This window comes from Lycium barbarum, chromosome 6, assembly GCF_019175385.1.
Source record: "Lycium barbarum isolate Lr01 chromosome 6, ASM1917538v2, whole genome shotgun sequence".
NCBI lineage: Eukaryota > Viridiplantae > Streptophyta > Magnoliopsida > Solanales > Solanaceae > Lycium > Lycium barbarum.
In genome coordinates this window covers 134858020-134930108 of record NC_083342.1, presented here as the reverse complement: position 1 = coordinate 134930108, position 72089 = coordinate 134858020, and the positions used below count along the sequence as shown (strand labels likewise).

At 35.6% G+C, this 72089-nt stretch overlaps 6 protein-coding genes, 1 long non-coding RNA gene and 2 pseudogenes across 8 annotated transcripts in view; 4 read left to right on the top strand and 5 right to left on the bottom strand.

Moving 5' to 3' along the window:
* LOC132644732 (protein NUCLEOLAR FACTOR 1-like) overlaps positions 1-18522 on the top strand; it is a 65514-nt gene extending 46992 nt beyond the window's left edge. The window contains exons 2-23 of the mRNA XM_060361341.1: positions 27-315; positions 1776-1965; positions 3014-3149; positions 4761-4884; positions 6104-6204; positions 6318-6449; positions 8043-8123; positions 9184-9365; positions 10089-10161; positions 10603-10662; positions 10777-10815; positions 10905-10993; positions 11188-11252; positions 11392-11438; positions 12539-12598; positions 14917-14988; positions 16576-16605; positions 16711-16805; positions 16922-17027; positions 17954-18016; positions 18110-18172; positions 18309-18522. Of these exons, the coding sequence (XP_060217324.1) occupies positions 27-315; positions 1776-1965; positions 3014-3149; positions 4761-4884; positions 6104-6204; positions 6318-6449; positions 8043-8123; positions 9184-9365; positions 10089-10161; positions 10603-10662; positions 10777-10815; positions 10905-10993; positions 11188-11252; positions 11392-11438; positions 12539-12598; positions 14917-14988; positions 16576-16605; positions 16711-16805; positions 16922-17027; positions 17954-18016; positions 18110-18172; positions 18309-18383 (2172 nt within the window). The 3' untranslated portion in view covers positions 18384-18522. The remainder of the gene's footprint in view (positions 1-26; positions 316-1775; positions 1966-3013; positions 3150-4760; positions 4885-6103; positions 6205-6317; positions 6450-8042; positions 8124-9183; positions 9366-10088; positions 10162-10602; positions 10663-10776; positions 10816-10904; positions 10994-11187; positions 11253-11391; positions 11439-12538; positions 12599-14916; positions 14989-16575; positions 16606-16710; positions 16806-16921; positions 17028-17953; positions 18017-18109; positions 18173-18308) is intronic.
* Positions 18523-19962: 1440 nt separating this feature from the next.
* Positions 19963-21249, top strand: LOC132644731 (xyloglucan endotransglucosylase/hydrolase 2-like; annotated as a pseudogene).
* A 13863-nt stretch (positions 21250-35112) lies between these two features.
* On the bottom strand, positions 35113-37183 carry LOC132600273 (auxin-responsive protein SAUR50-like). Its single transcript, XM_060313344.1, has one exon. The coding sequence runs from the start codon at positions 36860-36862 to the stop codon at positions 36542-36544; it is 321 nt and encodes a 106-aa protein (XP_060169327.1). The 5' UTR covers positions 36863-37183; the 3' UTR covers positions 35113-36541.
* Positions 37184-42941: 5758 nt separating this feature from the next.
* Positions 42942-48818, top strand: LOC132599258 (uncharacterized). Of its 2 annotated transcripts, none has more exons than XR_009566788.1 (3): positions 42942-43272; positions 43362-43471; positions 47608-48818. It is a non-coding gene; the product is annotated as an uncharacterized LOC132599258 (long non-coding RNA). The 2 variants fall into 2 exon arrangements; XR_009566787.1 differs by having other exon boundaries at positions 42942-43278.
* A 2971-nt stretch (positions 48819-51789) lies between these two features.
* LOC132599255 (protein SMALL AUXIN UP-REGULATED RNA 12-like) lies at positions 51790-52113 on the bottom strand. Its single transcript, XM_060312548.1, has one exon. It carries the CDS (start codon positions 52111-52113, stop codon positions 51796-51798), a length of 318 nt encoding a protein of 105 aa, XP_060168531.1. The 3' UTR covers positions 51790-51795.
* A 1382-nt stretch (positions 52114-53495) lies between these two features.
* On the bottom strand, positions 53496-54640 carry LOC132599253 (auxin-responsive protein SAUR50-like). Its single transcript, XM_060312546.1, has one exon. It carries the CDS (start codon positions 54500-54502, stop codon positions 54182-54184), a length of 321 nt encoding a protein of 106 aa, XP_060168529.1. The 5' UTR covers positions 54503-54640; the 3' UTR covers positions 53496-54181.
* A 2151-nt stretch (positions 54641-56791) lies between these two features.
* On the bottom strand, positions 56792-57425 carry LOC132599257 (auxin-responsive protein SAUR50-like; annotated as a pseudogene).
* Positions 57426-60261: 2836 nt separating this feature from the next.
* Positions 60262-61242, bottom strand: LOC132599256 (protein SMALL AUXIN UP-REGULATED RNA 12-like). Its single transcript, XM_060312550.1, has one exon. The coding sequence runs from the start codon at positions 61146-61148 to the stop codon at positions 60834-60836; it is 315 nt and encodes a 104-aa protein (XP_060168533.1). The 5' UTR covers positions 61149-61242; the 3' UTR covers positions 60262-60833.
* A 9722-nt stretch (positions 61243-70964) lies between these two features.
* LOC132599254 (auxin-responsive protein SAUR50-like) lies at positions 70965-71739 on the top strand. The gene has a single exon (XM_060312547.1). It carries the CDS (start codon positions 71088-71090, stop codon positions 71403-71405), a length of 318 nt encoding a protein of 105 aa, XP_060168530.1. The 5' UTR covers positions 70965-71087; the 3' UTR covers positions 71406-71739.
* The last annotated feature ends 350 nt before the right edge of the window (positions 71740-72089 follow it).

Sequence of the window (72089 nt, the reverse complement as noted above, 5' to 3'; positions counted from 1 at the left end):
TCCCAGTCAAGATGGGCCTGCATTAGGGGTCCGCTCTTAGCCCCTTTTTGTTTGCTTTGGCGATGGACGCATTGACGCGCCACATTCAAGGAGAGATGCCGTGGTGCATGTTGTTTGCACATGACATTGTGCTTATTGACGAGACGTGGAGCGGCGTTAACGTGAGACTAGAGGTTTGGAGACAGACCCTGGAGTCGAAAGGTTTCAAGTTAAGCAGGATGAAGACAGAGTACTTAGAGTGCAAGTTCAGTGAGGTGATTCAGGTAGAGGATGAGGACGTGCATCTAGATGCTCGGGTCATCCCGAAGAAAGAAAGTTTCAAGTATTTGGGGTCGATCATCCAAGGGAATATAGTGAGATTGATGACGATATCACACATCGTATTAGAGCTGGATGGATGAAATGGATGCTCGCATTGGGGGGGTTGTGCGATAAGAATATGCTGCCTATACTAAAGGGAAAGTTCTACACAGTGGTGGTTAGACCGACTATGTTGTATGGACGGAATGCTGGCCAGTTAAGAAAGCTCATGTCCAAAAAATGAAGGTAGCAGAGATGCGGATGCTGATATGGATGTGCGGGTATACCAGGAGATATAGGATTCGGAATGAAGTGATTCGGACAAGGTGGGTCTGGCCCCTGTGGTGGATAAGATGCGGGAAGGGAGGTTGAGATGGTTCGGCCATGTGCGGTGAAGATGCACCAGTGAGGAGGTGTGAGAGGCTGGCAGCGGTGGCCTAAGTTACTCGGACTCGGGTGCGGGTGTCCGATACGGGTGCGGATCTAGAGGTCGGATCCTTCATGATCTAAATTCTAAGATTCGGGGATAAGGATCCAGGTATGGATACGGGTGCGGGGATTCGGCTAAAAATAATTGAAATATCTAAAATTAGAACTATAAAACCTAAATTATGAGATATTATGTGGAAAACATGGGGAGAAAATATTGATCAAGAGGAGAATCCCGGAAGGAGAATAAAAGGAAAAGGAGTGACATAGAAATTTCAATATACAAGGTATTCCATTTTCTGAGTGACATAGAAATTTCAATATACAAGGTATTCCATTTCTTTAAGTCCATCTCAGCTTTTGTTTTGATTATAGAAATCATTGGATCTGTCCGGAATTTCTTCGTTGATTTTGGTCAAAGTACCGAAAAGCGATTGACTAGATCGGGTACGGAACCCACATCCATACCCATGTCGTGTCGACACGGGTGCTGGCACCGAAAGTGAAGAGTCCTAGTAAACTTAGGTGGTGGGCTTGAAGAGAGGGAGGGGTAGGCCAAAGAAGGCCTGGGGAGAGGTGATTCGGCAGGATATGAACGCTACTTCAGCTTACCGAGGACATGACCGGTGATAGGAGGGTGTGGAGGTCCAGTATCAGGGTAGAGGTCTAGTAGGGGGGCTGGGAGGATTTCTTTTTCGTATTAGGAGTATTATTTATCTTTGTTCACTTCGCTTATTTTTTCTAGATCTCTCATATAGCTTGCTTGTTTCTTTCTTTAATGTCATTTATCTTATTATATGTTGCTATTACTACCTATTATTACTGTTGTCTTGGCACCTTTTCTTGAGCCGAGGGTCTATCGGAAACGGCCTTCCTACCTCCCAAGGTAGGGGTAAGGTCTGCGTACACTCTACCCTCCCCAGACCCTACTATGTGGAATATACTGGATATGATGTTGTTCGTTTTTGCATATATCTATTTGTGGAAATAGCGTCTACTGATTAGTTTTGTCCTTTTTTTCCTTTCAATGTTATGTTTGGAAATAGGTAGTGATAGTGATGCTTCTAGACTTAGCGAACCTGGTGCTAGTCTACATCAAGGTGGTCTGGGAAACCCTGTGGGACGGATTGGAGGTACTGAAACTGACGATGACAATTCAGAGGCTTCTGGTTCAGATGAAGAACAAGAATTGAGAGTAAATGGTCAACCTACAAGAGGGGCTTGTGCAAGCACAAGGTCTGACTAGTTTTGATTGAGTTTGTTGCCTTTTTTTTTTAAAATTTTCCTTTCATGTTCCAGTACTTGTATTTGTTCACTTGTTTATGTTTCATGAGTATGTTGGACTATGTTCTTGATATAATGCACATGTCTCCTCCTCTAGGACAAATCAGGGTCCGGGTCGCCAAAGGCTCATCTACGGCGTGGTAAGCCCTGAAGCTAAAAAAAATTTAGGGAGGGCACTTCACCTCTCTTAAGTTGTGCTTAGGTGGGGCAAGGAACTAAGATGTGCGTCTCATTGCTCATGAGTTCTACTTGAATCGAGTGGTACTGAATGATAAATATAACCGGTGTAGAGATATACTAGTAATTGTTAAGGAAAACATTATGAAGTACTTGAATGATGGGAAACAGCTTACCCAAGTGCTTATTGAAGAAAATCTAGAGATCAATTCCTTTATGCATAACATGGACTATTTGGAAAGAAAGGAACAAAAGATGTTTCGAAGGCACTATGGAGCAAATCCAGATTATAAAATTTAACTGCCTGTAGCACTTGTATTTCTGGAAGGACGGAATACTGTCTGAATTAACATGATGTGCTAGACTTGCTAGAAAACATTTAGGAATTTGGTGTAATCACGTCTAGCTTCCTTTTATTTCTTCTCCCCCCCTGCCCCCCCCCCCCCCCCCCAAAAAGTAATTTTAAAGTATCAGCTCCATACTGTCTTCTTTAATAAAATCTTACTTGAAGGGAAGAGTAACCCAATCCAGAAGATAAAGCTTAGTTGTATTTTGCTTTTCATTTGTGTAAACAGGAGTACATAGAGGATATTGAGGCTCTAATGCTATCATTGGAGTCTTTATAGAGCAATTTTTGCATAGATTAGTTTGCTCACATTCTCTGTAATTATGGCTTCACTGCCTTTTTTTGGTTTTAATACAAAATGCTACCCTCTCAGGAAAAAATAAAATAAAATTAACCTTATCAAAAAAAAAAGTTTGACGGTTGATGAAAGATTTTGTAAGTTAGAAGAAGTTATGATGATTGTTAACCCATTTGCAGCTCATTTCACTCTCATTTGGATCACAAGTTATCCAAAGAAGAGGTCGACAGGCTAGAGAAAAAGAAATGGACTTACAAATGGATGGTAGCCATGTCAAATCACAAGTGGAGGGGTACAGGCGAGTGTTTTCTGAAGGTAGCTGTCTTGTTTGCATATTGCTATATCTTCCTTATTCTATTGTTGATTGCTTCATAGTGCTCAGGCCTGTCTCCATATTCAGCTGTTGTAGATCTTCATTCCTTCATCTCTTATGATTTGGGCAAAAGGTCTGTTAGCTACGTTCAAGTAGTATGAATCTGGTAAATAATTAAATAGCGGTCTTTGATTTTCTTTAATAGTTTAATTCACATCGTTGCAAAATTGACATCTAGATTGCTGGAGCATCTTATATCTTTGCTAGAGCTAACGTCCAATTTAGTGGCAAATTTGGGCGATAAATCTATACTGTATTTTGTCGTCCAAATTGTTTGAAAGTGGTATCCTGCTTAACATCTTCTTAATTTTTCAAAAGGAACAGAAAAAAGTTCATGGACAGTGCTGTTGCAGGTGGCTGATAACTATGTCAACTGATAGAGATTCCGCTTCGTTCTGGGTTTCTTTAGGATTGTAATTCAATTTTCATCTTGCATCTGGCTTTCTGATAGAGATTCCGCTTCGTTCTGGGTTTCTTTAGGATTGTAATTCAATTTTCATCTTGCATCTGGCTTTTATTAGTAGGCGCATTATCGCAGTAGAATTTCTTGTGCTCTGATTTCTGCTATTATCTGTTATTTCCTGTACTTTGATTATTCTATCTTATCTTTGTCGCTTTCGTTATTTGCATTTCCATATCGCTTTGAATTTCTTAGCCTATCTGACCTCTTTTTATGATTTTCATTGAGCCGAGGGTCTTTCGGAAACAGCCGTCCTACCTTGGTAGGAGTAAGGTCTGCGTACACTCTACCCTCCCCAGACCCCACGGTGTGGGATTTCACTGGGTTGTTGTTATCATCTTGCATCTGGCTTTTCTGATGCATCTTGCATTTGGCTTTCTGTTAGATACTTGTTAATTCCAATTATTTTTGTTTTCAAACTTCAAAATTACAGGTGCAGTGTTACTTATTGCAGTTGTCGGGTTACTCTGCAGTTCTTTTTTGGAATTTCTCCTTTTTAATATCCATTAGTCTGTTTGCGAGCTATTGCACAGGAGCTGGATTTACCTTGTGCGCACCCAAACTATGTTACTCGGACTCTTCAAAAATATGGACGGGTGCGTGTCGGATTCTCCAAAAGTAGTACATTTTTGGAGGATCCGACACGGGTGATGCAACATTTTTGGAGAGTCCGAGCAACTTAGCACCCAAAGGGTAGCGGCTGCGGGTTCACATGTCATTAAAAAAAAAATATCCATTAGTCTAAACTCGTGCATGCGCGCGCGTGTGTGTCTTTCTTTTGGGGATAAAAAACTTAAGTCTGTTAAAGATACCGACCCAAGAACTCTATTTTCTAAAATGTTGCTCCCTATATTTGTATTGAGTTACATGTGTACCATGTTTTAGATGCTTGATGAATAAGTTTAGGTCGAATTCCCTTGGTGACTGTATTAAGGTTCTCGATGGAATGCCTTTAGCTTGAATTGCTGAATAGAGGAAAACCTTGCAATACCAAACTGGACTGCTCTTTGCTATCGATAGATTTACTTCAATTTTATGTATTGCTTTTCCACAACAATCTTCTCATACAAGAAGTTTCATTGCTACTTTGCAGGAGCCAGACAACTTCTTGTTTCATGGCTTGAAGCCAACACTACACAAGCACTGGTTAGGTATCTATGAGAAGTCTGGAGGCGCAGATTTTGATTCATCAAAGCAGAGATTATTTTTCTCCGTCTGTAAGTAAAGGCCATCAAGTTGGTTTTGGTCATTTACTGGTGTTTTACTTATCAAGTGATTATTGCCTGTGGTCTGATTGATTGGTGGACAGAACTATGTGTCTGTTTCTTTGTTAATTTGCGACGTTTGGAAGATATATCAGTCACAGTTAGAACCTTTAGAGTAGATCATTAATGTGACTCCAGAACCGGATGTTCTTTCAGTTTATCAATCAAAGTTTTCGTGTCACTTATTTCCTCATGTTCCATGTGGTTCCGCATTGATAGTTGTGGTTTTACTTCGAGCATTATTTATTCTTGTCTGAAGCAGTGTTTACTACTAGGTGTGATTTGGAGAGTCGAAGTAGAAAAATTAGTTTGAGTTAATCTTGTGGAAAATTCGGAGCAAAAAAGATATTATCAATGGTAGAGAGATCTTTTAGGCTGCAGTATCAGCTAATATGTCGTTTTGTGGTGAAAATACAATCGGACCTAAGCTGGGTTCAACACTATAACTCACACAACCCCCCCCCCCCCCCCCCCCCCCCCCAAACAACAAAACCAGAAAAAAAAAATCCCCCTGAATAAGAAGGCTACAAAATCTCTGATTGAGCTGCCACATGGTCTATTTAAACATCAGCATTCACTTGTGCTGCTGTTATTCTTGATCGGTGAACATCCACTCATAATTCTGCAAAAAATTTCACTAGACTAAAGCTGACTCTTCTCTAAAAAGTAAACATGCTTCACAACGTATTCAGCTTTAATTCTGATGTGCTATTTCCAACTTAACCAATAAGTGAAACCATCTCTAATGATTTGCACCTTATGTATGCATCAGTGACACTAAACGTTGTTGCCCTCGGAACTTTCAATTGTTGCATTATGTAGGGTTTGGTGATTGGTTCATTCCCTCGGGCTTAAATTTCATAAAACCGAAGCGTAAAAAAATTACAAGAAGTTACGATCTTACTTGCAGTATCACATGCTTACATTAGGATTTGTAATTCATCCAAATTATCTAGATTATGGGAATTTGGTTTTGGCGATTTTTGAGGGAGGGAAACAAGAATGAGATAGGATGTATATTTTTTCAACGAAGGAGTAATAAAGGTGAATCGGATATTATACTTATTCAGGTTAACCTGATGGATTTATCTTGCTGTCCATGTATTACTTTGTTTTCTGTTCTGCTATTTTTTTAGTGTCGTAATTGCTATTGCTTTCTGTATTCTTGTAGGCAACAGCTACCGGGATATTCTGCACCACAACAAGAAACCCTTCTATCTCAAAGGTCAAGAAGAAGATTCAAGTACCATGGATGCTTATATTATGCATTCTGTAAGAGCATCTACTTCTTTTCACCATAATTTACTAGTTCAAGTTCGAGTGATGTGGTTCATATCCAAAATTTCAAAAATGTCTTGGTTATTTAAGGGAATCATTTTATGCAGCTCAATCATATTTTCAGAACCAGGGATCTTGTAAAGAAGAACGAGGCAAAACTAGCTAAGCTTCAGGAGAATGTGAAAGCAAATGTCCTTAATAATGAATCCTTTCTTGACCGTGGGTTCACTCGCCCTAAGGTATTTACCTATTTTCATTCGTATTCTTCTGAAAACAAATTTGTGCGAAATAGATGGATTTTCATTTGCCTTGACGTACCCATCGATCGGGTGTAATAAGGATGTGAGTACTTTTGTGTTGATTCTTCAAAATACACTAGAAATTAGCAAAAACCTTGACGTACTCGCACCACATATTTCCCAACATCAATGATGGATATCAAGCTTGGTATGTTTTGTTGAAGGTGCATCCTTGTCTTGTTTTCAAATTTATAGATAATCAGGACTTTGATGTGTGAAGTTGAGGCTGTTCTTAAAATAAGATTTGTATATGGTAGTGGGAATTGTGTGATTTCATTAAAAAAAGAAAATCCTGTCCTATACTTGGTATCTGCACTTTGCTAGCATTATCTTTTGTATTGTCTACGAAGTTCTACTCTTAAAAGTTACGGTGGAGTTGGATTATTGCAAAGGAGACCCATGTTGTTCGGACTTTTCAAAAATGTCAATGGGTACGTGTTGGATTCCCCAAAAGTAGTGTATTGTTGGAGAATCCGACATGGGTACGGCATCGAAAGTGAAGAGTCTGCAACTCAGGAGGAGACTACTTGAAGTGCAACTATAACCATCCAATCCTGCTCTTAGTCTTTGAAAGAGACACTTCAACATATTCCACCCCTGACCCACATTTTATGTGTATCACTCCTGATAGTTTGGTTAGCCTTTAAGAAGTTAAACCACAGCATTTCCCATCTCCAAAGAATTAGAAATACCGTATAGCCATTAGCCTAGCAAATTCTCTTTTCAACTGGACAATTTCTTTTTCGTCTAGGACTGATTGGCCCCGTTAATGTGTAGATACATGTGATATGACCTTCCACATTCTTTTTCGTGATTTGTTAAACCCTACCTCCCAAGCTCTCACGAGGGACCAATGGTGGTTCTTCCACTTCTTCTCTCAGTGACTCGAACTTCCAACGTCTTGGTTTGAAGTGTAGTGCTCTTGCCAGTACAGCAACCTCTCTTGTTGATATGTTCTTATACTTATTCAATGATCATTGTTCATTTTTCTGCTTTTATATTTTACTTGTATTTCAGCTAGGGATATTAATATATCTTTGAAAAGTTCTGATTATGCCGGTGGATCAGATCCTATGGATAAGCTTCTTTCTCTTTAGAGGTTCCGAATCCCACTACCTAGTCATTCTATCATAAGATGTTCTTTATTCTCTGCCCCCCTGACATTAACGACCTGCTCAACTGTCTTTAGACATAGCAAAAGTACAGTTAAGTATCACCTGAGTTTAGGAATTAATAGCGCTTTTCAGGTCCACTCACGGTTTTATATTCTGGATTTTAATATGAGCGTGATCAATTTTCATATATATATATATATATATGAAAATGGTTTGGCTTAATTTACTTGATCGTACTTTTGTGGTTACATCCGTTGTTTGAACTATATCAATTTTTATACAATGATCTTGCATCTCTCAGCATCCGCTTGTGTATCCTCATCATTTACGGAGCACTGTGGACACTTACAGTGTTGATCACTTTCTTGTGGTTAGTTAAGTTGTAAGAGTATTGGTCATTTTCTTGTGATTGGTTCAGGTTTTGATCCTTCTCCCTCTAGCAAGTGTTGCATTTCGGGTAGTCAAGCGGCTGATTGATTTGACACCTCCGAAATACAAGGTACATGAGCTTTTGCATTTTCTGAATTCTTATGCAAAATAAACTCAACAATGCCTTCCCAAGATTTCAGCAGCTGGTTCCATGAGATGTTATTTAACCGTGTTGGAACTAAGCAAGAGTATTGTTTACTCATGCTGTTGCTGCTTAACCTAGAAATTGTAGTTAGTTGCTGCTAAGTGCACAAAACTTTTCCTAGTAGTAAGACTAGTGATGGAGACCAAGCACCTTGCCAGTTTCCACAGACACCATACCGCTGTAAGATACTCCCTCCATTCCATAATAAGTGGTGTCTTAGGCTTTTCATTTTGTTTCAAAATAAGTGGTGTTTTAGGATTTCAAGAAGAAATTGATCTTGTTCTTCCAAACTTACCCTTATTTATAATCAAGAATCATTAAGTAGTTTTTTTTTTTCCTCTAGGCACTAATTAGGGGTATGCTAGTAAAAACGCTCATATTTTTCTAGGAGTGAGCAATTTCTTAAGAGGTTTGCATAAGCTAAAAACACCCACTTATAATGGAACGGAGGGAGTAACATATATCAAGTATGCTATTTTAGTTTTGCACTAATATGCAAACTTTTCTTAATCAAATTAAGCAGTGATATGCTAGTGAGTAGGTATTTTCTTAATCAGTAACGGTATAATTTTATATTTTTATGCAATGAAGCTGGTAGTGAGGAATTTTCACTAAAAGGAATTACATGCTTGATTTGCGAAATGTAGCTACAGTTAGAAGACTAGAATGTATAATGACCCACTGCGCCTTCATTTTAGAGCTCGCGGTGAATGTTTCGATTCGCAGAAAAACGTTTTGGCCTTGTTAGATGTGAAATAGTTAGACCTAGAGAGAGATCTTAAAGTGGAGCCCGTAATTATGATTAAAAAAACATTATTCAGTTAGGCACCACTTAACCAAAGATCATACTGCTAATTTTGGCCTCATATAGGCCTGTTTTAGACGAGGATATACCTTTTTCATACTTTATTAATGTAGTGTTTTAATTACAATGTTTTACCTGATCAAAAAAATAAATAAATTAATGTAGTGTTGATTCCTTCAGTCTAATGTAGAGGAGCATGAACGTTTCTATAGAGAATTTGGAGCTGGAGTAAGTGAAGACAAGGAGGATGAAGATGCTACAGAAATTCCTGAACTAAAAAGGACCTCAAAACCATCTGATTTTCAAGCATTATTTGGGGGAAATAACAATGATCATTTCATGATTGGAATTAAGTTCACTAGGTATATTTCTCAACTCTGGTGAAATTACTAAAACAGTACTACACCATAAAAGCTGCATTTCTTTGTCCGAGTACTTTTCAACTTAGAGATGCTTTATATGCTGCTGGTAAGCATTATTCAAAGGACACATAATTTGCACATTATTCAGTCATAAACAACTTGGTGAAGTACCTATTTATTATGCAAGCATATTATGCAAGCATGCTCCTATGAGAAAAGTTAAATCATTCCATCTCCCCTTGCATTCATATCCTCCTGGTTTGTTTAGTTTAGGACGTTGTATGCTGCATGTCATAGTAGCCCTTTGTACACATCTTGCTAAATAAAATCAAAATTTATAAATGAAAAGTGATTAAATGAAACCCACAATTTTCAAAAGTTTCATGTATGTTCATGGGCCATCTTGTGGTTGTATGCTTCCACTTTGACTAATGATGCTTTTACTTGGTTTTAGTCTAAGTAAGCTTTGACTACCAATTCATTGATGTTGCACATAGTTCAATATGGAATATATGAAATACATAAAGATGGACTAATCAAGACACTAATTCTGTTCTTACAGAGTAGGGTAGAATATGCGAGCAGCACTTATAAGTTAATCAATTTTGTATATAGATATGAGCAACTCCACTGTATAATATCAATATTATGGAGAAATTTATATAAAATATCTTTATCGTCATCTTTTTCAAAAGGAAAATCTTATGCATGTCGTTATTTTAGGAGGAGCATAAAATTGTACGGTGACTTCTACTCGTCAGACATGATTGTTGCTTCCCCTCTTGGCCTAATCACTGTAAGTTTCCTAATAAATGCACTTGCTTGATCCTCATTGCTCTTTTTCATTTTATGGTGTTTAGATCATTCATTAAATCCTTGATTCTCTCTTATGTTTACAGGATATTTTTCCTGAATACAGAAATGAAAGGAATTTTTCTAAAATTCAAAGCCATAAGTTTAAGTAATAAAGGGAACTTGTAAATCGTCACCTCTTGACTGATTTTTTTGGGGAGGGGGACGTAATCTGTAACATGTTATACGGGCCAAGTAAACATCATGCAGCCTTCTATAATCTCAGAACTCTGTTTTTCTAACTTCTATACCCTGTTTCAATATATCAACAGATTTGCTCAAAGCTTATTCTCTTAATTCTAACGCTATGCAGCTCTAATGTGAAGTATGAAAGCCGTTTTTAAGTTAAACTGTTACTAACTTTTTATTGATTTTATTCCTTCAGAAAATCGGGGAGGCAGAATTATACAAGGATAAAAATGTCGATTATCTTTCTTCTATAGAGGTAATCTTTGTTGGAAAAGTTATAGTAGTTTGGAAGGTTGTGGTTTGTGCTTTTATCTATTTTAGCAATGCTCATTACCTTTATCAACTAACGGTATAATTACCATTTGAGCAGGTTCTAATTGTTGACCACGCAGATGTCATATTGATGCAGGTACGTTGAAAGTTCATCCTTACCCCTAGGATTGATTTAATGCATGTCTACTCTTTACTATCTTTTGTTCATATTTTTTGTATTCACAGAATTGGTCACACGTGAATACAATTGTTGAACAATTAAATCGGATACCTTCCGAGCAGCATGGAACAGATATTATGCGCATTAGGCAATGGTATGCTCATATGCTGCTCTTCTGTTTGCCTTGTTGCTAAAAAAGGTGGCTTGATCTGTGAGTTCGGAATGTGGGTTCACGTAAAACATTGCGCCACCATACAAATATTGGATAAATATGGAGAACATGTTGCACTCCCTTGAAATGAGTGATGTTTTTTGCTAATAATTTGGTTTTGTGAATGTCGCTTGTAGGTATTTAGACGGTCAAGCGCCATTCTACCGGCAATCAATAATATTATCTTCTCACATAAATCCAGGTAAGTTCGTGACTTTTGTGTGGTGTGCAGGCTGTAAAGATAGATGCTAATGCTATAATTTTTAAATTCTGGTGTCATTCTTGATAATTGTCTTTATAATTAGGGCCTAAGAGCTAAAGTATTTTTCTGTCCTATGCAGACATCAATGGGTTATTCAACCATCATTGCCTCAACCACGAAGGAAAGGTCTGTCCATTTTGCTCTCCTCTCTGGTGTCAATGATTGGAATCTTTCGGATAGTAATAACCCTTGACATGATTATGTTGTGTTTCTATCTGGAGCTCTGTTCCTGGTTTAGAGTGTTATGTTGTTACTTTTTGACAGTTCTTAGTTATCCCCTTTTCCTTGGTTATTACCTCCTTGTGTTTGGTGTATCATAAGTTGGTGGCTGGGGGGAATAAGTATTTTGGGCATAGTTTGAGCATCTAGCGCAAAAGAGAGGTATATGCTTTTCAGAAGGGCACAAATTAACTTTGATGTACAAAAGAAAAAAGGGTCCAAATTATAGGTCCACTAGTTAAAGCAAATTACTGGACCAGTCTGATAGAATTAATTTGTAGACCCAAAATGTTACGACGTTGGTAGCCTTCTTGTCAAGTTGTCATATCATGTTAATGTGAAGTGGCTGGACTAATCAATCACCCATTAACTGGTGATTTGCAGCTATACTTTGAAAGCTGTAATATTTGATAACCGAGAAATCCTCGAGGACCAGTGATGCACAGTTCAAAACTCGGTGGATAATGAACCTAACCCTCTACTCTTTACCCTTAAATAGCGGGCTTGTCTGTAGCAGGCTCCAAACCGGTGAAGTGTGTTAACCACACATGACTCACTGCACTCTTATCACTAGACCAAAACCCTGGGGGCACTTTGAAGCTGTAATTTTAGTTAATTTTTTCCTTTATCTATGTAATTGAAACATCCTCTTGATTTTTTATTCCTCATTACACTAACATTGTTCTATGAAGACGATGTATGTGCCTTAACTTATGCAAAATGATGAAGAAATTTCCATTATACAACATTTTCTAATTAGTGGGAGATGAACAGTTTAATGTGAGTTTAATATGTCGTTCTTACTTTATTTGAGTTTTGAAGGGTTGCATACATTACCTTGAAATTCCCAGTCTCTTGTTCTTCGAAAATTCAGCATAAAATAAGAAAAAGTTGCTAGAAATATCCTTTGTGCTGTCTTAATACATTAATATGAAATTTCAGCATGTTTAAAATCTGAGAATGCTTAGAAAAGAGCAATATTGCTTATTTAAGTGCTGTATTTTCAGGTCAAATTGGCAAGCGAGTATAAAGGTGTTTTACCAAAGGTAGTACTTCAAATACGGCAGGTGAGTAACAAAATAATGATCTTATAGTTATATTTAATAATTTAGCATGAACCCGACCGATTTCCACTGTAAAAATTTGAGTTTTTCACAAGGAATACATCGAGTTTTGGGTCTGTAGTTATGTCATTTTTTGATTTTGTTGATATTATGACCACCTCATCTAAAATTTAGTTTAATAGGTCTAAGATACTTATGTTTATTTTATGTGTTAAACACTACCTCTTCCCTCCAGTCTAATTGTTTTTCTTGGCCAAACACATGGACATACTATTTGAAAATGAATGGTGGTGAGAAGTGAACCTAGAGTCAGTGCCTACTCCAATAGCATGTTCAAACCGTGTTCCCCATGACACTTGCTTTCATTCAAAACCAACAACAACATACCCAGTAGAATCCCACAATGTGGGGTCTGGTGGGGGTAGAGTGTACGCAGACCTTACCCCCACCTTGAAAGGTAGGGAGGCTGTTTCTGAAAGACCCTCGGCTTAAGAGAGAACAAGACAAAAGGTCAAATAGGGACAAGCATATCAAAACAATATGAAAACGAGGATTAAAGCGAGAAAGTCATGATACAACAGTCTGGAAAGAAAGGAGCAGTAGCTACCATAGATAAATAAGATGATCGAAGTGCAAGACCCAACAGATATAAGCAGAGATCAAATGACAATACACGAATGAGGAAAACTACAACTACTAGGACGAGAGAAAAAACGAGATTACCTCCTAGCCTTCTATCCTAATCTGGGTCCTCCACAACCTCCTATCTAAGATCATGTCCTCGGTAAGCTAAAACTGCGCCATGTCCTATCTAATCACCTCTCCCCAATACTTCTTTGGCCTACCTCTACCTCTCCTGAAACAGTCCATAGCCAACCTCTCACACCTCCGCACTGGGGCATCTGCGTCTCTCCTCTTCACATGCCCATACCATCTCAGCCTCGCTTCTCGCATCTTGTCCTCCACCGATGCCACTCCCACCTTGTCCTGGATATTTTCATTCTTAATCCTATTCATCCTAGTGTGCCCACAAATCCACTGTAGCATTCGCATTTCCGCGACTTTCATCTTCTGAACGTGAGAGTTCTTGACTGACCAACACTCCGCCCCATACAACAAAGTCGGTCTAACCACCACTTTGTAGAACTTGCCTTTAAGTTTTGGTGGCACTTTCTTGTCACACAATACTCCAGAAGTGAGCCTCCATTTCATCCACACTGCACCAATACGATGTGCAACATCATTGTCGATATCCCTATCTCCCTGTAAAATAGACCCAAGATACTTGAAACTTCTTTTCTTTTGGATGGCCTGGGTACCAAGCCTCACTTCCTCGTCAGCCTCATGTGGTACGCCACTGAACCTGCACTCCAAGTACTTTGTCTTGGTCCTACTCAACTTAAATCCTTTAGACTCCAACGTCTGTCTCCAACCCTCCAACTTAGCGTTAACTCCGCTGCGAGTCTCGTCAATCAAGACTGTGTGATCCGAGAACAACATACACCAAGGCACCTCACCTTGTATTTGTCGCGTCAATCCATCCATCACCAAGGCAAATAAAAACGGGCTAAGAGCTGATCCCTGATGCAACCCCATCAGAACATGGAAGTGCTCCGAGTCTCCTCCTACTGTCCTTACCCTGGTCTTGGCTCCATCATACATGTCCTTTATCGCTCTAGTGTACATCACAGGTACACCTTTAGCCTTCAAGCATCTCCATAGAACCTCTCTTTCATTCAAAACCAATTAGTCCTAATACCAGATACTAGGTAAACAGGCAGTCACCACTCACCGGTGTCATAAGATCCTTCTCTACATGTCTAACTTAAGCCTGATAAAAGCAAGAAATATGAAGACGATGTTTCAACTCCTTCCTGATTTTGAGACTGATCAAATTAAATCCATTTGGAAGACCTAATGCAATTCATGTGGGACATTTATATCGTGCAGCACCTGTCGTCGTGTTGCCAGTTATTTCACACGTGACGTTTGACACAAACTTACGAGTATCGAAATGGCTTACCATAAGTTGGCTCTTTTAAATTGTAAAAATTGTGTGACCACCTAATTGAAAAGCTGGAAAAGTTAGGGAGGGAATATTTTTGCTTATCTAATTATGGCTTAACAGTTTGCGGTAAAGTTGTTTAAGCACAGGATCTGCATCACTATTTGTATGCTTCATGCATTTTTAAGTTTGAATTTTGTCTGGCTTCTGTTTTGTTTGGTAACTGCTTACATGTATTTGATTCATCATGTACCTGTGGAAGTACTATAGATTCCCTTCTCCTCTTATGTTTTTTTGCTATTTCTCGAACTTGCAGATTTATGAGCGATTTGATGTAAAGACTGCAGAAGATGCCGATGATGCTCGGTTTGATTATTTCACAAAAAAGGTTTGTTATTCTTCTGCACAATTGATCATTTATCTTCATGATGACTGGCTTAAATAGTTGTGGTCAATGGCATACGCAGAATTTTTCATAAGCGGTGTCACAACTGAAAAAGTTAACAAGTTGTAAAAATATCACATTATAAAAGAACAAAAATAATGTGCAGAAATTGCAATTTTACAGAGGATGATGAGTACTTAAAAATTAGCATTTTATGTTTGCTGAATTTTTTCCCATATATATGAGATAATTGTTCCTTATCAAAAAAAAAAAAAAAGGTATGAGATAATTGTTTTTCAGTTAGAAGACATTAACAGTTAGATCCCACAACTCAGAAAATGAGGTGCCTGACCATTACGCTATTTGGGGCTTGCTGTATAGCTGTCATTTTTATTCTGTATATTCATTTTCTTATGTAAGAGTGTGTGTATGTATATATACTTGTAATAAAATTTTCCGAGGAAGTAGTGTGACGTCACATCCTTTCACTCAAGGTAAATCCGCCCCTGGTTGTTGTGATATCTTTCCAGAAGCTCAGACAAAGAACTTGCTGCTCCTTCACCTTTAACAAGAAGGAATGTATTTCCCAGACAATAAAAATGTTAAAAAATGATATCACCTTTACAATGGCAAAAGAAAAAAAAAATTGTTAAAAATGATACCCTCATTACTAGGCTTCAGGGTCATAATTCTTGCTTGTTTTCTTCACCTTCTTTAATCAATTGTTTTATCAAAGCCTTTCCTTAATCAAACTCATTGCTTGGTTGTTGTAAACCCCCCACCCCACCAAAAAATAAAAGGGAAAAAAAATGGAAGTGCCGGTAAAAATACTCCAAAGGAAGTGAGTATGTCGATCTAATCGGGTAATCAGTAATCTGAATAATAAGAAATAACCTCTATAAAATCCAAATCAAATAGCACCTAAATTGTATGATCACATTTTTTCAAGTTAACTTGGGCACAGTTTCCCATTGCCTGATCCAGTCTAACCCTCCATTATTTCTGCTGTTATAGAGCTGCCAAATGGTTCATCCTTTAGGCTCTAATTTTCTTAGATCTTCTATTTTATCACATTATTTTATATCATAAATGCAACTCGTTTTCCTTTTTGGTGATGAAGCTAGAGATAAGTCGATAGCAACTTGATTCTCTGCCTCCCAGATGGGCATGTATCTGCATGAATGATATTTTGCAATCTGATACTCTAATCATTTTTCTTGTCTATATTAAAATATTGTTTAAGGCACTGCCCCTAATCTTTGTTCAAATTTCATATCTGGTGGTGCATCTAGACTAAGATCTTATCCAATTCAATCTTGTTGTCTCCCGTTTCTTTTATTGTTTCCTGAGCTATTTATGACCTGCATTTGTGCTATTTTATTCGATGTAAAGACATACCAAGTCTTCTTTTTTCAGTAATTTTCATTTACTCATTAGTTATGGGATTTTACATTTGTTCTTGTTCTGTACATGTAAAAGAATTTGAGCATCTAGTGATCTTGTAAAGTTAATATCACCACCAAATCAGTTGGTCTTACAATTGCTATTGATATCTGGTCAAATCTACTCTGATGAAGTCTGTTATTCCAGGTGTTCCCCAAGATAAAGGATTCCATTGAGGTATGTTCACCTGAGCTCGAGAAACAAATTCATTTTTCCTAAGCATTCAGCTGTATGAGTGATTGTCTTTCCTTAACTCATTTTTTTTTTTTTTGTGTTCTGCAGGGTGGTATAATGCTATTTATTAGTTCTTACTTTGAGTTTATCCGAGTAAGGAACTTTTTGAAGTCACAAGAGGCATCCTTTTGTCTACTGGGAGAGTGAGTAACAATCTTGTGTTCAGAATTCTTTGCATTTCTGTATATAAAATCAAATTTTGTGATCCAATGAGTATGCTGTTCTGGTTTAAGGTTCAGTTGTTTGCCTTTGTTTCTAGGTACACCGAGCAGAGTGATATATCTCGCGCACGAGGGAGGTTTTTCGATGGAAAGAAGAAATTCATGCTTTACACTGAAAGAGCTCACTTCTATCACCGATACAAGGTTCCTCTCTCTTGAGTGCTATTCACGCTGCCTTACTTTCTCTACTCTTTTTCCTGCTTACAAGAATGCTCTGGCATTTGCCATGTGATGATGTTGAATGCTTTTAGTCTCTATATATTGTGTATCTGATTCTGCAGAGTAACTTGTAGATAGTCTGCGGCACTGTAACTGGGAATTTCAATCAGCTTATACAATTTTTTCTTAATAGTTATTCCTGGCTTCATCAGTCTGACATGAACAATCTCTAAATCTCTGTCAAATGGGATAGAGAATACTCGTCCTTAGTTTGTTTTTTGCCAATTGGAAGTGATTTCTTTCAGCTGATAGATCTGTTTCATGAAAGTTTTTCTATGAATCTGTTACCATTCTCAAAAAAAAAAAAATAATAAAAAAAAAATCTATGAATGAGCTTAGAGGAGCATGATCAAGGTGATATCCACTCACAAAATAGCACTACGGGATTATTCTAAGAACATTTCTTAACTTAGATTCATGGTAACTAATCTACTTGTTTTATATTTGACATGTTCAAGAATGAAGTGGAATAGACAACTCATCCCGAAAAAAGGAATGAAATAGAAAAACTTGTAAGATTGAGCTACAGCATAGTCTCGTGAAGGATTGTAATTTCTTGATATCTGGTAGCCGAATATGATGGACTCGGTTTTCTGGTTTGTCATTGTTATTATTTTTTAATTTTCCTATATTCATAGTAACATATGTAACAATATCGTCCAGTAGTTGCCAACTTTCGTCTCAATTACACAGCCATTTGGTAGTTAATATTGGTATTGATCTTGCCTTCTTTCACGATTATTAGTCGTATATATCCTTAGATTCCTCTAAAAGATATTATCAGCCTTCTTTATTTAATGTTTGCATAATAATAATAACTTTTTATGTGTTCGACTTGTCCTGGGAATTAGATACGTGGCATTCAGAACTTGATCATTTATTCACTTCCAGAGCGGAAAGAATTTTACCCAGAGGTGATCATCTCTACTGCACTATCCTATTGGGATTATATGGTGGTTCACACGACCGCAAGTCTTACCAAGTTATCCTTTTCATTTCTCCTGCAGGTTGTAAATATGCTACAAGGGTCTGCTTGCACTGTTCTATTTTCTCGCTTTGACCAGCTTCGGGTAAGGCTTCAAATTCCTTATATACAATTATGAGTTCATATCTTGCTCTCACGATTCTTCAACCTTTTCCTCTATGCAAGTGTTTGATTTCCTTTGTAGTGTTCTTACCGCATAATCTACTCTCCGATGAATTCAGCTCGAGAGGATTGTTGGTACTGCTGCTTCGAAAAGGATGGTCACGTCGGACAAGGGTGTTTATGTCTTCTGTTAAAAGGAAACTCACAAAAAATTTCAACGGAGAAGTGTTTGGCCTCTCAAATGCGTGCAACTGTTTCTGCAGCTCAAGGAATGGCTTCTTGCCTTCACTTACCCAAGGGAAAAAAGAAAGAAAAAAAAAATAGATGGTTCTTGCTTTCAATATCGTAACTAACATATTTTTATGAGCAATGTTGCTCAATCAATTTTGTTTTCTTTTAAAATTGTGATATTAGCAAACATTATTCAAATTCCAGAAACATAAAATGTAACTTTATGCCAATGAAACATGTAAAAAGAGGAGGTCGTGTCTGGAAACTGAGGTTCACCAACTATTTATGTAGTATTGCGGGCAAAACATACTTCTAGGTAACTATGGGTGTGGTTGATAGAATGGAATACAAGTTGTAAAACTATAAAGTTACAGTAAAGTACTTGAGGAAGAGCAAATAGTAATTCATCCAAAAAGTCCAAACTGGTTTATTAGATTCTTATCTTCCATTAATTTGGATGGGTTTGCAGTTAAGTCGGATTTCCAATAATATATGTAGGACAAATTTCTTTAATGTCTCAGTCTGTCTCTTAATAAAATGATTAATTAATTATCCCTTAATAAAATGATTAATTAATTATCCCCTTCATCGTTATTAATATCTCCTAGCCACTGCCAATCTGCATGAAAGCAACACCAGAGCTGAATATTAATATTTCTGCTTAGTTATGACCTTCAATTGTTTTTTTTTTCCCCTTTTCTTTTTGAACTAGTGTAGTGTGATTATATTTACGTATAGTTTTTTAACCATTGATGACTTCATCATGCAAGAAGTGTTGATAACTAAAATAATTACCGTCTTTACATTTAATTGTAAGTGGAGAGTTGTTAATTATCCATAAAAAATATATTTAGAATTAGAATAAAATTAGCTCATGCATTCTAATAAAATTAAGTAGTAGTCCTAAATGTATTACATGCTTACATACATACATTTAAATGGTAAAATTGCAACTGAAAAACTAAACTTATAATATAATGTGAGGTTATAAGACCAGAGGATCATGTTTAAAAATCTCCGTCAAAGTATCTTATCATGAGTTTAACTAATATCCACCAACAGGGGAAGGTTTTTTAAAGCATCCTAATTTTCTAATAAAATTAGCTCATGCATTCTAATAAAATTAAGTAGTAGTCCTAAATGTATTACATGCTTACATACATACATTTAAATGGTAAAATTGCAACTGAAAAACTAAACTTATAATATAATGTGAGGTTATAAGACCTGAGGATCATGTTTAAAAATCTCCGTCAAAGTATCTTATTATGAGTTTAACTAATATCCACCAACAGGGGAAGGTTTTTTAAAGCATCCTAATTTTCAGTTTTTATTTTCATTCTCTTTTACATTTTTTTAGAGGCACCTCCGTAATCCTATTCCCCCCTATCTGCTCTTCAAACTCTTCCAGTCTCCTTATGTTTCCTAGTCTACCCTATCATTGACCCCAACACTATATATATAATGCCTCTAAGGCTCTAACCATTCAAACACAAAGTACACTCGCTTCTTTAAAAGTTTCAAAACCCTATCAAACACGCCATGATGAAAACTTCATCTATAATTTCTTTCTTGCTTCTGATCATGATCAGTTCTTTGGTGGTGGTCGTATCTTTAGCCGGACGTTTCGACCATGAATTCGATATTACGTGGAGCTATGACCTAGTTAAGATATTGGACAATGGGCAACTACTCACACTGTCTCTTGATAATAATTCATGCTCTGGAATTTGGTCAAAAAGACAGTACATGTTTGGGAAAATTGAAATGAAGATCAAGCTTGTCCCTGGCAATTCTGCAGGTACAACAACTACATACTATGTAAGTTAATATAATCATGTCTAATAAATACATATAGTAGCTCATGATCTGATACTTATATCAATAGAATATTTTTGATGCAACTACTTTTGAGTTCTAAGCCTTTAATCGATCGATTTTGGATCATGGTTTTTTATGCTACTAATTAGCTTAGATGAGATGTACATGCAGCGCTCTGGATGCACGAGCGGTGCACAAGATGGACGTGTAGTGCACGAGATGCACGTGTGACACTTGTTTTTATTGAAAATACTTGAGACCTTTTATTATGCTTTGGCTTTAGGCCATCAATTCCATTGAGCCGTCCCTGTTGCTACTTAATTCATACTTTTCATGGACGGTAGCCTTTAGTTGTATCTTAAGTGATGTAATGGTGTGGAGTTTACAGATATAAACTTATTATAATATGAATTTACGTTATATGCACTAACACTAAGTCTAACAGAGTAAATTTTAGACATGACAACAATAATTTAAACTGTTAGAACCTAGTACTCCCCGTATCCCAAATTATGTTAAGTAGTTCGGAGTACGAGGGTCAAAATACTTAATTTTGACTATGAATTTGAATGTAGATTCTTCAAATATTTTAAAATAAAATTTCCACATTTGAAAACTATACAAACAGTATTTATAATCCGTCTCAATGGTGAATGAAAAATGCAGTTATCTTCAGTGGGACCAACTCATGACGAGATTGACTTTGAGTTTCTTGGCAGCGCAAGTGAGACCATCTTCAGTGCACTTTGAGTTTCAGTGGACCATCTTCAGTGCACTATTCTTCACACAATTGTGTACACACAAGGCAAGGGAGACAGGGAGCAACAATTTTATCTTTGGTTTGACCCCACTAAGTATTTCCATACCTACTCTATTCTTTGGAATCCTCGAAGCATCATGTAAGCATACTTTTTATTTGTTTTTTCTCCCAAGAGATATAAGAATTTAGTTAAATGGAAAATGTCACTAATCTTGCGTGAACTAATTCTAGATCTCAAGAATATTTAACAAAATGTGCGTCAAAGGTTTTCGTGATGCATATATCCCATTTTTCGTGCGCATGAGATGCAAGTATGATGTATGCATCCCGTTTGATCCTTGTTGGCCAGATTTATCCAAGGATTCAGTTATCCAAGCTCTGGAGAAATCTAGCCAAGCAAGGATCAAATGGGTGCAAAAGAAGTACATGGTTTACAGCTATTGTACTGATAGGAAACGTTTCCCTCAAGTATTTCCCCTAGATTACTCTGTAATTAATGGAAAAAAAAATATTAGTTACTGTGTTAAAATTCTGTTTTTTTTTTCCCTTAGAATTTAGCAGGAATGATGTTTGTGAGCGGTTCAGTAATATATGCACTGAAGTTTATTGTGGTTAATTATTGAAACCATTGTTTCTATGTCAATATGTAGTGCATTATTATGGAAACCATTGTAGTGAAATTGTTTCCCGTGCCTGCTTGTTTCAATGATGATGAAAAATCAAAGGAACTTTAAAACTGAAAGTATGATAAAAATACAAAAGAGATGCACGTATCTTTTAATAATTTAATGTACCAGATTTAGTGTATTAACTAGAGCACTTTAACCGTGGTAAACACTATTAGTCTCCCTTGAGCAGTTGATGGTTAGAATAAAGTCATAAACTACTACTTTTCTCTTCCAAATATCCCAAGAGAAAGATCAAAATATAACATAACTTTTGATTACATATGGTCAAAACTCTCTATTATTGTCATTCGTTATAACAACGTTTCACTATAATAGCCTGATTTTCTTCGAAGCGAATTTTTCATGTTATATTTTACGTCTCTATAACAACATTCTAACTATAAGAATAGTGTCATTCATTATAGCGGTACACTCTTTGTAGAATTACCTCTCTATTAACAGTCATACTCAAAGATTGTGTAATAATATTTTGTAAGAAATATATTAAGTATAAATATAAAAAGCTATTGTTAAGAGTCAATTGTTATGCTCTTAGACAACCTTTAAGGGAAAGACTATTGAATTCCCTTTTGCTGAAAGTTTAGACAAAATTCTTTGTCAATTCAAGCGTTATATTATCACTAAGATATCAGACTGGAATTTACGAAACAATCTACAATTGTAGAATTCTTGAAACAATCTACAATTGTAGAATTCTTACGTCAAACTTGAAGTATTTAAATTTTCAATTAATTTTTAATGGATATGATTCTTAGATTTTAATTCTTTATCGGTATGGTAAAACTAGTCGTGGATTTTAGTATTTTCAACAGATAAGTGTTTGGCCAAGGAAGAGTCTTGCTCTCAAAAGGGTCCAACTGTTTCTGCAGCTCAAGGAATGGGTTCTTGCCTTCAAACAAAAAAAAAAAGGTTCTTGCTTCCAATTCAGAATTCTTATTAACATATTTTTTGAGCAATGTTGCTCAATCAATTTTGTTTTCTTTTAAAGTTGTGATATTAGTAGCATTATTCAAATTCCAGAAACATAAAATGTAACTTTATGCATGCCCACGAAACATGTAAAAGGAGGATTGTATGGTGTTGCAGGCAAAATATACTTCTCGGTGACTATGGATGTGGTTGATTGAATGGGATACAAGTTGTTCGAGAGAACACGCGATGCTAAAAGCTATTGTGTATGTAGTGTATCACAAAAACATGAGACATCCAATTATTCACCGGTTGAGTGCTCCGATCAAGAAAGGCATGGGACTTTTAGCATTGCTCGGGACGAGTTAATTATGGCTACCTTATGGTTTACTAGCACTTTTATTGCAAACTCTTTTTGGAGCAAGGTGCGAATTATATTAACTGAATATTTAAGATAAATAATCATAAAGAGAAATTTGACCTCTTCTCTTGTCATCTTGACATAAATTTACCACTTACCTATGCAAACCTTAATCGGAGATTTAAAAAATCAAAAATAAAAGAAGGAAAGAAGATGCATCATATAAGTTTCTTCTTCATTTCGTATCATCAGAACATCAACGAAGAGGTTGCTTTATGACTAGTAACTTACTAGTTAATGATGTCTTTGGTATGATGGAAAATCTTTTCTTATTTTTTCTGTTTGGCTGCACAAATATCTTGCAAAATATTTTTCTGTGTAAAATGTTTTCCTCAAAATAAGAAAAAATAGAGAAAAAGTTTCTCTTTGAGGGAAAACATTTTCCGGCTCAATAAAACACATGAACGCATCCCCAATCAGCTACTATACTATCCTTCCACCACACGTGGCCCCATCACTACCCCTACCCACCCCCACCTTTCCCTTGCCTACCTCCCCCCCCCCCTTTCCAACCCCAATGGCCTCGTCTACCCCCTACCCCATCATCAGAAGTTGCACTCCTAATTCAAAAAAACCTCATAGTATCTGCTTTGAATATATGCAAATGCTTTTGAAATGACATTTTTTAACTTGCGTACCATGCACAAGAAAATGAATAGAAAAATCACTTTTTTTCCGAGAAAACATTTTCCATGAAAAGCATGTTTCGTCATTACCAAACACACTCTAAAACTTGAAAGTTGTAACATTTGCCAGAATACTTTTGAGAAAAAGAAGAAAGCAATCTTTCCTGTCCTGCATCTTTGAACTGCATCGAAATTGTTATCGCCACATCCGTTGCAAGATATATGAACATATCAACGGAATAGAGTTGGATGGAATCTCCAGAACGAGACTCAAAAGGAAATTTTCAATGTGATTATAAGTTAGATAATCAAAAATCAAAACTTTATTTGGGAAAATGTTACTGAAGGTACAAAAATACAAGGAGCATTTTGGGATACATAGTTACTGGGGGGGAGTTAGCCAAAAAGCCTCAAGTCTTCAAAAATTGGTGCTTTGACTATCATTTATGACGTCAGCATGTTAGACATGTGCTGTGTCAAATTCCAGCCACAAAGTTTTGAAAACTACACTTTATCCCCTAACCCCCAACATTTTAATTACCCCCAAAAAACAAAAATATTTCCCTCCAAAAGCTCCTGATTTATCCACTTTTCAGATACCGTTTGCAGCGAAAGTTCTGGCTTTTCATCGAAAAATCAGTCCCCAGCGACTTAGTATGGCGTCGATTGCAGTCATAGACCATAGCCGTAGTCTATTATCAATTTATTATGACATCGATTGCAATCATAAACCATAGCCGTAGTCCATTGTACATCTACTATGGCGTCGATTGTACATCTACTATGGCGTCGATTGCAGAATATATTATAATGGGTGGTGATTACATGAGTGAATAGGAGGAGGCCTCAAAATGTTGGAATTGGATTTCTATGAGCAAGGTGCCAGGATGATCGATGACGAAGAGTGTACGGACAAAAAATAAGAAAATAAAAACCCAAACCCCAAATTGCACAAATCTAGGGATCGTGGATAGGTATACCATAAACCAATCATCGTCAATAGCTAACAGTTATCATTTAGGCTCGACTTCACGGATAGTCAATAATTTTCCATATGTTATGTATAGACCAAGGACAATATTTGTCTAAAAAGCCATAAGTAAATAAAATAAAATAAAATAAATAAAAGTACATGCCACAATTTAAATATTATAATAACACTTTAACACACCATATGAGAGTCCCCATCAATTGAGCACAAGATCAAAAGAGTTTTAGGACAAGTAATGGTACTTAAAGGCCAATATTTGTCTAAATAGCCATAATAATTTTTTGAAAATGGACATACCACTATTTAAATATTATAATAACACTCTAATACATCATATAAGAGTCCTCATCCATTAAACACATGATTAAAAGAGTTTTAGGTTAAGTAATGGTACATAAAAGGCCAATATTTGTCTAAATAGCCATAAATAAATTAAAAAAATAAAAGGACATACCACTATTTAAACATTATAATAGCAATTTAATACATCATATGAGAGTCCTCATTCATTAAACACATGATCAAAAGAGTTTTCGGATAAGTAATCGTACTTAAAAGGCCGATATATTATGTCTAATAACCATAAATATTTTTTTTTAAAAAGGACATACCATTAATTAAACATTATAATAACACTTTAATAAATCATATGATAGTGCCCATCCATTAAACGAGAGTCCCCATCCATTAAACACATGATCAAAAGAGTTTGAGGACAAGTAATGATACTTAAAAAGCCAATATTCATCTAAAAAGAGCCATAACTAAATTTTTTATAAAAAGGACATACCACTATTGAAACATTATAATAACACTTTAATAAGTCATATGAGAGCCCTCATTGAAAGAGCTATTTGATGAGACTTCATCAGATGATTGTACAAGATGTAACTAGATAGCTAAAAGAGAAAAAAAAGACCAGATGATAAAAAATGATAAATAAATAAAGGAATTTTGGATTGGGTCAGGAATCCAAGTTTGGGGCGGTATGGATAAAAGAATTTCCTATGTTATACTATTCAATTCTCGATGACGAATTGATTTGATAGTTTAGATATTGTTATTCATGATATTGATCCGATTCAAGATCATCGAGAGGTAATATTCATTCATTGAATTTTTACAGGCCAAAGATTTATCATCTCTATGGGATTAAATCCCGAGTTATTGCAAAGTAAAACACACCAATTTATCATGAAAGGTAAAAGGGGATAAAGGAACCGTGTGTTGATTGTCCTGTAAATATAAGTTGTCTTCCTCCATATGTAAAAAGGGAATAAATAAATCAATTAAATTTCGGGATGCTTCATGAAGTGCTTCTTTCGGAGCTAAACTTCTGTTTATCCATATTTCGAGAAAAAGTATCTATTCATTCATTGAATTTACAGGCCAAAGATTTATCATCTCTAGGGGATTAAATCCCGAGTTATTGCAAAGTAAAACACACCAATTTATCATGAAAGGTAAAAGGGGATAAAGGAACCGTGTGTTGATTGTCCTGTAAATATAAGTTGTCTTCCTCCATATGTAAAAAGGGAATAAATAAATCAATTAAATTTTGGGATGCTTCATGAAGTGCTTCTTTCGGAGCTAAACTTCTGTTTATCCATATTTCGAGAAAAAGTATCTCTTATTTTTCATTCCCATTCCCATAAGATTTTTATCTAAAAAGGCCACAGATAAATAAAAATAAAATAAATAAAAGGACATGTCACTATTTAAACATTATAATAACACTTTAATACATCATATGAGAGTCTCATTCATTGAACACATGATCAAAAGAGTTTTAGGACAAGTAATGATACTTAAAAGACCATTATTTGTCTAAAAAAGCCATAAATTAATAAAATAAAATAATAAGAGGACTACCGCTATTTACACATTATAATAACACTTTAATACATCATATAAGAGTATTAATCCATTTAACACATGATCAAAAGTGTTTTAGGACAAGTAATGGTAATCATAACACTATTATCCAATTAGTCTAACAAGTTATTGTTCTCAAAGCACAACCTTGTTCTAAGGATAACCATTGCTTGTGGTTAAACTCTTTGGATCATGGGTCTAATGGATGTGGACTCTCATATGATATATTAAAGTGTTATTGTAATGTTTAAATAGTATCAAGTCTTTTTATTTATTTTATTTATTTATGGCTTTTTAGAAAAATATTAGTCTTTTAAGTACCATTGCTTGTTTTAAAACTATTTTGATCATGTGCTCAATGGATGGAGCTCTCTGATGATGTATTAAAGTGTTATTATAATGTTTAATACCCTTTTTAATTTTATTTATTTATGACTTTTTTTAGACAAATATTGACCTTTCAAGTATCATTACTTGTCTTAAAACTCTTTTGATCATGTGCTCAATGGACGGGGACCCTCATATAATGTGTTAAAGTGTTATTATAACGTTTAAATAGTGGAATGTACTTTTATTAATTTATGGATTTTTAGACAAATATTTTCCTCGGTTTATATATAACATGTGGATAATTATTGACCATGCGTGAAGTCGAGCCTAAATGATAACTGCTAGCTATTGACAATGGTCGGTTTATGGTATAACTATCCACGACTCCTTAGATTTGTGCAATTTGGGGTTTGGGGTTGGGGATTTTTTATTTTTTACTTTTTTTACCATTGAACTAGTGCAAATTCAGCATGCTTTTCATTCCAATGGTCGCCTTTATTTCTCTGGTTTATCATCGACCAAAATGGTCTAAAATTGTCCTAGGCAGTGAGTTATTATAAACTAAGGTGGTTTATTTCCGGTTTGGCTAATAATTGACCCAGCACGCCTGGCTTTATTTCGATTGACGGACCACAAATTTCACTACAACGGTAATAGAATAGAAAAAGCTTAAATTTACAAATTGAAAATTTCATCCTTCCCTATATAAAACCGACCAAAAGTTCAAAACTCCTCCATTGTCTTTTTTCTTGAACAAACTCCTCCATTGTCTCTTTTCTTGATCAAACTCCTCCATTATCTTTCTTGATCAAACACCTCAATTCTCAGATACATAACCATCATTCTCAACTCTACTATCAACTCTATCTCTGTCATCACCATTAACACTAAACTCATCAATGGGGTCTAAGTAGGACTCACTCTCAGCTTCTGCACTTCTTTTTCTTCTTACATCTCGGCTAACTTCTTCACCTCTTCTTTTTTATCCTTACGATCCATAGTAGAACGGGTTTGAACCATATCACCAGAACGGGGCAGTATTTTTCCTCTACACCTAGGCATTTATACGATCTATATATAAACAATACAGACTTTGTTGAACCTTGATATAAGAACCATCACCCTCAACTCTCAACTGTATCTGAAACATGTATCTGCACCATATGTATCTGAACTATCCTGAACAGGGACGTGGCGGTTGTATCTGAACCATGCTCTTTTTCAGATAGGGAATAAGAATAATCGACCAAAAGTCTATTAATAGACCATAATTTACAAAAAGCAAAAACACAAAAAGAAAGATCGAAACAAGCAAAATGAGTATATATAACACACATTTTGATGGAAAAATAGGCAAAACTTTAAAGGTTTTAGAAAGAAGCAGAACTTTATGAACGCTAGGTTTTTATCAAGATCAATTTTTTTAAAATCAAACCATACTTTTAAATAGGCAATATGGATCTTAAAATACTTGGCCACTGATGCAAAATTAATTAACATGCCTGAGGACGATGATTGGGGAGCTTCTGCTCTCTAGAGAGAAGAAAAATCAACTGGAGAGATTGGTCTTGATAGAAAATAGAGTGAAGAGAGAGAAGGAGACTTATGCATATTTTAGGAGAAAGAGAGGGGCTTTGTATATTTTATTACAAGTCACATGGACTTAAGTGTATAACTTAAAACCTCCAAACCTTTTAAAATTATGCAATATACCCTATTCCCCTATTTCTAAACCCTAATACCAAAAAATAATTGAAAAAGAAATTGAGTGGCGGCATTCCCAATTGAAACTTAAAAGTGGCTTCCTCCACAAATCTTCTCTAGTTACTGCTATATCGGGAAGAGTCCTCACAAAAAGGATTTGTGGGAGGAGGGGGTGGGTGGGTGGTGGCGGCTCATTACAGAGCCGTTATCAAAAGAAAAAATTGATATAAATAGTCGCTCATCAAAATAATAGCCAACAAATGTATTTTTTTTTTGTGTGTGTGCATATATATATATATATATATATATTGTATATTTGGCTAACGAATGTAATTACTTTCGCCGATCGACCAAATGTGTAACTTGAACATACCAAAAAGGGGTCCCGGGATGTAGCTCAGGGATTTCCGTTTGTTAAGCCATGCCCATGCATGTCGTTAATATTGCTGTTGTGCTTGAAATAAAAGCCAAACACACAAGAAAAAGGAATTGCTACCAAAAGAAAATAATCCAACAAGCTGTGTCATTTACTTTTCGTACTTTACTTTTGCCTTTTTATTTACAGTATTATATTGGTTTTGATCTAACAGTTTGTTGTATACGATAAAAATCGGATTTATGCTAGACCGGTGAGACCGGGAATCGAGGGAAGAAATAAACAAGCACGAGCATGAAAACTTTCTTTCGGACCGGAGGCGTTGCGCTAGAAGTGATTGATCAAAAGAGAGCGAAGGAAATCGTTTGGTCCGGCTTCTCCATGACCGAGTTGATCGTGGCCGTTAGTTCGGCTTCTCCATGACCGAGTTGATTGTGGCCGTTAGTCCGATTTTTCCATGGCCGAGTCAGAAGTATATACATAGCAAAAGATGTATGTACCAAAGTGGACTCCGGATCAAAAGGGAGTACTCCGAAATAGCAGAAAGTGGAGCCTACAGTGGTGGATCACTGGTATCTGTACCTGCGGGCATGAAACGCAGCCCCCGAAGAAAGGGGGTCAGTACGAAAGATGTACTGAGTATGTAAAGCATAGAGTACAGAAATAAGCCACAACTGAAAACAAACAGGATACAAAAGGGGAATACTGAACAGTATATCAAAATCTGTACTGAAAACGTATATACCTAATGCAGATAAAATCATGCAAAAGCTCAGGAACGTGGTCACCACTCCGATGCTGGTGCCACACACAGCATAACACCAGAAGGTTCAAATCTCCGTACATCCCCAAACACACATATCATCATAACATATCACCAGCCATATCACAGCATAACTCCAAACGGAACCCGGCCCTATGGCGAGGTCTCGGGAACCGTAACACAGCATACGGCTGAATTTATCATAGCGCGCACGAACCATAGCCGGCCCGGGAACCGGTGAACGAAGTCATAATAAGGGCACGAGCGGAGTCGTGAGCAAACAATGCAATTTATATATCAAAACACCTTTTGAAACTTGATAATATCATATGCTAACTCATTAGTCAAGTAGTTCGAACAATTAGTCAATACGGGGTTCGTTTCACAAAAGTATTTCCAAAGTAGTATTTATGGTTCAAAATATAATTTAGAATATCGTGGCAGTCAAAACATTACTTTATGATAGTCAAAATTCATAACAAAAGTGCTTTGCCGACATTGTACAAAATGAGACTAATAGAGCAAACAAGGAACTCTCGATGCTAGCGGGCCCACCTCGGGTCAAGTCGAGGTGGCGGACATGAATCACGGACATTTGGGGTCTACGGAATCATACATGGAAGTTTCGAAGTGATTCGATTACATTTACAAAAGTTCCGGACATTTGATCACTTTTCAACAAAATATGAGTTTTATAATTCAATTCAATTGAATGAATAGTACTCAATTTCCAATTCGGATTTCTAGGAACAGAATTGCCCTCGGGGCTCCAATATCGACCTAGTATGCCTAAGACATGCCAAAAGAAGGAATGGGTAGCCTTACATACCTTATATACGTCTTACGCTCGTCCAAAACTCAAATCCCGTTTCGCTCAGAATCTACAAATGGTCAAAGTTACCAATTAGGAATTGCGAGACTTTAAGAATTCATTTAACTTTATATTTGTCTACCGAAATTTTGGCAGCACTTCCCTATACATATAACATCCCCGAGGCTTAGCTCGGCTCAATATCAACAACAACAACCCCACAATACCAAATGAATCAAGAATCACAACAAAATAGGTTCTAGCATCAATATTCTTCCTTTCTACATAAAGCGACAACTTCCGTTCAAACTCCACAATATCAAACTAATATCCACATTATCATATTCATTTACTCATTCAAGGTTATTCAAACGTATTCCAATAATATTCCATGCAATATACATGAATTCAAGTAATCCGCCACTTTCCATATTCTATCCGAAACGTCAACGACTACGACGAACCTACTAACTCGCATTGTTTCCTCCCAAATTTATTAACAACAACCATAATCCACATTTAAAGTCTTACTTTCACAATTATGTAAGAATATACAAAAATCATATAATTTTCCCATATCAACATACAACCAACTTCAATGCCAAACTCACTTCGTTAAACCTTTATTTACGTCATAAATGCCACAACGACACAACTAGCAAGCTAAATAAAATTTAACTCACCTCCCCATACCATTATGGCTCACGGCCATACATGCTTCACACACACACACACACCATGCACACACACATCACAATTCCATGGTTTTTCATGCAATTTTAACCATTTTAACACATATGATTCTTCCATAACAAAAGAGATAAAATTCTTACCCTTTTCTTCAAGAATTTCCACTTTGTAAAAAAAGTACTCTTTTGCTTCCAAATTTGTATCACATTGAAGAGGGTTTCCAACTTAATAGGAAAACTAGAAGATTATGATTTTTGGACCAAGAATTGATGAGCTAAATTTTTTTCTTTCTCTTCCTCTCTCTAGCCGAAACCCTCTTAGTCTTTGGCTCTCTCTCTCTCTCTTGTTTGTTGTCTTGAAATGTTCTAGTGAATCCCATACAATTTTGACCCTTTTTATTTAAAATGCCACATGGAAGAATTCCCATGGGCTTGGGCTTGGCCACTCCATAGCTCTTGGGCCTCAATTCCATTAAAAAAAATTTTGAGCCCAATTCATTGTGGATTTTATTTGTAATTCCCGAAACTAATTCCCGAAATTCCAATTTCGCCCTTGGCCTTCTTCCGTATTTCCGCATCAATATTTTTCATGAATAACACACATATATGAAATAAAATCAAATATAGCCCTTATTTCCTACAAAGCAAGATTATTCCAAATTTTTCCGAATGCGCAAACACGGGATATAACACATATAACTCTCGAGTGGACCAGATCCCGGGGGCTCCACCTAATCTGAAAGGACCGGATTCGAAGAGGTACATTCAAAGGCCTTTTCCTCCGAGTGCGGCTCCGACATTGATCCCGAAGAGGTTCAAAATGCCGGATATCCAGAAATATGACGGCACAACGGACCCTCAGGAGCACGTGACTTCATACACCTGTGCTATAAAAGGCAATGATGTTGAAGAGGATGAAATTGAATCCGTGTTGTTGAAAAATTTTAGGGAAACTCTGTCGAAGGGAGCATTGACTTGGTACGACCATCTGCCCGAGCATTCAATCACTTCCTTCGAAATGCTCGTGGATGCGTTCATAAAAGCTCATGCCGGTGCCAAAAAGGTGTAGGCCCGTAAGGCGGATATTTTTCGTATAGCCCAAAGGGATGATGAGTTATTGCGTGAATTTGTCAACCGGTTCCAAAGGGAATAGATGGAGCTCCCTCCGGTTCCGAAGGAATGGGCTGCACAAGCTTTTACCAAAGGGCTCAATCCTCGGAGCTCGACGGCCTCGTTTAAACTAAAGGAAAACTTGCTGGAATACGAGGCTGTGACCTGAGCAGATGTCCATAATAGATACGAATCGAAGATTCGGGCAGAGGATGACCAACTCGAGCTTCCCCCGGGGCCCGTGAATATCAACAAAAGCTCGGAGAGATCGCGGAAAAATTACGAGCCGGAGTCCAGACCATCGAGGGAAAGGTATCGACCATACTCCCATTCGGAAAAGCCAAGCTTCAGGTTGGAAAAATCAAGGGTTGGCCCAAGTCAATTCTCCGGTCGGGGTGATAAACGGACTGAGCGTCCGTCGAACAGTCGAGGTCTCTCATTTAGGAGCGATGCCGGAAGCTCGGCCAGCGACAAAGACTTGCCAAGGATATCGGAGTACAACTTCAACGTCAACACTTCGGACCTCATCTCGGCTATTGGTCGTATCGAAGAAGCAAGATGGCCGAGAACACTAAGGTCATACCCGAGCCAACAGGACCTGAGCGTGATGTGTGAATATCATGGAACCCATGGGCACAGAACTGAGGAATGTCGCCAGCTAAGAGAGGAGGTGGCTCGGTTACTGAAGAATGGCCACCTTCAAGAATTGCTAAGTGAACGAGCTAAAAGCCACTACAAGGAAAAAGAATCTCATAAACGGGCCGAACCAGTGGAACCTCAGCATATAATCAACATGATAATCGGGGGTACCGATACCCCTCGAGGGACGGTGACGAAACGAACGAAGGTTTCCATTGTACGTGAGAAGCGCAACCGGGATTACTTACCTGAGGGTTCCATCTCTTTCAACAACGAGGATGCAGAAGGCATCATTCAACCGCTCAATGATGCATTGGTAATCTCTATTCTTATTTTTAAATCACAAGTTAAACGTACTTTGATTGATCCAGGTAGCTCGGCCAACATCATCCGGTGGAGAGTATTTGAACAGCTAAGGCTACTCGATCAGATCGTACCGGTAGCCCGAGTGCTCAGCGGGTTCAATATGGCGAGTGAAACCTTGAAGGGGGAGATCTCTTTGTCGGTCAACATTGACGGCACTATCCAGCAAACGGTGTTCTATGTAATCGAAGGAGATATGAAGTATAATGCATTGCTGGGTAGACCTTGGATACATAGCATGAGGGCCGTGTTATCGATATTACATCAGCTGCTGAAATTTCCGACCCAGGAGGGGATAAAAACCATTCGAGGTGAACAACCTGCTGCAAGGGAGTTGTTTGCGGTCGAGGAAGCGTCACCTCTTCCCAAAAAATCGGATAAAAAGGAAGATGAGTCAACCGGGGGCAAGGACTCCAAATAGCAACTAAAGTACACGGGTTCGACAACGGAGCAGAAGGGGTTGGACCCGGGGTATGAAGAGGATGATTTCGGTGTACCCAGATCATTCGTCTTGCCGGATGACTCGGATGCAACCAAGTCAACAGTAGAGGAGTTGGAGCAAATCATCTTGTTCGAATATCAACGGGACAGAAAGGTATACCTGGGCACGGGGTTAACCTCGGAGCTCAGGAACCCTATAATGAACAAACTACCCAATGCTAGGACCAAAAAAATTTAAAAGTTTTGATTACTAAACAATTAGAATCATCCAAGAATTGAAATAGTCATGGACTTGCCTAAATCAATATCTTAGTTTTTTCTGCTTTTTGTTGATTTTGCTCTTCATATAAACTGCTAAAAGTTGATGGTTTGTGTGGTTGCTAAAATAATCATTTGAAATTCAGAGGCTATTTCTCCCTGTCCGGAGCTCTTATAGCTTTTCTGTATCTTTTGAGGTCGTTGTCCCTAGTACCATATGGGCCATAGTTCTGGCTATTCATAATTACTTAGAATATTAAATTTGGTATAGGAATTTAGATTCCTAGTAAAGTGCTGTTCGAAGTCAACTTATTGTTGGATATACATAATCTGATCACTTAAAGGTGCACTGCGTCAAATTGATTTTCTTGATAAATTTGAGCCAGCATGTTCTTCTTTTGGATGAGTACCACTCTATTATCATATTTGCTCACCAGATTAAAGATAAGCTTGTTCATTCTTCTTTTCCTTGTTTCCTACAAAGTTAGTGCTTAGGTCCACCCATGCTCAACACAAGTGGACACTGGTTTGTGTTGTTTTTCTTTGACCACAAACATTGCATTACCTACAACTTCTAATTGATAAATGAAGCTGGAGAAATATTCAAACCTTATAAATGCTTATTATTTCCAATAATCATCACAATTTGACCATTTTATAAGTCTTCAACTGCAGCACCAGTTGGAACCATAAATAGTTTTTTATCGTAAAAACCAACTTGTATCCTGAGCCATTGCTTTGGCATTATGGATAATGAAATTTTCGTTCAAAATTCTTAGGATATGCCCTCGTAGATTCGCATTTTGTGATTAATCAGTGGGACCTTCTGCTTTTAGACTAGTCTCATGGTAAAATAATTTGACAATGAGTTGGAAGGCAAAGCCATGTGATACTTCAGGTGCTACTGTCTTGAGCTGGTGTCCACAGAATGCCCTTTTTTTTTGGATAGGTGTGTCCACATAATGGCTATTCACACATCAGTGGGGTTGGGCAACTTGTCATTGGCCTATATAAACACATCCAAAATAGGTTTACCATATCAACTCTCAGCAACACTTGCAACCATTCAAAGCTTTCCTCTGCTTTCAGATTCCTTACTAATTCTTCCCTTCCTTATTTTCTCATCTTGATCTTAACGAACAATGGCTATCCGTATGCCTCGTATAATCAAGAAGTCTTCTACAACTGGAGATGTTCCAAAGGGCCACTTTGTTGTTTATGTTGGGGAGAAGCTGAAAAAGAGATTTGTTATCCCGCTATCATTCTTGAGCGAATGATACTAACAATACTAACAGCAAACATGCACCTTGATACTTGGATGATACTAACAATATTTTAACGAGCATCGGGTTGTTCTAAAGAATATGATGCCAAGTACAAGAAATTACCAGTCAATTGTTAGCATTATTTGAATTACATGCTCTATTTCGCATAAAAATATGAGGGCAATTCTCGAAGAAAGTACCCCTTGTTGTTTACATTTGGAATAAGGAGAATTCAGCTGTATGAAATCCATATTATTTACATACGATACAACCAATGACAATAAGAAGAGCAATAGAGAAACTGATGCAAAAAGTGGATTCAAAATATAAAGTTTATAGATTCTGACCTCAAGTTAATATATAATAATAATTGGGTTTACATTCAAATATTTTAATACATGTACAACTTACAAGGTTTGAGTAAAAGTTACTGAGTTCTCATGAACCCGAATAAAATATACTGTGAATTCACTGACTGCATTTTCTTTTTTGTCTAAAAAAATCTTAGTTTGAGAACAAGAAATATGTGTTTAAAGAATTTGAGACGTCTTCTCTTGTAAATTCATCAATTGGGATATTGCATGTTGCACTACTGATTGATACACTCTGCACATTTCATTAGTAACTATTATATTTGTTTGGTTTGGATTGAAATCATTCCGATTAATTAAAAAAAAAGTTAGACAATTATGTTTTAATAAAATGATGAAGTTTTACATGTAATGCCCTACGTTGTCTTTTTTTGTGGTGTAGAAAATAAAAACTATTGTTTCTCTTTACATTTTTGTTATTGTTGTAGTTTCTCGAAACAATAACATAAATGTTTGAATTGTGTGACCAATTTGTATATTTCTCATAAGCTTCTAAGCGTGTGGAATTATTTTTAACAAGGGGTGAACTTGATACTTGAAACTAGAACCTATGCATGCTCTCGTAACACATTGAATTACGTAGGAGATTCAGTAAAAGTGCAAATCACTGAGAGATGTGTATGGAAAATGGCAAATAGATTGAGAGACATTCACTTCTCTTACAGGGTGCAAATATATATAAACACCACTCCAAGTAAGAAATTCCGAGTTTTTTTTTTTTTTTTTAACAATCTAATACTGACCCATATAAAACACTAACTAATACTAGCACCATGTAGTTCCTATAGAAGAGAAGAAAAAAACAGAAAATTAATTGCTTCATCTTGACTACACACTAGTGAGTACTACTCCAGAATCTTACACCTAATATTTACTCTCTTTTTTTTCTTTCTTTCTAACACTTCACTACTACTGAATCATGGAAGTAAGAGACCGGAAGACGACTTCGTCGCAGGGAATAGTGATGCCCATGTCGTGATCAACGCCAAATTCTTCTTCAGCATGATGAAGGAGACTCTGAAAATCTGAATGACTCAAAAAAGAAATAGGTACAATGTAACGAGTTCGATTCTCTGCCACGTAAACTGCAAAATGTCCTTTGGGTACGTCAATCAGAGAGTAGTCTTGGTCGTCGTACCCCTGCTTCTTACCTAAACTCGAACATCTTTTCATAATTTGCTTCAAGACTGCAGCGTGTGGCAACTTGTTTGATTTTCTAATTATGGCCATTTATGTTTTTGAAGATATTTAAAGAAAGTTGAGAGCTTTAGGAAGAGCAAGAAAGACCAATACTAATATAAAGAAGTCGTGAGGTTCGGAATAGAGAGAAATATGAAGCTATTTATTTATAGAGAAAACCCAAACTTAATTAATTAATTTTTTTTTTCTTTTAGGGTGAGGAGTATGGGGGGAATCGTGAAGTAAATTAAAGGACGGTGATATACTGATATTGTAGTGAAGAGGACAAGATTAGGCATTGGAAGGAGAGGAAGGCAAAGCTCCATGACTTTACCCGTACATATTCGTCCCCTCCCTGAATTTCGGTTTCATAGGTTGCATTAAAAAATAACATGGAACTTTTGTTTGGTTTTCCAATGACCGGATTGATCCCTTTTCTAATTTACTCCCACGTTGTACGAAGTTAGTGTTATGTTCCGTGTTTTCGTATAATTGGAAATCGAGAAATAATTAAGACTTGTGTGTTATGAGGAAATATTTTGATTTTAGTGGATATGACTACGTTGGTTATGAAATTATTGGTGCTAAGACATTGGGGAAGGCCGAGGGTAAATTTGAAATTTCGGAAATTAGTTTCGGGAATTACAAAACGGGACTTTTAATGAATTGGGCCAAGAAAAGATAAAACAAAAATTGAGGCCCAAAGCTTGAGGTGGCCGGCCATGACAAGGTCCAAGCCCACATTTTAAAGGTCATGTGATATACACATGACCTATAATTGGATATATATTAAGTCCTCCTTTGGAATTATCAAGAACCAAGTCAAACAAAAAAAAATTGAATTGAAGAACACCCCTATTAAGAGTCTCGGCCGAACCCCTTTCCATTTAAAAAAAAAAATCCCAAGACTTTGATTCTAATCCAAAAATCTTGATTTTCACATATTTGTAGAGTACTCAAGACCCTCTTCAACGGGGTACAATTAGTTTGGCGAAAGGTGCGCGTTTGCGACAAGTCGGAAATTCAAAAAAAGGTAAGAATTTTACTATTCTTTTGTTATGGAATTTGTATGAATGTGATAAGGATTGAGAATAGACGAGAATCCCGTAGTTTTGATGTGTGTAGAAAACCGTGGGTGTGTGTATATAGGATGTTATGGCCGTGTGCCTTAAGAAGGAGAAAGAAATGTGAATTGATCTTGTTTAGTTTGTTTAGTGCGTCGTTGTGACATTTATGACGTGAATGATCGTTTAATGAATTGAATTGGTGTTGGAAAATGATTTCGGAACATTATGGGAAAGTGTATACGTTTGGTATATTTGTGTATATCATTGTATATCTATGATGCTAAAGACTTTAAATATGACTTATGGTTGATGTTAATGAATTTGGAGTGAAACAATGAGAGTTAGAACGTTCGTCGTAATTTTTGATGTTTTGAATGAAATATGGAAAGTAATGAACTTTGGGGAAATTTTGTATATGGTTTGGAGCATAATTGGGGTGTGATTGAATAATTTTGAGTGATTGAATGAATACAATAATGTGGACATAGATTTGGAATTTTGAAGTTTGAATGAAAGTTGTCAACTTGTGTAATAAGGTAGAACTTTGAAGCTAGAATGATTTGATTATGGTTTGTGTTGTTTGATGATGTTTGGGTTGTTGTTGTTGATGTATTTTGAGCCGAGCTAAGTCTCGGGGGTGTTAGATTTATAGGGGAAATGCTGCCGAAATTTCGGTAGACAAAAATCAAGTTAATGGGAATTTTAAGCCTAAGAATCTCAAATTGGTAACTTTGACCATTTGCCGATTTCGGACGAAACGGGATTTGATTTTAAGGAGAGCATAAGACGTCTATAAGGTATGTAAAGCTCCCCACTTCTTCGTTTGGCATGTCTTAGTATGTTAGGTGAATATTGGAACCTCCGGAGCAATTCTGCTCCTCGAAACCCGATTCACAAAAAGGTTACTATTCATTCAATTCAATTGAAGCCTAAAGGCTCTATTTTGGCCGGAATGCAACCAAATGTCCGAAACCTATCGAAATGTGATCGGGTCACTTGGAAATGATTATGTATGACCTTTTGGCCTCTAACTGTTCGTAAATTATGTTCGCCACCTCAATTTGACTCGAGGTGGGCCCGCTAACCCCGAGACGCCCTATTTGTCCTATTGGGCTCTCCTATTGGACAAAGTTTGATTTGAAATCTTCGGTTTTGAAACTTCCCCCTATGAAATATGTTTTGATTATTATGATATGTTAAATTACGTTTTGTGCCATATGCACTACTTTGGAAACTTTTTGTGAAGTAAACCTTCGTATTAGCTAAGTATTCGTTCATTTTGGATTATAAAATGACTTATGAAATCATTATGTTTTGAAAGGCTATTTTGAAATATGGTTTGCATTTGTTTGCTCACGACTCCGCTCGTGCCTTACTATGACTTCGTTCACCGGTTCCCGGACCGGTTATGATTCGTGCGCCCTATGATAATTCGGCCGTATGCTGTGTTACGGTTCCCGAGGCCTCGCCATAGGGCCGGGTTCCGTTTGGAGTTATGCTGTGATATGGCTAGTGATGCGATACGCTCACTTATGTTGTGTTCGGGGATGTACGGAGATTCGAAACCTTCTGGTGTTATGCTGTGTGTGGCGCCAGCGTCGGAGTGGCGACCACGTTCTTGAGCGTTTGCATGATTTCGTTTGCATTATGTATATGTATATGATTTGATACGGATTTTGACATACTGATTGGTACTTCCCTTTGATATCCGGTTTGCTTTCAGTTTTGGCTCATAGTTCTGTACTCCGTGCTTTACATACTCAGTACATATTTCGTACTGACCCCCTTTCTTCGGGGGCTGCGTTTCATGCCCGCAGGTACAGACATTGGTGATCCTCCACTGTAGGCTTCACTCTCTGCTATTTCGGAGTACTCCTTCTTGACTCGGAGTCCACTTTTGGTACAGACTTCTTTTGCTATGTATATATTCCGTACATTTGACTATTTGGGTACGGCGGGGCCCTGTCTCGCCATATGTCTTTGTTTTGAATTCGTAGAGGCCTGTAGTCATATATGTGGAGCGAGGGTCCTATGTATGTTTGTTTGATTTTGTTTTCTGGTCTTACAGCGGTCAGTTTGTTATGATGACCCTAAATGGCCCTTATGCTTATATTTGCACTTATGACCGGCGATGTCTATTCCGCCGCTCCGTTTGGATTCGATATGACATTTTGATTTGTGCGACCGCTTAAGACATATTTTGATATAACCTATGTTGATATGACTTTTATGAAATTCTGAAATACGTTCGGATTTGGTAAATGAATATGTGATTTGATCTGGGTACCCAGGTAGGGTGCCAGTCACGGCCCACGGGGCTGGGTCGTGACAGTTAGCCCCAAGAGCTAATATGATTAGGGTCATACAATTAACTCTGTTGGAAAATGCACTTGTCTCTCATGGATTGTTTAATGATTTTCAAAGGGACTTATAATGTCCTGGAATATTCACCCCATTATCTTGAAATTTTTTATTGGATTCTCAATTATTTTTTAATGGTATCAAAGTCTAACTTTTGCGAGCCCTTTTGTATAGAGTATAATTTAATCTCCTCATATCTTATTCTTATCAGTCCATTAAGTCATTGATATTGCTCTAGGTCCACTTATTAGCCTATCGAGTCTAATTTGCCTCTCTCTATTTAAGTTCCACTCTTATTGAGCCTCTCATCTCTACTTCAAAAAACAAATAAGGATACACGTTGGGAGGGTGTTAGAAAATGTACTTGTCCCTCATTAATTGTGTTAGGATTCCAAGGGAGTTTATAATATTTTAGACTACTCCATCCATTATCTTAAGATTTTGTATTGGACGCTCACTCTTTCATGACTATTACGGAGTATCAAATTTCAATTTTGTAACACTGTCCAAAAAATATATTTGGACTTCCCTACCATTGTTCAGCATCCTTATTTATCTTTTGTTTATGAAGAAGCCAACGTACTGTAAAAGAAACGGACAAGATTTCATAGGCTTTGTCAAGAGAATTAGGCAGCCAACACCTTGATACTTGGACGATACGAATAATATTTTAACAAATTAACTTAGAACTACCATCTAGATATATCAACTCATTCCTCGAAAGAATTGATGCCATACAAGAAATTACCAGTCAATTAGCAATATTTGACTTGCGTGCGCTTTTTTAATTGCTTTAAAAGATGAGGGTAATTGTCGAAGAAAGTACCTATAGTTGTTTGCAATTGGAATGTAGAAAATTCAGCTGCACGGGAGTCAATATAGCCCAAGAATCATTGTTATTTGGGCCATACTTACCACTATCAAATTACAACTTTGTCACGCTCATTTTGTTTGGCATTTTCCGTTTCAACGCCAAAGGAAGAAGCCAGTGTATTTATTTATTGGGAAAAGGGCCAAAATTACCCCTGAACTTTGGGAAATAGTTTATTCATACCCTTCGTTATACTTTAGGGCTAATTATATCCTTACCGTTATACTATGGGGTCAATTATACCCTTATGTCTAACAGCTGCCACGTGGCATCATCCCAGCTCTTCAAAATTATTTTCCCCTGAAATAATTTTTTACCCACTAAAATAATCCAACCCGACCCGATTTTTTTTTTTCCAGCCAAGGGGTAATGGGTTGGGTCCGTATCACTTTGGCTGGAAAACAAAAATCGGGTCGGGTTGGATTATTTTAGTGGGTAAAAAATTATTTCAGGGGAAAATAATTTTGAAGGGCTGGGATGATGCCACGTGGCAGCTGTTAGACATAAGGGTATAATTAACCCCATAGTATAACGGTAAGGGTATAATTGGCCCTAAAGTATAACGAAGGGTATGAATGAACTATTTCCCAAAGTTCAGGGGTAATTTTGACCCTTTTCCGTTATTTATTTATCTTTGTTTATGAAGAAACCAGTGTATTTATAAAAGAAACAAACAAGATTAATTATATAGGTTTTGTTCAAGAGTTAGGCAACCATATCGGCCAAGATACAAGAAACTACCGATCAATAAAATACGAAAATTTGAGAATTTTTCTGACTAATTGTTGCATGTATTTACATTTTTATAGATTTGTATGATAGCATCGATCAAAACTTAATAAAAGAACGGAAAAGGGCCAAAATTACCCCTGAACTTTGAAAAATAGTTCATCCATACCCTTCGTTATACTTTAGGGCCAATTATACCCTTACAGTTATACTATGGGGTCAATTATACCCTTATGTCTAACTGCTGCCACGTGGCATCATCCCAGCCCTTCAAAATTATTTTACCCTCAAATAATTTTTTACCCACTAAAATAACTCAACTCGACCCGAATTGTTTTTTCCAGCAAAAATAATACGGATAATTTTTCCAGCAAAATAAAATAAAAATAATTCCGTATTATTTTTGCTGGAAAAAAAAATCGGGTTGGATTGAGTTATTTTAGTGGGTAAAAAATTATTTGAGGGTACAATAATTTTGAAGGGTTAGGATGATGTCACGTGGCAACAGTTATATATAAGGGTATAATTGACCCCATAGTATAACTGTAAGGGTATAATTGGCCTAAAGTATAACGAAGGGTATGAATAAACTATTTTTCAAAGTTTAGGGATAATTTTGACCCTTTTCCGATAAAAGAATGTTAGATGCAGTATTTTACTATATATATTCCCCTTTAACATGGCACCCTAGTTATTACTTCCTCCATTTCAACTTAATGGTCTAAAATAAGCCATATAAATTTTTGGAAAGCAGCTCCCCTCCAGTAGATTTACTATCCAGTTTGTCCAATGCACTGCTAATCAAATTACACCTGTTCCACTTTTATATCTAAGGGTCAAAATCTATTTAACCTAAACATCTCCTTAATCATGGCTAAACTAAGTGTATGAGATCTGGATCAATACCAACATGGCAACTTAGAAGCATCCGAAAATATTACTGTGGATTAGATTAATTCAAAAAATTAAAACTAAAATTTATATTTCTGAAACCATATAAAAAGTATTATAAGTTCTAATTTTTTTCATCTTTATTTTTTCGGAGTTAAATTGGATTAGATACGATTGGAAATTGTAAAGTAAAAATTTATATATTCGGAAACTATCCAAAAAGTGCTATAAGTTGTAATTTTTCTCATCTCAATTTTTTCGAAGCTAAATTGGATTAGATTAATTTAAACTTTTAAAATTAAAAGTTATATCTTCGGAAACTATACAAAAGCTACTATAATTTGGAACTTTTCTCATCTTAATTTTTTTTAAAGCTAAATTGGATTAGACTAATTCAAAATCTTGAAATTAAAATTTATATATTCGAAAACTATACAAAAAAGTACTATAAGTCGTAATTGTTAAACAAAAAAATAAAAAATAAAAATGAGAGCAGTAGCACGCTGAGAACAAATGAATTTCTTATCACTGCAAAACCATTTGTAAGGGTACAGTTAACTCAACTCACTGTCTAAAAGAATTGCTGGGACTAATAGATTACTAACTTTTCTGTTTTCTCCTTTTGAATCAGATTTCTTTTTCCCCGAGCTTATACAAAATGACAGCAAAACGTAAAAATATCAAGGAAAAGGCATCATCATTCATTTCCATGTTGATCTTCATTATCAACCAGCACATCTTGTAAGTTGCTCTTCTATTTTACAGCTCTGCCGCCTGATACCATATAATGAACAAACTACCCAATGCTAGGACCAAAAAATTTTAAAGTTTTGATTACTAAACAATTAGAATCATCCAAGAATTGAAATAGTCATGGACTTGCCTAAATCAATCTCTTAGTTTTTTCTGCTTTTTGTTGATTTTGCTCTTCACATAAACTGCTAAAAGTTGATGGTTGTGTGGTTGCTAAAATAATCATTTGAAATTCAGAGGCTATTTCTCCCTGTCCGGAGCTCTTATAGTTTTAGGCTATTTCTCCCTGTCCGGAGCTCTTATAGTTTTTTTGTATCTTTTGAGGTCTTTGTCCCTAGTACCATATGGGCCATAGTTCTGGCTATTCATTATTACTTTAGAATATTAAATTTGGTATAGGAATTTAGATTCCTAGTAAAGTGCTGTTCGAAGTCAACTTGTTGTTGGATATACATAATCTGATCACTTAAAGGTGCACTGCGTCAAATTGATTTTCTTGATAAATTTGAGCCAGCATGTTCTTCTTTTGGATGAGTACCACTCTATTATCATAACTGCTCACCAGATTAAAGATAAGCTTCTTCATTCTTCTTTTCCTTGTTTCCTACAAAGTTAGTGCTTAGGTCCACCCATGCTCAACACAAGTGGACACTGGTTTGTGTTGTTTTTCTTTGACCACAAACATTGCATTACCTACAACTTCTAATTGATAAATGAAGCTGGAGAAATATTCTAACCTTATAAATGCTTATTATTTCCAATAATCATCACAATTTGACCATTTTATAAGTCTTCAACTACAGCACCACTTGGAACCATAAATAGTTTTTTATCGTAAAAACCAACTTGTATCCTGAGCCATTGCTTTGGCATTATGGATAATGAAATTTTCGTTCAAAATTCTTAGGATATGCCCTCGTAGATTCGCATTTTGTGATTAATCAGTGGGACCTTCTGCTTTTAGACTAGTCTCATGGTAAAATAATTTGACAATGAGTTGGAAGGCAAAGCCATGTGATACTTCAGGTGCTACTGTCTTGAGCTGGTGTCCACAGAATCCCCTTTTTTTGGGATAGGTGTGTCCACATAATGGCTATTCACACATGTGTGGGGTTTGGCAACTTGTCATTGGCCTATATAAACACATCCAAAATAGGTTTACCATATCAACTCTCAGCAACACTTGCAACCATTCAAAGCTTTCCTCTGCTTTCAGATTCCTTACTAATTCTTCCCTTCCTTATTTTCTCATCTTGATCTTAACGAACAATGGCTATCCGTATGCCTCGTATAATCAAGAAGTCTTCTACAACTGGAGATGTTCCAAAGGGCCACTTTGTCGTTTATGTTGGGGAGAAGCTGAAAAAGAGATTTGTTATCCCGCTATCATTCTTGAGCGAACCTCTATTTCAAGACTTGCTTAGTCAAGCTGAGGAAGAATTTGGCTTTAATCATCCACTGGGTGGACTCACAATTCCCTGTAGCGAGGATGTGTTCATTGATCTTACTTCTCAATTGAGTAGGATCTGAGGCGTTTCCTTTCTCAGTTTTATATAGAACAGGATATTCAGCTTGTACAGTAGAGGAATTAGGAAAGACACATTATTTGTACCATATTACTGAAAATTAGATAGCGGGGCTACTATCAGCTGCATCAGTAGACCCCAATTTTGAATGTAATTTTCAGTAGCTGATGTCTAAAAGACATGGCACATCACAATTTTGAATGTAATTTTCAGTAGCTGATGTCTAAAAGACATACAGCACATTCTTAAGCAAATTAAATCTGTTCACATTCATTCTTTAGCCAATTGGATTTTCAATATTCTTGTTGGAGAAATTTCTTTACAAGACTCCATTTTCTCCATAACTTGGGAATCAGAGCTTCCATCGTGTTAAAGTCTATGTTAATTAACTCAAGATATGAAAAGTGACATTAGTAAATCGTACTCCATTAGACATTTTCTTTTTCTGCTCCTTTTAAAACAAATCTCTGCCTCTCTGGCTTGATTTATTAGAATTTCTCTCGACCAGCTGAAAAACTTGGATAATTCTGATTCAGGAAGTTGTTTAATCCATCTGACTAAGTTACTTATGCTATGCAGCATCAACAATTATACCTAATTTTAGTCAACTTATTTCTAAAGTATTTATTAGTATTTACTGGCGAGTTACCAATAATGGTGGTTATGCCAGTAAATAATGTTATTAGCAAAATAGAAAAACTAATGTTGCTTGTTTGCAGGTTATTGAATTGAAACCCATAACATTTTGTGTTTTACATACTTCAACGCATAAAATCTAAATACCTCAATTGCATGTTGCCTGGTAGAGTTTTCTTATAATCGTAGACCAACTAGACTAAGTAGTTAGGAATTGTTCTCTTTTTCTTTATCTTTTTCATTGAGGAGCTAAAGTTCTCCTTTATCCTCTTTCATCTTTTTCAATTTTTAAAATTTTGCCATATCAATCTGTTGTTCAAAGCCTAAGACATAATTTAATTCCTGTAGTTAGTCAAATTTGTAAGTCAGTTGGTTCTGTTAAGCATTCCTAAGATCAGGTGTTTGTTTGTTATAATCTTAGGAACAGGTGTTTGTTTGTTTTAATCTTAGGAAATAGTTCCTAAATCTCCATATATAATTTATATGCAATCCACTAGGAGTATTTCGTATTAAGTTCAGGACCGAGCAAGAAAGCACTGGGAGGGCTGGAACATCCCACTTTCCTCTGTTCTATTGGCGTCTGGTGATGGATATTCCCTTTTTTTTAAAAAAATAATAATAATTGCTCTATTACAAAACTATGTTAAAGACAAGAAATGTCTAGGTGTATGTTAATCACTCAAAGGTACATCTCTTCTTTAGCAATTTGATTGTGAGGCATGCTATGTTCCAACTACAGGGAAAAGGTAAGGCCTTTATCTTCAACTAATTATTCCTAAAGTTATTAATATCGGACGATTAGTTGGAAGACAAAACCATGTTACTTAAGGTACTATAGTCTTTTGGGAGCGCCCACGAAATAAGTCTTCACTATCAGCAGGATTCTCTGAGTTGCCATTTGGCCTATATAAACACATTTAGAGAGTGTCTACCACCACAGCTCTCAGCAACACTTGAAAGCATTCAAAGAATATTTTTCTTCTTTTGAGGTCTTTAGTATTCTTCTTTTCCTTCTTTGCTCATATACATTAAATCTAAAAGATCATGGCTATTCGTACGCCTCGTATAATCAAGAAATCTTCCACAACTGGAGATTTTCGTAAGGGCCACTTAGCTGTGTATGTCGGGGAGAAGCAGAAGAAGAGATATGTGATCCCCGTATCATTCCAGAGTCAACCTTTATTTCAAGACTTGCTCTGTCAAGCTGAAGAAGAATTCGGTTTCGATCATCCAATGGGTGGTCTCACAATTCCTTGCAGTGAGAATGTGTTCATTGATCTCACATGTCGCTTGAGGAAGTGAGAAGGAAATTAACCAGTCCCCAGTTTTTGCTTACACAATTTTGTAAAGCTGTAAAGCATGACAGTTCAGGAGTTAGAAGTAACAGTAATTTGAGGTTAGAATGAGGAGAGTTACCACTCTTTGACTAGGTAGACTAATGAATTTAGATCCATAATAAATGGATGTCATTCTTTTATTCTCATAAGGACACATTTCTCTACTTCAAAAGAAAATGAAGTAATGAACCTCTTTGTACTTCTATGGTTCCATATTTATTCCATATATTGATGGAATAATTCATTGCAATGTAAAATTCTTTCTCAACTTTTTTGGTTTTGTAAGTGCAATTGAATGCGATAAAAAATATATTTTGAAGATGTGATAAGAGCTACCATGTTTACTATTTGTCTTTCCAATTACCTTTGTAGCTTACGAGTGTAAAAACTTCATTTTCTTCAAGCGAAGCTCCCTGCTTACTAGTTAACACTAACCAAATATATTGTATTCATAATTAGTTCATTGTTTGATTTCTGTTGTTAATCCTATTTATGACAAGAATACAAAATGGATGAGTCTGTTTTCATAAACAAAATGATCCTACACCTGGAGTGGTCAATATATTACCATTGGTGTAAGAGCTTCTCTAATTTTATGCTTTTGTCTCTGATGACCTTACTGCAGATGCAGACCTGAGCTCGTTGGTCAGTTTTCTTTGGTCTTATTCGATCCAAGATCTTGAACATTTCCGCTGCTGATTAAAACGCAAGTAAGTTAATTAACTCCAAGATATAACATTTGTACTCTTAATGGAATTTGGAAACTGTCCACTGGGACAGGTTAATAGTGAGTCAACATCTCTTCTCTACTGTTTGAAACTTCGCTGAAATAACTCAGGTAATTCTAATCTGGAAAGTTGATCCTACATACTGAATTAGCATGGGGGACCCGATAAGTTGTCAGATATTGCAAGTAAAATTATTTCTAATTGCAGACAAGTGGTCCGGACCTGAATAATTACAGGACGATCGCCCATTGTTATCAATTTGATTTCTAAAGATCCTATGTTTTCTATCATGTCATAGAAACAATGGGGCCTGCTGATCTTCAGGCACAATGGCCTAGAGTCATAAATACTTGACAACGAGTTGGATAACAAAACCATGTGATACTTCATCTGCTATTGTCAATCAACAGTGAAATCTTAAGTGTGATTAGCTTGTTTCTCTTATAGTTCTTATATTGATGGACATACAGTTGGTGTATGGGGTATGTTTTAGTCCTAAAGGATAGTGTTCCAGACACAAATCATAAGGCACTATCCATTTCTATGGATTTGATTCTGAGAGATCGTTTGTTCCATGCATGAGAAAATGGTAGGACCTAGTGTTCCCGAACTTATATGAGCTAAAGTAATTAATCTTGTCAACTAGTTGGAAGGCATGACCATGGGGTAATTGATCTGTCATTGTCTTTAACTGATGCCCAACTCAGATGGCTCTTCACCACAAATCATTAGATTTTATGAGTTGGCATTTGCTTATATAAACAAGTTTTGAGAAGTTGCCACCACCACGACCCTCCACAAAACTAGAGAACTACTCAAAATTATCCCGTGCTTTCAGAATCTTTAGTAACTTTCTCTTCATTGCTCATCTTAACTAAAAGATCATGGCTATCCGTGTTCCTCGTATAATCAAGAAGTCTTCAACATCCCTTGATGTTCCCAAGGGCCATTTTGCTGTATATGTTGGGAGAGGCAGAGGAAGAGATTTGTGATTCCGGTATCATTCTTGAATGGACCTTTATTTCAAGACTTTCTCAGTCAAGCGGAAGAAGAATTCGGCTTTGATCATCCAATGGGAGGTGTCACAATTCCCTGCCCAGAGAACATTTTCATTGGCATCACTTCTCAGTTTAGGATTTAAGGATACAGTTTTTTTGATGAAGAGGATTTAAGGATATAGTTGAGATCATTTTTCCTTTTTATAGATCTCATAATTTTGTATACAAAAGTAGTAGATCCGTCTTGTACGGTGGATTAGTTAGAAGTTAAGTTACGCTTAGCACCACTAAGTGGGTGGTTTTTACTCGCAAACACTACTTCAATGAATACAGATACCACATTTGTTTCTCTCACTAAATGTGTTGAAGATAAATTTATCTTGAAGTGCTGTAACTCATTCAGCTTATCTTTAAATATTGTCTGATTTGTGTGTTAGAATTTGGATATTTAATAATTCAATCAAATACCTTAACGGAGTGCGAGAACGGGTTTACTAAATGTTGATTGTTGTGATACCATATTCATACATTTAATGCAAAATCTTAGAGACAAAGATTGAGTAGTTCAAAATCTTTACACATATTGATACCTTTACTCATAGGGAATTGTAAATACCCATTTTTTCCCATGCTCTTGCTCACCATAACTTTTCTTCCATTCATTCGAGTGGTGTTCACATCTATCCCCACATCTCGTGTATCTCAGTAACATCTTCATTGTCTTCAAAATGTCATCTTTGGGCCAAGCGATTCACGCCCTTTACATGAATATGGTTTGCTTTTAAGCGTGTATGTGTGTTCTGCTTTGGTTTGTAGGCCAAGTCATCGTTTACCAAAAATGCAGCTGTGTTTGTTCGTTGAAATTCCTGTAAAGAAACCTTGTGTGCCAATGCACTCCTGTCAGCAGGGGCGGACCTATGTAGAATATTTGGGTGCTCCGGCACCCATTAAATTCAGTTACGGAGTGTATAACTGTATAGAAAATATAAAAGAAACAGATATAAATAGTTAATAGAGCACCCCCGAACTCAAAATTTCTGGATCCAGCACCCCCGAACTCAAAATCCTGGGTCCGCCTCTGCCTGTCAGGCTGCTCTGAAACTAAGATGTGGGTGGTGGCCTTGCATTGGTGATGAATATGGCATTTTTAAACCTTACACGAATCAAATTTCTCTCGTTTATTGGGCTTTTTGCATTTGAATTGAGTAAGTAGGTTCATGAACTGGTAATTCAGCTGCTCAAAGGGTAATCCAGTTGGACTTCTAAATAGCGGGGTTTATGTTTGGCTTTCATGATTGAATGTCAGGAACACCGTGTGGAATTAGATTGAGAAATCAGGGGAATAGATAAAGAAGGGCTTAAAGAAAGGCATTGACATAGCCTTGTATATGTCACAAGATGAGTTAAAGATGTCGATCCTAAAGAGATCCTACGCTTGGATTCAGAGAAAAGGCCATAAATAGTCCCTTATCTATGAGAGTAGGTCTAAAATGGTCCCTTAACTATACACTTACCGGTTTTAGTCCTTTAACTATCCAAAAACTTATCAAATTTGATCTCCATCTATGTTTTTTATACAAACAGCGTACAAACTCATAAACCTTCGTGAGATTAATCATTAAATCATTTCTCAGACCTATATTTCTCTCTCTCTGCTTCTTTTTCCTCAAGTTCCTCTTGTTAAAAAAAAAAGAAAAGAGCATTCTGGCGCTGGCGTCGCTCTCGAGCCTCTAAACTCAGGCACAAAATTTCTGTGACCATTCTTCTCAAACACTACTTAAAAACTGGTAAAAACCGACAGAAAAAAACCGATGGAAAAAACCGATGGAAAGACGGACAGATTCTGTCGATTTTTTCAATAATTTTTTTAAATCTTTTTTTTAAGAAAACCGACGGACTGCGTCGATTATTTTTTGCACAAAAATGCTCGAAAAATATAATTATTTGTTATATTATTTTCTAAAATAAACCGATAGAGTCCGTCAATTTTTTATTTGTTTATAAAAAAATCGACGGAGGCGGAGTCCGTCAGTTTTTAGAGCGAAAAAACAGTATAAATTAAATCAATGCAAGTATATGAACAAAAAATATTAGTGTTCTAGTGGTAAAGCCCTTTAATGCCAAGTAACATACCCGGGTTTGACTCCAAGTTCCTACATTTCATTCTTTAATTTTCAAAAAAAAAAAAAAAAACCGATGTGAGACCGTCAAGTTTTTTTTTTTTTTTTTTTTTAACAAAACCGACGGACTGGGTAACCGACCCAGTCTGTCGGTTACGAAACGCGAGAGAGAACTTGAGGAAAAAAGTTGAGGTTAAAGAATGAACTTGAGGAAAAAGAAGCAGGGAGAGAGAAATATGGGTCTGAGGAATGGTTTAACGATTAATCTCACGAAAGTTTATGAGTTTGTACGCTATTTGTATAAAAAAAATGGATGGAGACCAAATTTGATAAGGTTTTGGATAGTTAAAGGACTAAAACCGGTAAGTATATAGTTAAAGGACCATTTTAGACCTACTCTCATAGATAAGTGACTATTTATGGCCTTTGGATTCATGTCGCTTAGTAGAAATGGTTTGAGGTTGTGGGGTTTTGAGGACTCTGGTCGATTAAGCTAAATTGCTAAAAATGTTAAGGGGTTGTTCTTGATGTAGTTGGAATGTACTTTATGAGGGTTCAAATATGTTGGACTTTGCCAAAACAAAGATGCAGTAAGAATGCAAATAGTTCAAGAGACTTTTGTATCGAAAATAGCATATAAGTTGAGACATTCACAACGCTTTCTTACAGGGTGCATGAAAGCACCAGTACTGCAAGAACAAAAATTACACGATTCTTTTTACAAATCTGTTTCTGACCCATAAAACAACAAATGATGTCATGTAATTCTTAGGTTTGTGTTAGAAGAGGGTAACAAAACTAGGAAGTGCCCAAAAAAGGAAAAAGAAAAAAAAAAACTGGACTGAAGAAAGATGTTAGAAAGAAGAGAAGCAAAAGATTTTGCTTCAGCTTGAAGCCATTCTTCTTTCTAAACAATCTTACACTTAACTAATATTCACTCTTTTCTTCTTTTAATCAGATACTTCTATTACCAGAGTATGGAAGTTAGTGATCGGAAAACAACTTCTTCACAGGGAATGGTGATTCCCATGTCATGATCGAAGCCGAATTCTTCCTCAGCGCAGTGGAGGAGGCACTGAAACTCAGGGTGAGTCAAGAAAGAAATTGGTACAATGTATCGAGTTCGGTTCTCTCCCACGTAAACTGCAAAATGTCCTTTTGGTACATCCATGGGAAGGTGATCTCCATCATCATAACCGTGTTTCTTACCCAAACTCGAACACCTTTTAATAATTTGCTTCACAACTGCACCCTGCGTTAGCTTGTTTGATTTTCTGATGGCCATTTTGGTATGCTTGCTTGAAGAAATCCAAAGAATGTTGAGAGCTTTAGGAACAACCAGAAGAAGAAACACCAATACTTTTAATTTTGCTTTGAGAGAAAGAAAATGCTACTAAAGAAGTATTTGTGGTAGTGTTTGGGATAGAGGAATGTGAAGCCATATATGCAAGAAGACCCCAACTGATTAATCTTTGTTTATGAAGAAACCAATGTATTTGTAAAAGAAACAAACAAGATTATGTGGGCTTTGCACGTAGTGTTTGGGATAGAGGAATGTGAAGCCATATATGCAAGAAGACCCCAACTGATTTATCTTTGTTTATGAAGAAACCAACGTATTTGTAAAAGAAACAAACAAGATTATGTGGGCTTTGCACAAGAGTACTTAGGGTGCTAACAGCTTGGTACTTGGATTATTAATATACTTGGATTATTAATATTTTAACTGATGGGTTGTTCTTGCAGAATAGGAAGTACAGAGGAAATTAGATGTTTACAAAGTGACAAAAATGCAAATAAACAAATTGCTAGAAAAATCGAATGAACTATCATTTACAAATATCAATTAATTCCTCGAAAGAAAACAATACCAAGTACAAGAAATTACCAGTCAATTAGTAGCATTTTTTAGCATAAAAAAAATGAGCGAAGTACTCGAAGATAAAGTACCCCTGGTTTGTTTGCACTTGGAACAACTCAGCCGCACGGAATCATCATTAACTAGTAATAAATCATTACTACTAAAAACCACAGTTATTATTATATACGATACACCCGATAACAAGAAGTCAAGAAGTAGATGCATGCCTTTGTTTGATAAAAGAATGTTAGTGTGAGAACGAGGAGTCTTTGTTAAAGACTTTGAGATGTCTTCTCTTCTGAATTCTTCAATTGAGATTTTGTATTTTGCACTAGTACTGAATGATAAAATATACACGTATTCATTCTCTTGTAACTCTGTTTGGTTTGGAATTTGGATTATAAAAATGATTATGATGATTACTCTTTTAATCCCATAAAAGCTTCTTATGATTACAGTTGATAATGGCCTATAATTTAGAAATCGGACCTTCTTTTTTTTTTACAATACAGAGTAATTTTCCTGTTCTGGGTGCAAATAAACTTTTGTTTCTATATTTACATATTTTTCCATTAGCAGAATACATAGTTAGACATCTTAACTTGGCCTCCATGACAGTTGAACACCCCAACTTTCATTATAACCATATAGACACTTCAACTTTACATGTGTGTATCTCGTGGACACCCGATTCCGGCAAACCTCACGCGTGATTCCAATTGCGGATGATGAGTCAAAATTGACAATTTAATGGATTACCAGCATTCTCATTACTGTCATTTTTTGGTTTCCTTTTGTAATAGTCAACTAAAGCTTAGAACAATAATGAGAATATTGGGTTGTGTAATGGACTCGTGTACAAGTTTTGGCAGAGTAACTGTTCGATTCATTTTTTATGGGTCAAGCACATGAAAGAAATTAATGCAGAGTGACTTAATACTTGAAACCAGAACCACAGTCTACTATGATAGTATGTTAAATGATGTGATATATCTATCTAAAAGTTTAAATTATAAGAGTGATATATTTTATCTGTTCAATCATGTCTTCAGAGTAGAGCCAAGAATGTCATTGCTACTACGTAAATACTATGCACTGCTAGTATATTACAATTCAAGAAGAATGCACCAATACCAGTATGATCAATTGACAGTAAAAATGCAAATAGATTGGGAGTTGAAAATGGGAAATAGATTAAAAGAGATTCTCTATTCTCATTGGGTGCAAAACACCAATGCTAGGAAATTTCCAAGATTTTTTTTTTATTTTTTTTTGTACAAATCTTGATCCTGACCCCAAAAGAAAAACTACTAGTAATATCATGTGGTTTCTAGAAAAAGAAAAAAAAACAGTGGAGTGAAGAAATTAGATGTTAGCAAAAGGAGAAGCAAAAAACACCAATTTGCTTCTGCTTGAGCCCATTCTTCTTCACTCAAAAATCTTACACCTAGTTCATTAGTATTCACTCTTTTCTTTCCTGTTGTACACTTCACTACCGGATCATGGAAGTTAGTGACTGGAAAACGAGTTCTTCGCAAGGAATTGTGATGCCCATGTCATGATCAAAGCCAAATTCTTCTTCAGCGCAGCGAAGGAGGCACTGAAAATCTGGATGAGTCAGAAAAGAAATAGGTATGATGTATCGAGTTCGATTCTCTCCAACGTAAACTGTAAAATATCCTTTTGGTACGTCAACAGGAAGGTGATCTTCATCATCATCATAGACGTGCTTCTTACCTAAACTAGAACACCTTTTCAGAATTTGCTTCAAAATTGGAGCTTGTGGTAGCTTGTTTGATTTTCTGATTGCCATTTTGTATGTTTTCTTGAAGAAATATAAAGAAAGTTGAGAGCTTTAGTAAGAAGAAGAAAGATCAATACCTCCTTTTTGTTTTGAGAGAAGGGGGTGATATTTGCAATAGAGAAATGTGAAGCTATTTATGGAGGAAGAGAGAAAATTTTATACTCTCTTGTATGAATATTTTTTCGTACCACTATAAAATAAAAGGATGGAATTTTCAAGGATTAGAATCTTTGAGATCTTGCACTAATACAATTAGATCACTTAATTAGCTGATCTCTATCTTTTTTTATCTTATCCTAGTTTGTTTTAACAAATAAGTTGAAACACTCCTATTTTTTGGTAAAGAGTGGTCCTAGGCAAACTTTTTGGAGTTTGGATAATTTCTAGGAGGAGTTGAAAGATTCAGTAAGCAAGCAAATTCATCAATTATATCGTATTTCTCGATGTTAACAGAATTGTGCGACTACAACTAGATAACACATTTATTTCCGTAGATTTCGTACTGTTCAATAAAATGTATGATACCTTAGCTTCCTTTTCAATTGTAGTGCATTCTTATTTATATTGTTTGAAAAGAAACCAACATACTCCCTCCGTTTACTTTTACTTGTCCACTATTTCAAAAACAGATTTTCATTTTTACTTGTTCACTTTCGTATATCAAGAGAAAAATAATTTATTTTTTCTGTTTTAGCCCTAGTTAGCATTAATTACTCATTGCAAATCATTTTTCAAACCCATTAAGAAGTCATGCACCAATTAATATGGTGTGAGGACCCACACCCCTTGCAATGTGATGACCCCTGGGCCGGAGCCCCATGAACATGCTTGACATGACATGACATACTCAGGTATTGTACGTGAGAGGGTGCTTAGTGTGAGGACCCACACCCCTTGCGGTGTAGGTTGCCCCCTCATGCATGACATGACTTGGCATACTTGGATATTGTATGTGAAAGGGTGCTTAGCCAGTTCGCACACGCTGCAGCGCTTCGAACCCGCGACCTTGCAGTCACTTTTGTTCCCCCTTGCGGGAACGCCTCTTACCAGTTGGTAAGAGACGATTCCCTTTGGGGAATGTAAAGGTGACTGCAAGGTCGCGGGTTCGAGGTGCTGCAGCGTGTATTCTCGAGCTGGCTAAGCACCCTCTCACGTACAATACCTGAGTATGTCATGTCATGTCAAGCATGTTCATGGGGCTCCGGCCCAGGGGTCATCACATCGCAAGGGGTGTGGGTCCTCACATATGGGTATTATGGTAAATATGCACTTCATTTATTATTTCTTAAGGAGTGTACAAAGTCCATAGTAGACAAATAAAAGTAAACGGAGGGAGTATTTTTAAAGGAAACAAACATAGAGCTCCAAAATGAGACAGCAAACATGCACCTTGATACTTGGATGATACTAACAATATTTTAACGAGCATCGGGTTGTTCTAAAGAATATGATGCCAAGTACAAGAAATTACCAGTCAATTGTTAGCATTATTTGAATTATATGCTCTATTTCGCATAAAAATATGAGGGCAATTCTCGAAGAAAGTGCCACTTGTTGTTTACATTTGGAATAAGGAGAATTCAGCTGTATGAAATCCATATTATTTACATACGATACAACCAATGACAATAAGAAGAGCAATAGAGAAACTGATGCAAAAAGTGGATTCAAAATATGAAGTTTATAGATTCTTACAGTGATCTCAAGTTAATATATAATAATAATTGGGTTTACATTCAAATATTTTAATACATGTACAACTTACAAGGTTTGAGTAAAAGTTAATGAGTTCTCATGAACCCGAATAAAATATACTCTAAATCCACTGACTGCATTTTCTTTTTTGTCTAAAAAAATCTTAGTGTGAGAACAAGAAATATGTGTTAAAGAATTTGAGACGTCTTCTCTTGTAAATTCATCAATTAGGATATTGCATGTTGCACTACTGATTGATACACTCTGCACATTTCATTAGTAACTATTATATTTGTTTGGTTTGGATTAAAATCATTCCGATTAATTAAAAAAAAAGTTAGACAATTATGTTTTAATAACATGATGAAGTTTTACATGTAATGCCCTACATTGTCTTTTTTTGTGGGGTAGAAAATAAAAACTATTGTTTCTCTTTACATTTTTGTTATTGTTGTAGTTTCTCCAAAAAATAACATAAATGTTTGAATTGTGTGACCAATTTATATATTTCTCGTAAGCCTCTAAGCGTGTGAAATTATTTTTAACAAGGGGTGAACTTGATACTTGAAACTAGAACCTATGCATGCTCTCGTAACACATTGAATTACGTAGGAGATTCAGTAAAAGTGCAAATCACTGAGAGATACTTGTATGGAAAATGGCAAATAGATTGAGAGACATTCACTTCTCTTACAGGGTGCAAATATATATAAACACCACTCCAAGTAAGAAATTCCAAGTTTTTTTTTTTTTTAACAATCTAATACTGACCCATATAAAACACTAACTAATACTAGCACCATGTAGTTCCTATAGAAGAGAAGCAAAAAACAGAAAATTAATTGCTTCATCTTGACTACACACTAGTGAGTACTACTCCAGAATCTTACACCTAATATTTTCTCTTTTTTTTTTCTTTCTAACACTTCACTACTACTGAATCATGGAAGTAAGAGACCGGAAGACGACTTCGTCGCATGGAATAGTGATGCCCATGTCGTGATCAACGCCAAATTCTTCTTCAGCATGATGAAGGAGACTCTGAAAATCTGGATGACTCAAAAAAGAAATAGGTACAATGTAACAAGTTCGATTCTCTCCCACGTAAACTGCAAAATGTGGGAGAGTAGTCTTGGTCGTCGTATCCGTGCTTCTTACCTAAACTCGAACACCTTTTCATAATTTGCTTCAAGACTGCAGCTTGTGGCAACTTGTTTGATTTTCTAATTATGGCCATTTTTGTTTTTGAAGATATTTAAAGAAAGTTGCGAGCTTTAGGAACAACAAGAAAGACCAATACTAATATAAAGAAGTTGTGGGGTTTGGAATAGAGAGATATGAAGCTATTTATTTATAGAGAAAACACATACTTAAATTAATTATTTTTTTGTTCTTTTAGGGCGAGGAGTATGGGGGGCATCGTGAAGTAAATTAAAGTACGGTGATATACTGATATTGTGTTGAAGAGGACAAGATTGGGCATTGGGAGGAGAGGAAGGCAAAGCTCCATGACTTTACCGCCGTACATATTCGTCCCCTCCCTGAATTTCGGTTTCATAGGTTGCATTAAAAAATAACATGGAACTTTTGTTTAGTTTTCCAATGGTCGGATGATTCCCTTTCTAATTTACTCCATACTTTAGTACTCCCTCGTCCATCTCAAATTATTTATTGTGTTTAACTAAAATTAATTATCTCAAATTGTTTATCGTTTTAGAAGTTCAAGGTATAATTAATTATTATTTTTTTCATTTTATCCTTAATATAATTTTGTCACTAATGGAGATGACACAAATAGAGTAAACATTTAATAGAGAGAGAATATAACTTAGACATAAAAAAGTTTAAGTTAGTCAAATACTTCTCCTAATTAATATTTCTTTAAGGGGATGAAACAAAAAACGGCAAATAATTTGAGACGGGAGGAGTATATATGAAGTTACCACCATGAATCAATGTTATTAGGGTCATAGTACAATGATTAGAAAATACACTTCTCTCTTATGGATTGTGTAAGGATTTTCATGGGATCGACTTATAATGTATTCGGATACTCTGCTCATTGTTTTACAATTTTTGATTGGATGTTCAAATTATTTCATATGGTATTAAAGTCAAACTTTGACAGTTTCTCTCCCCATGTCTTATCGCTTTGAGCTTCTTTCTTAGCCCACGGGCTCCCTTTGGGCTTCATTTCTGTCACAAATTAAATAAGCCTGTTGATTCATTAATATTGCTCTAGATCCACTCATTTGACTATATAATCTGATTTCTAACTCTCTAATTCAGCTCCACTCTTGTTGAGCCTCTCGTCTCTAGTTAAAAAAGAATGACAAAAAAGGACTACACGTGGAGAGGATGTTAGAAAATGTACTCGTCTCTCATTGATTATTTACGGGTTTTCAAAGGGGGTTATAATGTTTTGGACTACACCCATTATCTTAAGGTGTTTGGTTTGATCATCACATTATATTCTTTTACAACTATTGCCAAGTTTCAATTTTGTGACATTGTCCAAAAAATATATTTGGCACTTTCCTACAATTGTTCGGCATCTTTATTTATCTTTGTTTATTATGAAGAAACCTAGGTAGCCAACATCTTGATACTTGGACGATACGACCAATAGTTATATCAATTCATTCCTCGATGAATTGATGCCAAGTACAAGAAATTACCAGTTAATTAGCATTAACTGAGTTACATGCGCTTTTTTAATTGCCTTAAAAGATGAGGGTAGTTCTCGAAGAAAGTACCTATAGTTGTTTGCGCTTGGAATATAGAAAATTCAGCTGTACGGAGTCGATATATTAACTAATAGTCACTGTAATATAGCTCCAAGAAACCATTGTTATTAACTGTAAAAATAGTCACTTTCATAGGTAGCATTTTCCTTTTGTATCTGTTTTGTCTGGTGAATAATAAAACTTTTCTTTCCACCAAAAATAGGTAGCATAAAAAACCTTTAATTTTTTAACTTTTGTATCTACGAATTTAGCCCAAGAATCATTGTTTTTTGGGCCATACTTAACACTATCAAATCACAACTTTGTCACGGTCATTTTCTTTAGCACCTTTTCAACGCCAAAGGAAGAAACCAGTGTCTTTATTTATTTTTGTTTATGAAGAAACCAGTGTGTTTAAAAAAGAAACAAACGAGATTATATAGGTTTTGTTCAAGAGTTAGGCAACCAAGACCTTGATACTTGGACGATACTAATAGTAATATTTTGATAAATTAACTTTGAACTACCATATCGTCCAAGATACAAGAAACTACGTACCGATCAATAAAATATGAAAATTTGAGAATTTTTGTAACAAACTGTTGCATGTATTTACATTTTTATTGATTTATATGATAGCATCAATCAAAACTTAATAAAAGAATGATAGATGCAGTATTATCTTGTGCCTGCATGCACTCTACAGACTATGTTATATATTCCCCTTTAACATGGCACCCTAGTTATTACTCCCTTCATTCCAATTTAATGGTCTAAAGTAAGCCATGCAAATTTTTGGGATGCAGCTTCCCTCCAGTAGACTCACTATCCAGTTTGTCCAGTGCACTGCTAATCAAATTACACCTGTTCCAATTTTATATCTAAGGGTCAAAATCTATTTAACCTAAGCATCTCCTTATCATTGTTAAAAAAAAAACCATGAAAATAATGAATATAATTAAATAAAAAACCCATGAAAATAATAAAAATAAAAAAGAGAACTGGTCGCAAAGAAAAAGGAAAAAAGCTAACTTATGATAACAAGATTTTCACCAACATATATGCTGCCAATAAGGAAAGAATAAAATAGAGAACTATATTGGTATTGATCCAGATCGTATACACATTTTAATCATGATTTAGGAGGTCTTTTTGGTTTAATAGATCTTGACCCGTAGATTTAGAAGTGAACAGGTGTCATTAGATTAGCAATGCATTGGACAAAGTGGATAATAAAGCCTACTGGAGAGGAGCCGCTTCCAAATTTTTGTGGTTATAAATAATTTCATTAAGGATAAAAATGAGAAGTTTGAAAATTAAATTGTTACCTCTAAATATGGAAAGATATCATGTCACATAAATTGATATTGATGAAGTAGTATAATTCGTTCATTGTCCGCTAGTATTGCCTTTTAATACTGTGATTACAAATTTGAGAACATAATATGGACAGTGCAGTGGCAAATAGATCTAAATCAGACCAATTTTAGTATGCTCATTGCTCAATTGGACTTTTCCCAGACAAATATGCAGTAAAATTATGTGCAAATAGATTGAGATACATTCTATATCGAAAATGGCAAATAGATTGAGAAACATTCTCTTCTCTCACTGGGTGCAAAATAACACCACTGCGAGGGAAAAACTCCAAGACCACTTTTTACAAATTTGATTCTGACCCATAAAAACACTACTAATAATATCATGTGGTTACTAGGTCAGGGTTAGATGAAAATTAACCCCCCCCCCCCCCCCCCCTTCTAAAAAAAGGAGTGAAGAAATTGGATGATAGAAAAAAGAGAAGCAAAAACAACCACTTTACTTCATCTCGAGCTAGCCCATCCTTCTTCACTAGAAAACCTTAGAACACCTAATATTCACTCTTCTAATTTCTTCTTTTCAAATACTTCATTAATTCACTAACGAAGCATGGAAGTTAGTGACCTGAAAACGGCTTCTTCACAGGGAATGGTAATTCCCATGTCATGATTGAAGCCAAATTCTTCTTCGGCACGTTGAAGTAGGCATTGAAACTCAGGGTGAGTCAAAAAAGAAATAGGTACGATGAAACGCGTTCGATTTTCTCCCACGTAAACTGCAAAATGTCCTTTAGGTACGTCAATTGGAAGGTGGAATTCATCATCATAGCCCTGTTTCATCCCCAAACTCGAACAACTTAAAATTTGCTTCAAAACTGCAGCTTGTGATAGCTTGTTTGATTTTCTGATGCCCATTTTTGTATGTTTTCTCGAAGAAATCTAAAGAAAGTTGAAAACTTTAGGGAGAAGAAAGAGAAGCATAAACAAGTGGTGGTGTTGGAACTGTAGGGGATATGAGGCTATTTATGTAGGAAGGCCCCAACTATTTTAATCTCTTGATTAATTTCACTACCAAAATCAAAAGGAATTAACGACAAGCAAATTCTGTAGTTAAATAGTAAAATTCATCGCTAATTCTATTTTACAACTACGAGCAATTTAGCAACAGAATTTTTGACTAATTTCAATTTATTTATTTATTTATTGTAGTGTTTTGTCCTACGGCCGCAATCAGAAAAGGAGGGAATATTTAAGGAATTAGAATCTATGAGATCTTGCACAAACACAATTAGATCACTTAGTTCTCGTGTTGGTATCACATTCTATACTTCTTTTATCAAACAAGTTGAAACACAACTGCTTTGGGAATTAAGAGTGCACCTAGACTAGGCAAGCTTTGGAAAATTGGGTAATTTCTAGATGAAGTACTTGAAAGGTTGGCTAAACAAATTAATTTAAATGGATTGATGTTGACCGAATTGTCCCATTACATTTAAATAAGCACGTTTATCCCGTAGATTTCGTACTGTTCAGTAAAATTTGGGAAAATACATTAAAACCCCTCAACATATAGCCAGATTAATTATGACGCACCCAACTTTTGCGGGCGACCTATTACCCCCAGTCTTAATTTTTCAGTATTTTAGTATCATTTTCGACTGACGTGACAAAACAAAATTATGGCGAGTGAAAATGGTCCAAACGAGATATTTTAATAAAAATTAATTTTTAAAAATTAATTTATATTTTATCCTCTCACCCTCCCTCTCTTTCACATTTCAATTGTTAAATGCAATTTATTTTTCTCTTTCTTCTTCTTTCTCCTCAATCACCGCCGCCGCCGCCGCCACACCGCAGCAGCAGCAATCACCGCCGCCGCAGCCGCCACACCGCAGAAGCAGCAGCAGCAACCACCGCTGTCGCCGATGCCGCCTCCACACCGCCACACCGCAGCAGCAGCAACCACCGCTGCCGCCGCCGTCACACCGCCGCCGCCACACCGCAACAGCAGTGGTAAATATAATTAATAATTATAATTGATAAAAGAAAAATCAAATGAAAAAAAAAAGGAAAAGTGGCAGCGACGTGGCAGCAGCGTGGCACCAATGTGGCGGAGAGTGTGCAACACTCTCCACTGTGCAACTGGGCTTCAATTTTTTTTTGCCACGTCAGTCAAAACAGGTCACTGAAATACTGAAAAATTAAGACTGGGGGTAATAGGTCACCCGCAAAGGTTGGATGCGTTATAATTAATCTGGTTATACGTTGGAGGGGTTTTAATGTATTTTCCCGTAAAATTTCTTTGACACTTCCCTTTTCAATTGTTCTGCATTCTTATTAATTTATCTCTATTTTTAAGAAGCCAAGGTTTTTTAAAAAGAAACAAACAAAGATTATACTGTGTGATTTAGGCTGCCCACAGCTTGATACTTCGATGATAAAAATACTTATTACTTTAACTAACAGCATAAGAGAGCAATGATCTGAAATTATGAGCGATATTCGGAAACGAGCGTTTGCAAATTTAAATTTTCCCACTCCTCTCGTAGATCCAGCTCTTAATGATGAATTAGATATGGTAATTAGTAGTAATTACTAATTGATCTTAGTAGGACAGTTATATATTATAGTTAAGAAAAGAACTTCTTATTTGTAGTACTACAATCATTTGATAGTGAAACAAGTCTCATTTGATAATTAAGATGATGTTTACTTACTGATTTGTGAATTGCTATGAATGTGCATGCGTTGTCTGGTGGCTTTTAAACATATCCAGTTGCTAGCTTGTACCTTTTTTAATGCATAGTGCATATATACCGTACGTGATATCCTTATCCTTAAACTTGCACAATTAAATTTGATGTGTGGGTCCAGTAGTGTATATTTCGTCGAAACTTCCTATCAAAACACCCCCATGTTAGATGGTTTATCATGAAATCGTCCAACTCGAGTTCGGTGATTGATTGATTTTATGGATTGTGCTATATAACATTTGCTTTTTATCATATCTTTGCCTAGACAATTACCTAGACTGGCAAAAACTAGTATTAGATCATCTTTCTTGAGAACCAAAGGATTAGGAGTATTACAAGGTTATCATAGTATTCTTGACTTGTCGGCTTGATCGCTTGTCTTATTTACTGTCTTCTTAGCGGATGTTTTTTGTCACCCTACGAAAATATTTAGTCAAATAATACATGTAAACTCAGTGTTTTCCCTCTTATATATTAAACATGATTCCTTTGTCCGGCTCAAGTTATGTGTCTATTAACTCTAAATCTTGACATTGAATCACAAGTAAAAAGCCTACCAGCATTTGCAGTAATTCTTGGATTCTTGAAATTTGGTACTCCTACATAAAAGAGAGCTAGCTATAATCGAATTGGTCCATTTGGTTATTGTCAAACCTATTTTGAGATGTGATTTCAACTACCCTCAATTCCTTGGCCTCAAGTTTTATCATTTATAGAAACAACTAAGATGAAAATATCAAGAAGCATCATGGTCCTGGAAGTGGGGTATTTTATCAATTATAGGACCATCTAAAATTTGAGGCTGATAATTAGACCAACATATGAATAAAGGAGTGAAGTTAAGATGGCAGTTTCACGTAGTTGATGCCGATATCACACAGGACCTCACAGTATATATTGTCTGTACTAGTACTAACTACTTATTGTGAGTGAAATATATTTGGACTGCAAGAGTAACATGGCCTCCATGTGCTATGAGTCACCATCATACAACCCATATATGATATTGTTGTTCACTCATTTGTTGTACAAACTCCGTGCTTTGGTGAGTACATGGACCAGGCCACTTACTATCATGTAGGACGTGGTCAATAAAATCCAACACCCATAATCAGATATCTCTCATTCAATTAAAAAGGAAAAACTCCTATCTTTTCTTTCAATGGCCGGGATAAGACACTATTACCCCCTGAACTATACCCGAAGTTGCTACGACACACCTTACCTTTCTCAGGGTCCTATTACCCCACTAAATTTATTTAAAACGGAATAATTACCTCCCTAAACGCTGATGTCCACTCTCATATGGGAGAGTGACATACACTCTCCTTGCCACATGTGTATTTATTTGTTTTCTTCTTTCTTTTTTTTTTAATTTTTTCAGCTTACGTGTCAATTTTTTTAAAAATAAAAATAAAAAACTGAATTTTCGTTTAAAAAAAAAGAGTTTTAAAACCCTTTTTTTTTTAAACCCATTTAAAAAAGAAAAACTGAAAACATGGATTAAAAACTGAATTTTCTTTTAAAAAAATGATTTTTAAAACCCTTTTTTTTAAAAAAAAAATGAAAATTTGTCTTTTTTTTTAAAACCCGTTTTTTAAAAAAAAAAACTGAAAATGATTTTTTTTTAAATATGGAAAAATGATTTGTTAAAAATATGGAAAACTTGATTATTTTTTTAAAATTTCTTAAAAAATCTTGATTTTCATGATTTCATTTTCTTAGGACACTTTTATTTTTCAAATAAAATCCGGAAAAAGTGTTTTTCTTGTCAAAATGTGAAAAAAACTGATTTTTTATAAAATTTTGAAAAAATTAATTATTTTCTTAAAATGTGGAAAACCCGTTTTTTAAAACTAAATGTGGAAGACTAGATTTATTTTCAAATTTTAAGAAAATGCAGATTTTTAAGAAAAAAAATTAAGTTTTCCCCTTTTTTATGTTTCTCACTTTCTCAAAGAGAGTGAAACACACTCTCCTTGCTACGTCAGCGTTTAGGGAGTAATTATTCCGTTTTAAATAAGTTTAGGGGGGTAATAGGGCCCAAAAATAGGTAAGGTGTGTCGTAACAACTTCGAGTATAGTTCAGGGGGTAATAGTGTCTTATCCCTTCAATGGCCCTATACAGTGGGTAAATTTCTAGTACCAAATGTGTAAAGTAGAAAAAAGAGTACATGACCACCTCCTTTTTCTAATTATTTCATTAATTCATGGGTCTCTGAAAGAATTATTGGGTTACGTGTGAATTGCACATGAATTTCATAACATTTTGAAATTAAATTTATATATTTAAAATTTACATCAAAAATATTTAAGGTCATAATCTTTAATAGCTAAGGATAGTCGAGAAAAATGTTTGTTAAAAATTGATTGTCAAATAGTAATAGTGTCAAACAATTGTGCCATTCTTCAGTTTTCTTCATTCACTCATTATTTACTTCATGCACCACTCTTGAAAAGTCTCGTTTTCAGTACTTACCATTTTCAGCTACCCCTATTTGATCATCCTTTCTTTCTTGCATGTGCGTTTCCTTCTTTTTGCTCCAAAAATGCACGTATAATTGATCAGTAGAACTGAAACTATTATCTTGCATGATGATAAATTAAATTACTCTTTCTACTTGGTGAAGGTTATACATTTTATGGTAATCCCAAGTTAAGATTCAACCATTGGAGGACATTACTAATTTTTTCTTGATACATCTTCCGTCACAAAATACTTGTCGTGTACTCGTGTTTTTTATTTACATGTTCTTTAAAAAAACATTAATTAGGAGGGGTATTAGACTATTTACCCTTATCTATGTCCTTAGTAATATATATCCCACCGTTCACTTTTACTTGTGAGATTTCGCTTCTCGAAAGTTAATTTGAATTTTCAAAATTAAATTGAATTAGATTAATTCAATATTTTAAAATTAAAATCAAGATGTTGGAAAAATACCATAAGTTGCAATTCTTCTCATATTAGTATGTTGAAAAAATACATCCTAAGATGCTGGTCAAAAGCCATATAGTTTGACTCTCGAAAAACAAAACGTGACAAGTAAAAGTGAACGGAGCGAGTAATCTCTATTTATGTACTCATCATAATTGAGGGTTTTGAAGTCTTCAAAACAATTACTACTAAGGGTAAAATGAAACAAATAATTAATTTGTCTTGAACTTCTAAATGACAAGTACTCCCTCCGTTCAGTTTTACTTGTTACATATTGACTTGGCACGCCTATTAAGAAGTCAAAATAGAATGAAAAATTTACCATATTACCCCTAATTATTGTTAACCTAATGATTAAAATCAATTAAAACTTACAAAAAAATGTGCAGCCAACTAATTAAGTAATAAGTTCCAACAATTCACATATTCCCCATAAATTGGAGCCAAAATTTTCATATTAAGCCAAGTTTGTCTCTTGATTTTCTAAAGTGGGCAAGTAAAATTGGACAACTATTTTTAGTATAGTGGACAAGTAAAACTGGACGAAGGGAGTATTTTGAGACATATAATTTTTAGTAATGACGACAAGTCTTTTGAGACGGCGAGAATAGTTAATAAGTATCGTGAATGCAAGATTTACAACTACTCCCCTCGTCCATTTTTACTTGTCCTATATACTAAAAATAGATGTCCATTTTACTTGTCCGGTTTGAAAAACCAAGAGATAATATGCCATTTCATACCTGTTTTACCTTTAGTATTAATTACTGAGTTGAAACCTTACATGAATTTTTAGGGGCTGCACAATTTTTAAAGTATGTTTTATTGATTAATCATTAGATAACTTAGTACTAATTAGGGTGATATAGTAAAATTATTACATCTAAAAATTGTGTGTGTGTTTGTGGGGGAGGGGGGGGGGGGGGGAGCTAGCCCTTCGGGCGTGGGTTCGGCCAAACCCAGCAGCTTTGGTCCGAACCATATATTTTAATTAGATTTTTCGTCAAATATGTACAAATAATTAATTTAGAACCTAGTAACTTTAAAGAATTAGAACCCCAATTCACAAGCTTCAAATTTTGGTTCCACCTCTGATAAAAATGGATGGAGGGAGTACTAGATTCTAACCTTCATTACTTTTCCTTTTCTCCCATATTAATGGAGCCAATTAATTAGTCAGCTTTTGTTTGGAAGATTTGATTTAATTATGTGGTGCTCATACCGGAGTTGTGGATGGGTCTCATTGATATTGTGTGATAATAACTACTCTTCTGCAAATGATATTGATGTTGGGAGAGGACCATTTTGAAAAGGAAATTCTTCTAACAAACCGTGAGGCCACCAAAATATTGTCTGAATTGGAAAGTTAGACTAAAATGCAATAAAATTCAAGATGGCCTCTACTAAATATCATGATAAAATACGGAGAGGACAAGATTTATTTGAAGAAGTTGTAAATTGTCAAAAACCTAAGGAGATATACGGTAAAATCATAGGAGTAACGTGGAAATAATTGAATATTAAAGTGTTACTCTGTTTAAATCATACTATCACGAGGTTTGAATCTTGATTGTTTTGTACTTTTCATTAATTAACTATTGTCAAAACAGGGAAGAAATAATTAGAGAACGCCAACCAAACACAAAATGTCAATTCACATGAAATAATATAATTCCAACTAACATAGGTTTTACAGACAGATCCAAAGGAATCAGTTATCTTAGCATAGATTTACACGAAAAAACTTTCTTACTATGACTGAAAGATTCTCGAGAAATTAAAAAGAAGATTATAGTCCTTATTTTGTACTACTACACGAGAGAACTGCACATGCCTTTCTGTTTAAATCTTACTGCAGCATTTAACTTTTTTTTTTCAAATTCTGAATAGGATCAAAGGATACAAGAAACCAAACATTCACCAAAAAAAAAAAAAAAGCATTAGAAAAGAAAGGTTCCTATTTCGTATTTCTTAGTACAGTAATTGCTCGCCCGTGATTTCTCTGCAGTACCCTTTAGTCTTATTTAAAGATGACATAGAAAATTGGCTTGTTCAATTGGAATTTGAATTTCTAAAAGAAATGAAAGTTTTACAAAATACTACGGTACCAAAATATAAACTCCCTCCGTCCCAATTTATGCAATGATATTTGATTGGCCGCATAATTTAAAAAAGAGTGGCCTTTAAGATTTGTGATTTAAAATAAGTTATAAATATTTATGTATTTTTAAATCATTTCATTAAAAATAAAATATATGTATTTTAATTTTAAAGTTAAATATTACTAAATATTAAAAAGTGTCATTCCTTCAGACTAGCTAAATGGAAAAGAATATCACAAAATTGGGATTGAGATACTAACAACTACTAGTATTAATTTATGGGAAAAGGTGCAAATATACCCCACAACTTTGAGATTTAGACCAGATAAATCTCCGTTATAAAAGTGGTGTAAATATACTCCTGCAATTACAAAATGATGCAAATATACCCTTTTTGCTGACGGAATTTTTTAAAAAATCATTTAGTTTATCTTTTTAATTAAAAAAATATCACGTGGCTAAAATTAAGTCTACCCATTTTTTAGTAGACATATTTTTCTAAAGCCACATGATAATTTTTTTTTTCTGGTGGTTTGAGTCTGGTTCATTTAAAAAAAAAATGGGTAGACTCATCTTTTTAAACAAACCAGACCCGACCCACCAGAAAAAAATTTACCATATGGCGTTAGAAAAATATGTCTACTAAAAAATGAGTAGACCTTTTTTTTTTTTAAAGCCACATGGCTTTGTTTAAAAAAATTAAAAAATAAGCTAAATAATTTTTAAAAAAAACTGTTAGCGAAAAGGGTATATTTGCACTATTTGTGTAAGGACAAGGGTATATTTGCACTATTTGTGTAAAGGGTATATTTGCACTATTTGTGTAACGGCAAGGCATATATACACCACTTTTTTAACGGGGAGTATATCTGCTCTAAATCGCAAAGTTGAGGGGTATATTTGCACCTTTGCCCTTAATTTATTACTGTAAAGAAATTGATCATGGGTCTAACTTAACCCCAAATGCTAGCTTATGAGCGGAGGATTGCCCAAGTCCATATAAGGAGTCCACCTATCCCTTCAACCACCGATGTGATATATTTTAAAACCCCACCTCACGCCTAGACTTGGACATCTGGTGCGTGGGTAATTTTAATTTGGGGCCTATTATCGGAAAACAATAATTAGGATGCTCTGATACCATGTAAAGAAATGGATCATGGGTCTAACTCAACCCAAAAGCTAGCTTACGAGGGAGGATTCCCCAAGTCCATATAAAGAGCCCACCCAGCCCTTAAACCACCGATGTGGTATATTTAACAATTACGGATTACATAGTGGTAAACTTTTCTCATATAACTCTACACCAAGTCAAACTATGTCTCTCTACCGGACCGAGAGTAACTCTTTTGTTTTTCTTTAATATAATAAGAAATGAATTCTTTAAAAGCAAATGATTTTAATAAGCGAGTTTTTTTAGAGAGACATATGATGTCACAACCACATGACACTCAAATTACTTAAAAAATAGGGAAAAGATACAAATATATTCCTCAACTTTGTGATTTAAAATATATATACCCTTCGTTGAAAAGGTGGTGCATATATACCCCTATTGTTACACAAATGGTGCAAATATACCCTTTTCGCTGACAGATTTTTTTTTAAAATCATTTAGCTTGTTTTTTAATTAAAAAAATGTCACATGGCTTTAAAAAAATAAGTCTACCTATTTTTTTAAAGCCACGTGGTAATTTTTTTTTTCTGCCGAGTCTAATCTGGTTCGTTTAAAAAAATGGATAGAATTATTTTTTTAAAAGCCAAGGAATTATTTTTGTCTACCCATTTTTTTTGTAGGCTTATTTTTTTAAAGCCACATGACATTTTATTAATTAAAAGATAAGCTAAATGATTTTTCAAAAACAATCTGACAGTGAAAAGGGTATATTTGCACCATTTGTGTAACGGCAGGATATATTTGCACCATTTGTGTAACGGCATGGATATATAAGCACCACTTTTTTATTAAGGGGTATATCTGTTCTAAATCGCAAACTTGAGAGGTATATTTATACCGTTTCCCCAAAAAAAAAAGATAAAATTAGACAATACCCTTTTAAGGGCTTAAACGTACAAATATTCCCCTCTGAAAATTATGTCTTCTGACCATCTCTAGCTTCTAATATATTAAAGATAGTGTTGATGGAAATTTCAAATTTCCATGCAAGTTCCTAAGATGAGGTTATGCTAAAAATGTAGATATTAACGAAGGTTTATGTCACCGATGTAATACAAGAGGGCGGGGCGTGGCTAACACATTTGCTTTTGTCATGTAGAATGACATAATTATACAACAATCAAATTCGGAAATAACTAAACTACAACTCTAAAAAAAATCTCAAGAAACAAACAAAAACGAAAGAAAAAATCAATAACAGTAAAGTGTAGAAAATAATTAATGAGAAGCGAAAACAGCTGGAACCACAAAAGTATATATGAAAAAACTGAATCAATAGTCAATTGAAAAGGAAATTGAGCAGAAAAGTTGAGACAGAATGTTGCAAATAGAAACAAGTACCATTAATACCTTTGTTGTTTGAGACTTGTAACTTTGCATGAACAGTAAAATCCATTTTTTTTGCATAAATTGTTAATCCAAAACAAACCTTAACACAACAACAATAACAACAAAAATCTAGATAAAATATCAAGTAGAAATGAATGAAAGTAGCATTAACCCATGTATTGCCCTTTGCTCCTTATAGCAACATTTTAATTTTTTGGAAAAGTTATTTTTTTGCGTCGTACCAGAGCCGGTGAGGAAGACAACGAAAATAGAAGAACTTTCTTAAGAACTTGTTGACGAAATATCATTAAGGGCAAGGTCTTTAATTAACACCCCTCAAACCCCCCCCCCCCCCCCACAACCCCCTACCACCACACCCCACTAGAAGAAAAAAAATAGATGGGACTTCCTCCATATATAGCTTCACATCCCTCTATCCTGAACACCACCAATTCTTAGCATTTCTTTCTCTCAAAGCAAAAGAAGTAATTGGTCTTTCTAGCTCTTTCTAAAGCTCTCAACTTTCTTTAGATTTCCTCAAGAAAACATACTAAAATGGCCATCAGAAAATCAAACAAGTTGCCACAGGTTGTACTTTTGAAGAAAATTTTGAAAAGGTGTTCGAGTTTGACTAAAAAACACGGCTATGGCGACTTAGACCACATTCCCAATGACGTACCCAAAGGTCATTTTGCAGTTTACGTTGGAGAAAATCGAACTCGATACATCGTACCAATTTCTTTCTTGAATCACCCCGAGTTTCAATGCCTCCTTCGTTGCGCTGAGGAAGAATTTGGCTTTGATCACGACATGGGCATCACCATTCCCTGCGAAGAAGTCATTTTCCAATCATTGACTTCCATGCTGAGATAATAAATTATTTGAAAAGAAGAAAAAGAGTGAATAGTAGGTGTAATGTTTTGGAGTGAAGAAAGATGGGTTCAAGATGAAGCAATTTAATCTTTTTTGCTTCTCTTTTTTGTAACATCTTTCTTCACTTCTTTTTTTTTTTTTTTTTTTTTTGTGACTTTCCTCTAACCCTGACCTAGGAATCACATGGATATTAGTAGTGGTTTTTTATGGGTTGGAATCAGATTTGTAAACAAATCTTGGAGTTTTTTTTTCCTTGCAGTGGTGTTCTTAAGCACCCTGCGAGAGAAGTGAATGTCAGCTCTCAATCTATTTTAATTGCCATCTTGGATACAAATGTCTCTCAATCTATCTTTATTTTTACTGCATTATTGTTTGGAAAAGTCCAATTGAGCATATTGAAATTGGTAACATTCGGTTTGAATTGCAATCCACTAGCCACTGCATTGTCCACTTTCTTCCTTTGAAGATCAGTTCATTCTGTTCTCCAAATTTGATGCAGGGTTATTACACTTTTACCCATCTACAAAAAGAAGAATCGCAATAATACAATTCCTCAGTAAATTGATGCAGAACTTATTCACCTTCTTAAAGGCACTGAACTAAAAGATCATCTTTCTACCACCAAAGTTGTGGCGAATCTTCCGTCCTTAATCAGAGGTTAATTTGAGATTGAGGCACATTTGA

Coding starts and splice junctions, on each gene's coding strand:
- LOC132599253 (XM_060312546.1), bottom strand. CDS start 54,502: ATGGCAATCAGAAAATCAAACAAGCTACCACAAGCTCCAATTTTGAAG.
- LOC132600273 (XM_060313344.1), bottom strand. CDS start 36,862: ATGGCCATAATTAGAAAATCAAACAAGTTGCCACACGCTGCAGTCTTG.
- LOC132599254 (XM_060312547.1), top strand. CDS start 71,088: ATGGCCATCAGAAAATCAAACAAGTTGCCACAGGTTGTACTTTTGAAG.
- LOC132599256 (XM_060312550.1), bottom strand. CDS start 61,148: ATGGGCATCAGAAAATCAAACAAGCTATCACAAGCTGCAGTTTTGAAG.
- LOC132599255 (XM_060312548.1), bottom strand. CDS start 52,113: ATGGCCATCAGAAAATCAAACAAGCTAACGCAGGGTGCAGTTGTGAAG.